Raw genomic sequence first — 72,089 nt, 5'->3', positions numbered from 1 at the left:
GACATAAATTACATAATTATGTAAATCATGTACCAGTAAGTTCTGTAATTTTGTCACAGTAAGACAAACAATGGCATTTTTGACAGAAGATGAACTGCAGTAGGAAAAAAACAGTGTTGCATGTGATAAATACATGGTGGAATGGAAAACAATGCCTTCTTGGGAGATGGGTGTTGACCTTAGAGCTCCCATTGGCCATGAAAAACTAGTTATGCATTGGGAACATTGCACCTTTGTTGTGCAAAACCTATTTGATTATATTTCTAAATAGTTAAGTAAGATTCTGTTTAGTTCCAGAAGTTCCAAGCAGAATTGCATCAGGACTTGCTATTCCTACTGTTCTGTTTCAGATGGGTGGTGAGCCAAATCAGGAAGGGAAGTGTACCACATGTACCAATGAATTGCACACTGCTCTGTTTTAAAGCCTTTCCAAATTCATATTTGGATACCTCTTACTCCCTTGTTATGCTGGAAATGTAATACTGGTACAAGGTCACTTTGCACTACAGAAATATGTTGTTTCAGGTGAGTGGGAGCAATAGATGAGCTGATAATGTTTGCATATCTTTGTGGTGATCACTGTAAAATAGTAAAGTCTAAGGCAACTGCTGAAGCTTTGTGTTCAAGGTTATCTGATGAGTAAAATCAATTTCTTATCCCATTCTGCCTTGATTGTTCTCTGGCAGATTAAGCAGAACACCTGGCTAAATTAGTTCCTCTACCTGCTTGAAACCAAAACAACCTACTTAATTTCTCATGTGTAGGGTGCTGTGGCCACTCATCTTTGTCTATGATGCCTCAGCAATAACCCACTATCTCTTACTAAAATCCTTCACAAAGTTAATATAATTCCAAACACTGAAGTAAAATTCTGATTTCACTTGCTCTGATTTTAAGCATGTGGTATCTCAGCTGAAACCAAATGAATTAATCCATGTGTATACCTGAGAAAATGAGATAGAATTTGGCTTCCTTGAAATACAAATGGTAAATCATCCATTTGCAAATTAACTTTATGGGTAATGATTTTTAAAAATCCCTTATTTAAGATGTATGCTGCATATCAAAGTAAGCAGAGAGCTTCAATATATAGATCAGTAAGAAGCAAATTAAAGGGGGAAATAAATAAAAGGGAATATTTAGAAATGTTGCCAGACCCGAGGCCCAGAATAAAGTGGCTGTCAAGTTTTATTTCAGCTTCTGCATATGTGAAACATGTATAGACAAGCTAATTGACAAGAGGTGTACAAATACTGTAATCGGTTGAGAGACAAAATGAAAACAAAAGATCTAGGCCTCAGTGATATTAATGCCTCTGCCAAGCTTGGTTTCTGAATGTAATATTTATGCATTATTCCAATGTTAGAAGCTGCATTTCCAAGGCAGTGCACAGGAGTTAGCAAATAATAAGATTTGTTCACAAGAGTCCTGAAAAAGCGTTTTGGACTATTACCTTATCAAGTGCATTTGATGATGGCTCTAAATTTACATACAGTTAGCATTGTCTTTTGAATAAATATGAGTATTTGGGCATTTTGAAACACCGGGTATGGGTTTCGATGCTCAGCAATTGGCTGTGTGAGTAAATTATCATATAAAAGGACCTTGGAGGAGTAGGGACAGAATATTTTGCTTGGGGGGTTAATATGACCGCTAAGAACTTAAATTTATTTAAAGATAATTATGAGAAATGTTGGTCAGAAGTGAAAAAGGATCTAGAAATATGGTCAAATCTGAAGCTTTCCTTGCTAGGTCGAATTGCTGTTATAAAGATGAATGTATTGCCAAGAATGTTATTTTTGTTTCAATCATTGCAAATTTTGGACAAAATGGACTGTTTCAAGAAGTGGCAGAGAGACATTTCTAGATTTGTCTGGCAGGGCAAGAAGCCCAGAATAAAATTTAAAATACTAACCGATGTAAAGGAAAGAGGTGGATTTGCCCTGCCAGACCTTAAACTTTATTATGAATCAGCAGCATTTTGCTGGCTGAAAGAATGGCTGCTTCTTGAGAACACAGACATTTTGGATTTAGAAGGCTTTAATAACGTTTTTGGGTGGCATGCATATCTGTGGTATGACAAGGTTAAAGCACATAAAGCATTTAAAAACCATATTGTCAGGAAAGCATTGTTTAATGTCTGGATAAGATATAAAGATTTACTTTAAAACAAAACCCCAAGGTGGTTATCACCGATGGAAGCGAAGGCTCAGAAAAAGCTCAATATGGAGGCCAAATGGCCGAAATATTGGGAGATTTTGGAACAAGAAGGAGATAAATTGAAATTGCAGAGTTTTTGAGAAACTAAAAGATAAAGTGTGAGACTGGCTTCATTACTATCAAATAAGGGAGGCTTACAATCTGGACAAAAAAATTGGCTTCCAGGGGGAAAAATCAAAATTGGAAACAGAACTGTTAGACACCAAAACTAAGATACTATCAAGAATGTATAACTTGCTGTTGAAATGGAATACTCAGGATGAAACGGTGAAATCTGCTATGATTAAACGGGCACAAGATGTTGGACATAACATTATGTTTGCTGACTGGGAACAGTTGTGGACCACAGGTATGAAATTTACGGCATGTAATGCCTTAAGAGAGAATATTATGAAAATGATATACAGGTGGTACATGACACCAGTCAAGCTTGCAAAAATCTACCATTTGCCCGATAATAAATGTTGGAAATGTAAAGATAATGAAGGTACATTCTTTCACCTTTGGTGGACGTGCCCAAGGATTAAGGCTTTCTGGGAGATGATATATAATGAAATGAAAAAGGTATTTAAATATACCTTCCTGAAGAAACCAGAGGCCTTTCTCCTGGGCATGGTCGGCCAATTGGTGTTAAAGAAGGATAGAACCTTCTTTATGTACGCGACAACAGCAGCAAGAATACTCATTGCAAAGTATTGGAAGACACAAGATCTACCCACCCTGGAAGAATGGCAGATGAAGGTGATAGACTATATGGAATTGGCAGAAATGACTGGCAGAATCCGAGACCAGGGAGAAGAGTCGGTGGAAGAAGATTGGAAGAAATTTAAAGATTATTTACAGAAACATTGTAAAATTAAAGAATGTTAAAATGATGTTGGAATGAAATTAAGTGGTTTTAGCAGCAATGTTAAAAAAGAGTATGTAAAAATGGATGGTTAACAGGTGAAAATGTAAAGTTATAATATATTAAGATAAAGAGTTAAGATAAAAACAAAGAGGGAAAGGATTTGCTGAAGTAACCATTTAAACTGGAATACAAAAAAGGGAGGTGTGAGGAGGTCAGGGAAATAAGTGAATGAAAGGCAAGACATTGAAAGATGGATTTACTTTTAACTGTTTTTACTTCTTTTTCTGTATTTTGTATCTTTTGTTTCGTTTTTCTATTTCTATTTTTTTTTTTACTTTTGTAATCTTTTTTGAAAATCTAATAAATATCATTTAAAAAAAAGAGAATATTTTGCTTGATTTGGTTTCAGTTGTCAGCTTTAGCATGTTTTGGCATACACCAAACTAATGTGCAAAAAGAAGTATATTGTTTTTTAAATCGAACAATTGCACATTTTTCTATATTAATTCTTTTGTGGCTCTGTTAGAATAATGCAGATCAGATACAAGAGAATTGCAACTGAGAGCCAGAGTAGTGGAATGGATGGTGGTTTTGCTGTGGGGAGATCTGGCTGTGAAGATGTTGAGTGGCTGGGGAAGAGAGTCAGTCAGATCCTTTCAGCTAAACCTTGTTTCTTTGGAGGTTCAAAATGTATATTGTCCTGAACTGGTTGGAGGAAGAGTGGGATGAAAATATAATTTCCCAGGCAGGTGCGTTTTGTGGGTTACAAGGAGGGTAAAAAAACGGAGACAAGACAGCAGTGTTGAGTTGTTGAATAGCTTCTTTAAAGAAAGACACTTGGTCTCACTCAATGCTACCCACTTTCAGAAAGGTGGTAAAGTTAGCATCATTTCAACAAGCCTTTTAGATGTTTAGAAATATCTTCTCTGTAAATTATCTTTTCTAGTAGGCCACATTTCTGTCACTTACATTGGCTTTATTAGGTATTCTTTCTTTTTAATTTGGTTTTTTTTTTTAAAGGAAGGGTGGGGCATGAACTAGTAAGAGAGATGAGCTTTTTGAGCAGCGCCATTCTGGTTATGGAATGGCCTTTCCAGAGAAGGTTGCATGATACCATCTTTTTTGGTGTTTTTTTAAGGTTTCAGGTAAAGACCCTTCTATTCACCAGAGCCCTTTAAACAATTTGTATTTCACAGTCTGAGCAACTCACTTTTACAATGTGTTTGAACAGTGTTTCAGTTTTGAATTTTTAGTTTTCCCTACTCCTTTTTAATGTTTTCTTTTAATTTTTGCTTTGTGATCTGCCTGGTGAACTCCTCTTCTGGGGCAGTTATAAAAATGTTCTTAGAAGGGAACTAAAACAGATCATGTCTAAGCTCACATTCCCTATCCAGCAGAATGAAGCCACTCCATTCTATAAGAAACGGAGTACCTTTGATGATATTCCCTTACTAGCAGCAGAATTTGGTAGTGCTAATGGACTCTTTGCTAGTACTTTATGAACTGCACATCCAAAGCGGTTTCTGATCCTAAATAAATAACAGACAGCACAAATTGTGAAGGCTCATAGCCAAAAAATATGATTTCATCAACACATTGCAGCATATTGCTTTAGAATATCCCCCAGAAAAGAAGTATATCCCAAGTTGATATGCTGTGCTGTAGCACAAAACATCTAGTTGTGTCAATCACATCTAATGGAAGGTAATAAGATGTGACCGCTCTAATGTGATGAGTTGCCGTCTTGCGCCAGGGGAACTTTAACCAAAAAAAGAAATGTGATTTCTTGGAAACAGAGCTTAAATAAAAGCATTTTCAATCAAACCTCACATTCAGGCAATGGAGCAAAACAATGATTTGGCATTTTAGCAGCAGCTGCTAAAACACCCTGCCAGAATCACAGCTGCATCCAATAAGTCCTAGCACAGATCAGATGGTGGGGCTCAAAAGATGGGGATGCTTGCGAGAAAAGAGCTTCAAAACAGAACGTTCCTACTTTCAAGTCTCTTTCACTACAATTAATCTCATATTCATTCAGTGAGACCTCTGAAAAACATAGCTTTAGCCTTCTAGTGAATGAGATCTTTCCCATTTTTAAAAGTACAAAAACCTTTTTGAAAAGAAAGCTGTTACCTACTTATCTCTCAACCTTTTGTGTGTGGCAGATCTGAATATATATGCTTTCAGTCTAGATGAAATAAAAGAAATTTGCCAATACTTGAAGGAAACGAAAATTACAAATTACAGGTTAGGATATGAAGATGCTCATGGACACATGCAAGAGTGTTCTTCCTCCCTGCCCCCCTCTCTCTCACACACACCATCAATACGTCCTCTGTCTTCTTGTGTTGCTTCTGATCTCAAAGATCTTAGAAGTTTTTAAAGTAGAATGGTGGATGTGGCAGTGTACCAGATTTTAGTGGGAGGTGGGACTCTTTCAAGGTTTGATGTAGAAATGGAAACCCTACATTCTGTGGACATTGATGAACCTAGGAAGTATATAGACAGTACTAGAAGTCATGTCCTGATGGCTTCTGTTGTTGCTATAAAGTTATTTTGCTGAGCTCTCACCCAAGCATTGTAGCTTCCTTCTTTGCCAACTTTGGAGCACTGTCTCTGGAGCACTGTCACTGTCTCTTAATGACTGTATTTACCTACATCAAACCATTTTCTCCATTTCCTCCATCATTGAGAAGCCCCCTTCATATTCAACCCAGTTGACAACTGAAACTTAAGATGGTTGATGTCAAGCATCACTGTCCACTAGAACTATATGAAGCTGAATGTTGGAAGATTCTGGACAGATTTTTAAAAAATACTTATCTATGCAGTGCATAGTTAAAGAACTCTGGGACTTGCTCACACAAGAGACAGTGATGGCCACTAACATATATGGTTTTAAAGGAGGATTAGACAATCAGACCAATTCATGAAGGACAAGGGTATCAATGGCAACTAGCCACAACGGCTATATTCCACTATCACTATAAGAGACATTGTGACTTGGAATACCATTTGCTATGAATCGCAGGTGGACAGAGTGCTGTCACATTCATGTCCAGCTTGCAGGATTTTCCCACCGGCCACTGTACACAGGATGCTCAACTAGATGGGTCATTGGCCTGATCCTGCAGGTCTCTTCTTATGTTCTGTCAGTTGATAGCCATAACCTTGGTTGTGATGAAACATGGATACATAGGAGATACTTCCCACAGTTTCTTTTCTGAGACACCAGCATCCTAGCTGTAGTGATTGTTAAATCTGTTCTATGGAACCAATTAGATGTTAACACATTTGAGATTGAAAGGATACACTGATGAGGTAGATCCCTTGACTCAGGAGGAAGGAAAAGGGGTAATAACTGGGGATCATGAAATGGGTGAAATATTCTCATGTGACAGTAAATAGATGTGGGGGGAAATTCATATACCTACATTTATCGATCTCTTTAACAATTGGTGGCAGATTTAGGAGCTAGTATCTAGTATTAGTGATTTATTATTCCTTGCAGGTCTGTCAAACCAACAGAAGCAAAGCACACTTTGACGACCTGAAAGCAAAAGTATTCAGTGCTATGAACAATAGTTGCTATGCATGGCCCTGCTATTATCCCTCCATATGCTTCATCGGGTGTATCCAGCCAGAAGGCTCAGGAAAGTGCCAAACTCTCCCATTTCAAATATCCATGCAGGAAGTTTGCCAAATTTTGTCCTCACGAGAGAAAAAAAATTGTTTGAGCTTTTGCAAGTTTTGCAAGTTTATAAAACAAGGCAAACTTGGATGATAATGTTCCCTCTTGTCTTAAACCTCTACATGGAAAGAAACAGGGTAACGTGCCTATAGCTTCTAAAGCCATATCTCTAGACCTAAATTTCAAGACCAAAAAGCGTGAGGGCTGTAATATATGTAACTGATAAAGTTGCTCAACATTGGAAGGTGAAGTCACCACTTTGACCTTGGTGCAATCAGGTTACACACACACACACACACACACACTCAGGTTGTGTGCGCGCACACACACAAAATGAGCTTTTGCTTCCTCCAGCAACTGCAATGCCTCTTTAAAGCAGACTTCAACATTATAATTAACGACCAGAAGGAAGCTGGAGAGAGCACCTCTCTCCTTCCCTTCTTTATCCAGCTTAACTTTTGATTTATTTGAAAGAGAGGAGATGTATAACAGGTTGGTTTCCCACAGTCTGGCCTAGAACCCAGAGATTAGAAGGTCGTCAAAAAGATACCAGAAAATATGTTTCAGGGTTATTCTCTATTTAAAAACTGTAGGGCATCTTTTCCTGAAAGCTTTTAAAGGCAGGTGCAGCTAGATACAAATCAACCACAAAGGGAATTTGTCATACATATTAACTTGAATGAGTGATGATTTCTTAGTACTTCTGTTGCTGTTTTTATTTCTGCTTTTATTATTTAATGCATCAGCTCAGTATGAGAAGCAGACATCCATCCTCTGGTTTAAAGCTGATAGGCAATAAATCTATTTAATGTCTTGCTGAGATGTAGGCTTCTAGCTGAGAAATTTGCCAACACAAATGATGCTCTGGATATATCCTCTGTTTACTCATACTCTGACTCACTTACAGCTGATATTTCAACAGCAGCCATCTTTCTTTATACACAACCATGTGGAAAATCAGAGATTGAAGAATAGAACACCTATTCTATAACTCTATCTATGCACTAATCAGGCCTGTTGTCTTGATGCTTTCACTTTGAGAAACTGATAATGTTGTACCACAATATTTCTTTGACATGTTGCTCTGCACACTGCCTTGTCTTGTTGTTTACCTTCTCCCTAACCAAAAGCATGTTATTGCTGTGTTGTTGAGTTTTTCAATACTATGGTCTCTTTCTCAAACTCAGACCCACCAAGTCTGCAATTTGGCAGAGTGACCCTGCAATGCACATGTGGTGCGTTTTCTTACTATGTTCTTTCTGTAAGCACCACAATGATAAGTTCTTTAGTAATTTTGTCTCCAAAGTCCTCAGCAAACAAAACCAAAAACCCAATATATGCAATAGTGCAATTTCCTCTGCATAACAGAATCACACATAAGACCTTGTATAAAGGGACCCCTGACCATTAGGTCCAGTCGTGACTGACTCTGGGGTTGCGGCGCTCATCTCGCTCTATGGGCCGAGGGAGCCGGCGTTTGTCCGCAGACAGCTTCCGGATCATGTGGCCAGCATGACTAAGCCGCTTCTGGTGAACCAGAACAGCACACGGAAACGCCATTAACCTTCCCACCAGAGCGGTTCCTATTTATCTACTTGCACTTTGATGTGCTTTCGAACCGCTAGGTTGGCAGGAGCTGGGACCGAGCAATGGGAGCTCACCCCGTCACAGGGATTCGAACCGCCGACCTTCTGATCGGCAAGTCCTAGGCTCTGTGGTTTAACCCACAGCGCCACCTGTGTCCCTAAGACCTTGTATAAAGGCCATTAAATACAACCTGGCCTACATAAGTGGTGTCTTCCAAGTTGGAAGTGCAACAAGGGTCATTAAATTTGTAACCCAAGGCTTAATCTTGTTAGTGTTGAAATCAACTAACCAATAGGGGGATAGGTGGAGATGTTGCTTAGCAACCAAATAGAGTGGAATGATATTCATTGAGCTAGCACAGGTGCCCTGGTTGGATATGTGTTATTCTGAAGAAGTTTTTTCTGTACGCTTGGTTGAATGTCTTCCCTGCTTTGTTTGAACTAAGGAAGACGAAACCTTTGTGTTTATGACTCCTCAAATTATGCAGTTTTGTTGAATAATGTCTTATCAGGACTTCTCTCTGGACTCCATCAGCATTATTTAAGTGACTTTGCTAATACTCTAGACTAAACACAGGCTACCAGCTACATGGCTTCTTAGATGCTGGCTATCATGCCTGGGCTGGCAGTAGAAGTCCATGATGGGCTGCCAGACATCCTTGATGGAAAGTGTTCATCTTGTTGTTACAACCTGTGCAGGTGTGCCCATTGCCTACTACAATGAATCACTCTTGAGCATCGTTGCCTGAGCCTGCCCCCAGCCTGGCATGTCAGCTGCCATTGGCTTTTCTGAACCATTATGCAAAATATCTGAGCAATACAAAAGACTTAATGGAACTGGGGAGGAAGGAAGGATCAGCAACTAACAGCTAGCTGTGCAGGATCCAACGGTTAAGGTAGCAGCCCTTTACTCCAAAACATCAGTATATGACAAGGTTTCTCACTTAAAATCCTATCTGATACAATTCCCTTCATTAAAAAGTTTGTTCCCTTCAGAATAAGTTTTAGAATATTCAGGGAGTGTTATTTTAAATTCATCTTGGTAAAGATAACATAGTAGGACATACTTTACAAATATAATTCACATTGTAGATAATGGAAAACAGTGATTCATTCCTCAAGTACCTAGAAATTTGTTGGCAATGGCATTTCATAAGCCCTAATGGTTACATAATTTTGAGCATCAGTCTTTAAAATAGTCATGACAGATGGTTACTGGAGATAATGTGCTTTCTTACTGGCACTTGAGACACATAATTTGGGCTTTAACTGCGACTTTCAGATAATTCTCGCATCTACTGATTTTTAGCATCTTCCCTGTCTAGCTCATGTCACCTCTTGGTTCTTTGAGATACAGAAGACATTAGAACTTAGATCTTAAGATTTCAATTTGAACAGCTGCAACTGTTGTAAACTCTGTCAGACTAAGTGGAAAATAGAAACCTACATTGTATGTAAAAACAGAAGTGTAGAAGCACAGGTGGGATGCATACTTACGCCTCTCATTTTCTGTGGCTGCCTCTCCACAGAAGCTTATATGAATCCTGCCATTCAGAGCCCATCACTTTACATTTGCCAGAGAGCGATAATCAAGATAAAACTTATAATGAATGGAATGAAACTATGAGCTGAAGGATTGTGACATTGACTCAAAAATTGTACACTGAACCTATGGTAGTTTGCATATCAACACATTCTTCCACCTGACATTTTTCAGAAGCAGATTTCACATAGCATGGAGTGGATGTGTGTGATGAGATTGGGCTTGTGCCATTGCTCCCATAGGTCAAGCCAATTAAAAGATAACCATGAGAAGCAATATTCTAAAAAATGTGGCATATGGTGCTGTGGTATGAAAACACACAAGAAAAGCTTATTGGCTGAGTGATTAGTTTGAAGTGAATATGAATGTCAAACTTGCTTCATTGTGTGTATTTGATGAAATGTCTTAATGCCTCCTAAAATTTTCTATTTATATAGAGGTTTCTATTTGGGGAAACAGTATGTTTCGTAGGGTAAGAATACTGTCCAAACATTTTGCTTGGGTGTGTGCCAATGATTTAGAAAAATAATTTTGTATCTAACCCTAATCAGGCTCCTTTCTTACCTGCTAGATTGTCATATCTGTTACCAGAATTGGAGGTAACAATTCACCTAACACACCCATGGAAAGAGAAAACAAAAGCCAAACCATCAACACATGTAATTGTGCAGCACAGGGGCTCCCACTAGGACAATGATGCTTCACCTCTGCATGCCCCCACACTGGCTCTTGGGAGGGGTTTGGGAGAACCCCATAACAACACGTAGGTGGGGGAAGAAGGGAAGTTGTTAAATTGGGCAAGCAGAGGTGATTGTGCTGGTGGAATATTTGTTTTAGTGTGATATTGACTTCCTCCCCAGGTAGAAAAACTTCAATTCCATTTCAGAAATGTGGGAAATGTAATTTCAGAATTAAAAACAAACAGACATTTATTTCCTGTGGTTATATTTATGAGGTTGGATCTTGGTATGTGTTTGTGTGCGTACCCATGTTCTAAGTTGGTCTGGGCCCCCAAGTGATTTTTGTGCCTTGCTGTAGAAAACAAGCAACAACTGCATAAACATCTGGTGGATCCAACCCAATTACACTTCCAATTGTTCATTTTGTGAGGGTACTCTAAGTGTGCAGCTGTGGCTTTATGCATCCCATGCCTGACATTATTGATATCAGGTGACTAACCTGGCTGTTTGGGTTGCCAACCAGATGGGGAAACCTACTACTTCAGCCAGGGGTCTTTTTTTGCAGTGGGGTGGGGAATAGGAAAGAGTGGAAAGTTTGACACTGTCCAAGAGATAAGCTCTTCAGCCTCCTGCTGATAGGCCAGATAGCAAGATGGGCTTTCTATTGTATGAGTAATGCACACATAAAAAAGTATGTACAATTTGTGATCCATCACACCTAATGCAGGACGCTGCCTTATACTAGGGCACATTCTCTGTCCATCTAGTTCAGTATTGCCCACTCTGACAGCCAGCAGCTCTCTAGAGTCACTGAAAAAGACAGAGATCTTCCCTGTCACCTGTTACCTGATTCTTTGAACTACAGTGGCTAATGATTGAGCCTGATATCCTCTGCATGAAAGTAGTATGTGCTGAGCTACAGTCTCTCTTTGCCATAGCTAACAACCATGTATGGTGGGGCCCACATGAGGTCTGAGAAGCTTCCAACATTTACTGCCAGCCTGATATTCCAAGAGTAGTAGAATTTTAAAGAACTGAACAGGCCATAAACATGGAAAACAATCCACTGTGCTGAGCTTGATGGGTCACAGAGTTGTGTAGGCCTAAGATGAGAATGGTTTAACAGTGGTTCTATTTAGGTACGGTTTTATTTGTGCCAATGCTTTGCCCCACGCCACATTTTCAACAAGCGGAGGCCAAATGGGGTTCACAAGGGAGAAGATACACAATGAATAATGAGCGCTAAATAGAAATGTAACTGATGCATACATATGTCTGGTTGTGTAACAGATTACCATGGCAGCCAGCTTACTCCATTACCAGACACATTAATTTGGGCTTCCTTTGTTTTTAGATTTCCAAGGTAAATAATTATGACAGAAGATTCCGGTACTCAATATATCAGGTACAACTAGTTTTCCAGTCAACTATGGCTTGTAACTTACTTTACTGACATCAAATGTACAGCTGTCTTTTCAATGTCATTTTCTTTACCTAGCCTCATAGCAATATATAAATAAAAAACTGGCTTATGGGTACAGTTTGTGTTAAAAAAATGACAGAGTTCCTGTCAAGCTCTTCATCAGCTGCTAGCTGGCATTGAAATAATCATCCTTCACTGGGCTGTCTTCCTTTATGATATCAATTAGCAAACAATCTGTTTTCCTGGCACATAGCACAATTAGGATGCAAAACAGAGGCCTGTGAAGCAAAGCAGATTTCAGGTGGAATGCCTGTTTCCCCCCAAGAAAAGAGGAAATTGATTTCACCTTGCCAAAGCTGGCATGTAAGAGAAAAACATCAAAGGGACAACACCAGGCATATTTACACCAGTGGCTCTCATTTTATGGAAGCTGACATATTTCACTTTTAAATGATTTTAAAAAGCATCTCTCTGACTCGAGCCGTCTTCTGTTTCATCATTTTCTCTGCATTATCACTTCAAAAGCCCTCCTCAAATAAGTCTCCATGCACACTAGAGGGCACAAGTGGGCTGTTTTCTATTTTCCTGGGACGATTTGCATTGTAAGAAGCTCTTCAAGGATACCTTAAGTTTACACATTTGGCAGTTAGATAGTGAAGGGAAATATGCAGGCCTTCTAGATACTTGTTTACTTGTATACATTGCCGCCTGTTTAGAATGTTTGGGGTTTATTAAATGCCCCACACTAACAGATATTGTTTGCAGTGGTTATTGTATGCCCCAAACACAATCCCTGCTTACGCGACGACTAAACAAATGGGATTTATAAAGGAGAGTTGTCAGCAATAGTATTCCCTTCCCTTCTTTCTGATAGAGCAAGGCTAGCCCAAGTCCCCTCACCCTCCCCTGCTTGGGGATGAATTAACAATCCACACAATGTCTTATGCGCAGGGCTGCAACATGATTAACGAAAAAAAAATATTAGGCGTCATATTAGAACAGACTTTCCCACTGTGTGTGAGAGGAGGGGAAATGCCATTTTAAAGATTATGCTTCTTAATCTGCAGTTGTATAAACTGCAGTTTTGTAACTGTTTATAAGCACTTGTTAAGAAAGAAGAAAGAAAGAAAGAAATATGATGCCCAAATAATTGGAGGCATGGTTTATTTGCTTTAAAGTTTTCAGATCTGTTAATTAATTAAATGTAACAGTCCTAATACCCTGAATAGCATAACAGACAGTAGCAACTGGCTCTCCCTCTTGGTAAGCAGCAGTGATGCACAATGCTGGGAGGCTAGTGAGCAAGTCAGCCTCATCCGCACTGCTCTGCCAGCCACTAAGGGTAATAGAAGTGCACTAAATGAACCAGAGTTGACTGGAACACTGCCTTTTTGTCATGCCTTTACTGCTTTCTCCTCACAACTGCACCTATGCCTAGACGAGTTGATAAAGATAAGAAGGCTCTTGATTAGAATAATGGGATGTTACCTGACAATAAGCCAATACTCTGTGGCGCTCCTCCAAAAGTACGGTCAGATACCTCTGGAACTTTGGAGCTCTACATGGTTGATAGTTGGACTCCATGATTCAGTCAGTTCTTCTGCCATGTTTCTGCAATAGTCAGAATCTCTGTCCCTCAGGTTCCCCTAGAACAGCACTTCTCAACCTGTGGGTCCCCAGATGTTGTTGGACTACAACTCCCATCATCCCTGAGCTCTGGCCTTGCTAGCTAGGGGTGATGGGAGTTGTAGTTCAACAACATCTGAGGACCCACAGGTTGAGAAAGGCTGCTCTAGAAGGAGGCAATCCAACATTAGTTGTGGGAATGATTCAGGAGGTATTGTCCATATACTTTCAACTATTTTTTGTTTGAAGATCTAGACACATTTCTCTTTATTAGGTTAGTTAATTAACTCTGCCCAATCATCACCTTAAAAGACTTCCAGTAAAACTAATTAAGAAACAAAATTAGTTAATACATGGTTATGGACTTGTCATCTTCTAGTGTTTACCAGCTAAATCTACAGAAAGGCAAATATTCGACATTGGACTCTCTCAATCATTCCATCTGCACAAACATTTCAGTTTGCTAGATGGAATGGTTTCCTCCCCTCCTCCCCCAATGCACAGTTGTGGGAGTTCTCCTGACCCTCCACCTCAATTCTGGGGGTGCACTGGGTGCACGGGGGGCAAGGAAGGAAAGTCCCATTGTGCAAGTGGAAATCCTTGCACAAGATTTCCACTGACAGGGCTCACCTGAAAGAGTTCTGGTTTGTTTAGATTTCTAATGTATCCCCACTCTTAATTTAATCTGAAATGTCAAAATGAACAGAAAATGTCAAAATTTTCATAGGATTCCGGAAACTCTTGATCTCACTGACATTGGGGCTCTATCTAATGCCAAAATTTGCATATCTTTCACAAATGCTTCCGAACACTGCCAGACACATTTCATACGGAATTGTCAATGCCCAATATTTTGCCACATACATCTCATCCAGCCTTCTCAACATTTATGACTGACCAACCATCTTGGACAAGGGATGTTAAGTAATACCTTCACTCACCCACAAGAAATATCATTGCTGCAGGGAGAGACTGTGTGGACCAAGGAGAATGAGATTTGACTCTGCCCTATCCTCATGGCTTGGGTTCCTATAAAGAGCTGCAGCCTGTAAGGTTAGGTGACTGCCTAAGGGATTCATTGGCTCAATAATCTGACTCAAAAGCTTACTAACTATTCAGTATACATATACATATCCACTTCAAAGTAAGGCCCATTAAGTTCACTGGTACTTACCCCCAGGAAAATGTGTCTAGGATTGCAGACAGGATGACCAGTTTAGCACCAGTAGCAGTAGTGCCTTGAGCAAGTTGCATTATAAAGGCTGGTTGACCTTGTGGGACTTCTAGCACAGTTAAGTGGAAAGGAGGCAATGTTGATACCAAGCCCAACAAAGTTAGGAAATTCAAAGTCATGTTTTCTACGACGACTGTAAATCAGCTCGCTTGTAAAAAGCAAAAAGGGAAAGGGAAGGCAGATGGAGGCAACAGATTATTTTCCATGGATCCTAAACTATTTTTCATTTTAAACAGCTTGTTAACCCTAGCGGTGAGCTTCCCCTCTGATAGAGAACAATAACCTCAAGTAAGTAATCGACGGCAGGAGAAAAAGACAAAGATAAATGCTGAATATAAGGTCCTTGCTGAGGAGCCAAACGTAGCCTGGGGGTGAGGGAGAGACAACTTCAAGCTCACCACAGCAGCATGTCATTGTGAGGAATGACCCTTACTGTTCTGATTAAGAGCATGGCACTCGAGTCAGTGGAAAGTTCAAATAGCTTCAGTCCCACCAAGTCCTTTAATGTGTAGAGTAGTCCTTGTATCAGAGGCTGTAATGTGTTGTCTTACTGACGCAATTATTTATTGTTCAGCACACAGTACAATGCAAATTGATACAGAAGAATGAGAACATGTTTCTGTTGTTTTAATAGCATTGCTGTGTAAACTACCTTGGGATCTCGTTGATGAAGGGTGGCTTAGAAATCGCATGAATAATTACCATGTCTAATAGCTCTATTCCTTTGTCCAACCAGCCTCCCCCAAGCTGCCGCCCTCTGGATGCTTTGGGCTACAACTCCCATAATCCCTGCAAACATAACTGAGAAGAGAGAGAAGGCCCAGCTTCCATTCATTTAACTTCTTTTTTATGTGGTATCCATTTTCCCATGGTGCCTAAGGAATGATGAAAAGGATTAGATGATGTAGATCTGTAAAAAATCAAAACCAAATATATTTGAATATATAAATCTGTTAGCTGCTGAATCTTATGTATTGTGATAGGTTGTGGGTGTTAGGATTTGTGGGTGAAAGTTACCTGCAGTTCTTAGAATTAGGTTTGATTAAGGGTGCCAAACACAGAAATTCCTGGGTTTGGTTTATGCTAATGAGTCAGCTGAGCCTGGCAGGGCTAGCTGAGAGTAAGCCATTAAGGCACAAAGACCAGTGATGGCCCATCAAGGAAACCATCAAGAGAGACTGAACACTGCCAGACAAGGAGGGGACAGCCCCTTCTCAAGTTGTGCGTTGGTGGGCAGTGACCAGTATAGGATTTCAGGGTGGATGATGCTAGCAAACAGGGGAAAATGTCAGTTTTGCAAGCGGCTTAGCAAACAGAGAATGTGATGTGGACTGGCTGGGAGAAGCTGTAAGAGAGACATAGAGGATGGCTTTTTGTTGTTCTTGGAATCCAATGCTGCACTTATAGAGGAGGCCAGCCTGCTTGGGATGTGAATGCTCTGCAACCTCTCCCTCTAGGTTCAGGTTGTACATATGTGTAAATAAATCAAATATCATAAAGACACCACTATATGAACATAGACCTTGATCAATGCCCCCAATGAGTTAAAAGGAACTTAATCTCCAGCAAATATGCAGTTGAAATCACAAGTAGTGATTTAGAATTGTCTCGGGTTTGTATAAACATGCTGGATTTTTGAAGATTCTACATGCTTAGTTAGAAGTAAGGACCATGGCATTTGATGGGGCTTAAAGGGTTTTTCAGATTGTAGCCTTATGGGGCAATGCTACACATATTACTCAAAAGTAGGGATAGGTGAATTTGTCAGTGTCTGTTTCTCTCCTTTCTCATTTTTCCAGTCTCAATTTTAGTTCTTTAAATTTCCACCTCACTTTGTGATTTATTTATTCTTTTTAAAAAAGACCTCATGAAAATTCATCAGCATTTTAGTGTGAATTTCTCCTAAAATACAGATTTTGGTATGCAGTTATTCATAATACACACATTTTGGAAAAGCAATTTCCACACACACACACACACACACACACAGTCATGGTGCTGACAGATAAGGAATGAACAGAATTAACACTTTACTGTCAAAAGCATGCTTAAGACAAGGCATATCTATTAGTCTTATGTCTCTCAGCTACTCCTGGGTGTGCACCCAATGAGGCAGTTGCAGCAACAGAGAGGCCCCGCCTCAGACCTTAGGTGATGTATCTCCAGCACTCGAGCTGCATGCAAGCCAGCACAGACTCTACCTGCAAGCTTCCACCTGTATGTAACTTTTTGCTCCTCCTACTTTGATCTTCTTCTGGTCCAGGGAGACAGTGTGGGCAGCAGAAGGAATTAGAAGCTCTTTGCATCAGCCTGACCTATCTCTTCCTCCTCCCACACCTGTCCTTTACTCTCCAATCCTGCAGCTTCTCCTGCCTCTGTGTCTCATCTCTAGGTGGTTACAGGTTCCCCCGATTCACCAATCCCTTCTTCCAAGGCAGTCTCCAACCCCTCTTCTCCCGGTGTCCACTCCTCAAAAGCCAGCCACCACTCCTCAGTGTCCAACCAGTCCCTGGCCCATATATTGCATTTTTGTATGTTATTTTCACTTAAATATGGATACAGTGGTACCTTGAGTTACAGACACGCTTCAGGTTACAGACTCCATTAACCCAGAAATAGTACCTCAGGTTAAGAACTTTGCTTCAGGATGAGAACAGAAATCGCGCGGCGGTGGAGCGGCGGCAGCAGCAGGAGACCCCATTAGCTAAAGTGGTGCTTCAGGTTAAGACTGGACCTCCAGAACGAATTAAGTTCTTAACCCGAGGTACCACTGTATATGAACACTTTCCCTAAGAAAGGCATCTTTGTACACATTATTTGGGTGAAGAACTGTATTGCAAAATTAACAACAGTTCAAATTTTGAAGGATGGTTGTGTCTCATTTCTCATATTGTTCCTGAAAGTGCAAATTAGGTAGGTTCACCTTTAAATGTGAACCAAATAAAAATTCTCTCCCATCTCAGAGGCAACTCCCAATGAATTCAATGGGGCTTTTTCCTAGGTCAGTAGGTTTGCAGCTTATGTGGCATAGATTTGAATATTAGTAATTAAATGCAACATCTTAGTTTTAGATGATCACATTTTGTATTTTCTAATGACTTATAATTGGTACTACCTGTATATTTCAGTGACACTGGGTTTTTACAGTGCGTTGTCAAAATGATGAAAATTCTTATGAGTTACAAATTTATTTCTACAGTATCTTATTTCTTTAACTAACCTTGGCAGTTGTAATTATTCTTTTCCACTTTACTTCTGGGACATGTTCTTTTTTTCCATCAGTAGACTTCCTACAGCAGCAGAACCCCTTAGCAGTGTATTCTTTTCCTTAAAAAACAAAATAAAATAACAGATAATTGCAAAATGTTTTAATAAACGGCTTCTGACTTCAGTAAGGAACATTTTCAAATTATTTCCTTTGTGACTTGAAAACAAGTGTTTATTTAGAAAGTGCCTTCAGCAAGGATTCACTGGGGGATTTATTTTATGTCACAGATTAAATTATTTCTTGTTTATTCTCCTCACTTGAAATGCATAATTAATATTTCACAGCATGCTCAGATTAGTAGTTACATTTGTTTCTTTGCTTAATTTTTAAAAGTCACTTACAGTGCTCTTACTGAGACTTAGCCTTAGTGCTCTCACAGTGCAATCTATAAATCAGGTTAAATATTTGAGTAAGTGAGCTGTAAACCTTTTTAAAAAATAAAAAACGCTTCCTTACCATGTTGTCTTCAAAGGGCACATCCAAACAGATCTAATTTTGGGCACTAGATATATTGCTTGCTTCTGATACCTAGTGTGATACCTTGGGCATAAGGGCACAGATGAGGGGGCTTGCTGTAAGCATCAATCTTATTTATTCCTCTATCTAGCAAAATGTATATACCACTTGATTGTAAATAGAACTTCTAAGCAGTTCATCCATCCCATTACTTCCTTCAAGCTCTGAGTAGGCACCTGCGCAGCTCCACTCGATTCCAATCAAAAGGAGAGATAAGGCTGTGGGAGGGGCCACAGGGGGTGGCTGTCCTGGATGCCAAACTCTTAGGGCTGCAAAAATTCACAAGAAAAAAAGTCGTAATAATAATAAAAAAATAGTGCACCCTCACACAGAAGATCTCTGAATGTTTGCATGGGCATGTTGAGGAGCAGATTTGGGCAACAGCTGGTTGCTATGGTGCCTTCTGCATGAGCTTTAGAAAATTACCTGCTCCTGAAGTGGAAGAGAGTTGGGGCAACTTACAACAGCCAGGAGCAATGCTTCAATGCCTTCTACATGCACTGCATCAGGAAGATTTTGGGCATAGCATGGCAGGAGTCTCAAACCAAGATGTGCTCTCCCAAGACCACATTCCCAGCATATTTACACTCCTATCTCAGGAATACCTATGCTAGCTTGGTCATGTCTGCAAAACAGAAGATGTTAGGATCCCCAAGTACGTGCTCTATGGGGAGCTGGCTTCTGCCACTAGGCCTATTGGAAGACCAACTCTGAGTTACAAAGATGTCTGCAAATGAGACATGAAGGCTGGTCGCAACCATCCTCCCATGGTCATCCCTGACCATAGTGTCTGGAGACAGACAGTCAGGTTGCGTATCCACAGCAGTGACCTGAGAAGGGATGACCACTGGGATGGGGCATACTGACATCAGGCGCACCCACTGGTGGGCATGCTGTCATTGTATACGTGCGCCATGGGCATGCTGATGTCAGATGCACACACCCCCATGGCATGTGTGGCCCTGGGCACCCACAGTCCCAGGGCCAAGCCAGCGGGCCTGACCAGATCCCTTCACCTGGCCTAGCTGCAACAAAACATGTCTCTCCTGTACTGATCTCTACAGCCATAGCAGGCACTGTAACATGCCAACAGTTTGACTTCACTCCAAAAGGCACACTCCTCCATTGTCTCCCAAGACAGATGGATCCCAACAAGAAACAGTACAATAATGTATGAAGCCTATGGATTTCAAATGACTAAAGCACACTTCATTATGTGTTGGTGTTTAGCACCTATATTTTAGCTGCAAGTTAATCATGTGATTTATATTTGTTTTTTCCCGGCACTGAAAGAACTTGTATCATCCAATATGGGGGCTGTACTTACATAAGGACTATACTTACATAATAAGAGAGAGAGGAACAGTTTCTCCTAAGTATTTTCCACATTCTAAATTATAATCCATGAACCTGTGTTTCACCAAAGCATGTACCCATTTGTATGAAATCTAGGCATGTTATAGCAACATATTTAGCAATAATAGTTATGAACACAGTTCCATTGAGAGACACTACGGCAGGAAAAAGGGTGGCACTGTGATCTAAACCACTGAGCCTCTTGGGCTTGCTGATCGGTAGTTTAGCAGGTTGAATCTGCAGGATGGGGTGAGTTCCTGTTGCTCTGTCACAGCTTCTGCCAACCTCGCAGTTCAAAAGCATACCAGTGCAAGTAGATAAATAGGTGGTGGGAAGGTAAATTGCATTTCTGTGCATTCTGGTTTCCATCATGGTGCCCCGTTGCACCAGTAGCGGTTTAGTCCTGCTGGCCACATGACCCGGAAAGCTGTCTGTGGACAAACGCCGGCTCCCTTGGCCTGAAAAGTGAGATGAGCGCTGCACCCCATAGTCACCTTTGACTGGACATAACCATCCAGGGGTCCTTTACCTTTACCTTTTACCTTTACTATGGCAGGAAACTGATTCAGCCTTTGTTTTATATTACTTTTAAAAACTCTATTGACTGCAAAAATAGATCTCTTGAAATTATAGCTCTGTGGGGTCAAGGTACAGACTAATGAATGTTAAAGTCAATTTTCATGTACGTATTCTGCACTTTTCATTTGAAATAAAATCTACCTATCCTACCACATGTCATATCTCAGTGTAGATGTCAAGAACAAATTCAAAAGAAACAGCTGTATTTTATTTTAGTATAAGTTACAGAAGCTCACCTGGAAGCCATCTTAGAAAAATGTTCCAACTCTAAGAGCATGCTGGCTGCTTAGAGTATGAGTAAGTGGTATACAAAGCTCAATAAATAGCCACAGGACCAAACTAGGTAAGATGTTGGAGAGGTATATCTAGAATCCCTGTCACTTTTAATTTCTTTTAAATAGCAGCCACAAGGATAGGGAAGCATGTCAAGGAAGGTCTAAAACTCTTCATCCACCTCTGTTGTCTCAATACAATTTTGATCCCCTCCTTCGCCCTTTTTAAAAGAAGTAGAGACTTGGGAGATGCCACTGTGAATGTCTGTTCTCTTGTCAAATTTGACCCGTGGCGGAGGCAACTATTCTGTTTTTGGCCACTAGGTGGAAACAAACATGAACATTGCAATATAAATCAACGTGCTTGTGAAAAGGGGGCTAATGCGGTTAATCAGAGTCCAGCACAATGCCTTGAATATATATAGCATATTTTGTTTAAAAGGTTTTCTTGTGCACGCTGGGAACTATAATGTTTAATAATTTCTTCAAGACCTTAAATCAAATTTTCATCTGGTAGTAAACCACTAGACCAAACCAAGTAATCAATACATAAAAATAAATGCCTTAGCCTTCATTTCTTTGCAACAGAATTGCTCCCTTAAGTGCACTTTATACATATACATGCACACAAAACTGGCTACTTTCTTGGCAATTTTTCATCAGCTTCAATTGACATTTCACTTTTTTTGTCTCAGGACAAATAGGTGCAAATAAAATTTTGCTTTTAGAGAGGCACTTGCATATCTAATACACATTTTTCCAAAGTGGAAATAAAACAGAAGGCTGTTCATATCTAAAGTAACAGATCAACTGAGAAATATAATCCTATTACAGCTCCTCCATTTAGACATCTGCAGGATTGTATTCAAAGTCATTAGAAAAGTAGCACATTTATACTTGCCTGGTTTCAAATCAGATCATTTGAAATGGCATAAAATTAATCAAAGACGTGTTTCCCTAAAATCCATAAAACCGATGAGTTCCCACAATATTTATCTTGGCTGCTAAGAGGATTATAAAGGTTAAAGTGAGAAAAGATAAATGCATCATTTCACAAAAGGGAAATATGTGGAACAGCTGATGAATGGCTAATTTCAGAAGGCTACCAAAGTTTTGAGAAGTGCACAAATTTATTTGTAAACCACTATCGGTTTTATTCAGCTGGACTCCAACAGGCCCAGCAATATCTTATTTGTTACTGTATTGCATTTCATGTAATTACATTAGAGAGGCATTTTAATCGTACGTTAAATCATGGTTTTGATGAAATTAATGAAATAAAAGGTAAGATTGAAATAACTTTGTGCTACATTAAAAAAAAAATCATTTTAAACACTCCAGCAGAAAGCAGATTTGGTGTACTAGTTCCAAAAATAAAAATAATATTGTGCTCTTAATTCTTCACTATTGCAGCCATCTAACTCATACATATTGAAATTAATGGACCCAAATTAGTCATATTCATCAATGTTGATATGTCTCCTCCGAGTAGGAGTGCATTGGCTGCAACTTTTATTTTCAATATAGTTATGTTTCAGATCAAGGAATTTGAAAGATATTATACTCAAGAGTTTGTGATAAGAAAAGCTGTTAATTGACTTCACCTCATGTCAACTATGACTACACCTATGTGCAGATAGGAAATTTGAAGGGTGGAAAGGGATGAACTTTTCGGGCATTACAATATGATGCTTGGACTTGGATCATCTGTAGCCTTTAGAGACCTAAACTCTGGTTCTGGACTCCTGCTCATGTGATAATTTCAAGAAGGGGTAAGAAGAGGGCCTATAAAGTTCTGATTATACCTCCTCTCAACCTGATAGTCAATTGGGGCTGGTAGGCAGTAACAACAACAACAACAACAACAACAACAACAACAACAACAACAACAATAATATCTTTATACCCCGCCCATCTGGCTGGATTTCCCCAGCCACTCTGGGCTGCTTCCAATTGAATATTAAAAACAATACAGCATCAGACATTAAAAACTTCCCTAAACAGGGCTGCCTTCAGTTGTCTTTTAAAAGTAAAATAGTGGTTTTTTGCCTTGACATCTGCTGGGAGGACATTCCACAAGGCAGGCGCCACTACCGAGAAGGCCCTCTGCCTGGTTCCCTGTAACCTCACTTCTCGCAGTGAGGGAACCGCCAGAAGGCCCTCGGTGCTGGACCTCAGTGTCCGGGCAGAATGATGGGGGTGGAGACGCTCCTTCAGATATACAGGACCGAGGCCATTTAGGGCTTTAAAGGTCAGTACCAACACTTTGAATTGTGCTCAGAAACGTACTGGGAGCCAATGAAAATCTTTTAGGACCAGTGTTATATGGTCTCGGCGGCCACTCCCAGCCACCAGTCTAGCTGCTGCATTCTGGATTAATTGCAGTTTCCGAGTCACTTTCAAAGGTAGCCCCATGTAGAGCGCATTGCAGTAGTCCAAGCGAGAGAAAACTAGAGCATGTGCCACTCTGGCAAGACAGTCTGTGGGCAGGTAGGGTCTCAGCCTGTGTACCAGATGGAGCTGGTAAACAGCTGCCCTGGACACAGAATTAACCTGCTCCTCCATGGACAGTTGTGAGCCCAAAATGGCTCCCAGGCTGTGCACCTGGTCCTTCAGGGGCACAGTTACCCCATTCAGGATCAGGGAGTCCTCCACTGATGTGTGGGAGAAGCACAGGGAGAGATGGAACACATTCAGGAGATGACTTTTGGCAACCTCACTTTGCACTGGTGATCGACTCTCTTTACCTCCCCTACAGAGCATAGGAAAACTTTTTCTTTCCTGTCTCTTAGAATATAAGAAATCTGTTGAATGCCATTGGTTGGGTTTTTGGGATGGTGGGTTGGAAAACAGCACCACAGTCTTGATGAGAAAGAAGAGCCATTTTTTTTAACAGTAGCATTGAAGCTTGTGAATTCTCCTGTTCCCAACTTCTCAAAGGAAATCTGGGTGGAAGTCCCAAACCAGGGTAGCTGAGCCTCCGCCATGTTGGTGAGCTCACAATATGCAGGCGCACCACATTGCCCTCACAACTGAGGGGGCCTGGAGCCATGTGACATCACCATGCTGTGTGTGCATGCCCTGCGGTATGACATCAGCACACCCTATGTTATGCTGACATCACTTGTTCATGGCGCTGGGCATGCTGATGTGTTGTGTGGTTGCCCTGCGACATGTGTGGTTGCTGCAGAACTTTTTTGGTGCAGCCCCTTCATTGCAAATTGGGGGTGGGGGCAGCTCAGGCCCCATAGCCCCGCATATGTCTTCATTCTCTTGTTATCCACCAGTCCTGCTTCAGCTGGAGCGGCGTGTGGTATTCTAATAGCCTGGCCTATGAATCTGGCCTAAGCAGTGGCGTAGCGTGGGTTGTCAGCACCCGGGGCAAGGCAAGTAATTTGCACCCCCTAACCCGTGGATTTGCGCCCCTAACCCGTGGATTTGTTCCCCCTAACCCTAATCCCCAGATGTTGCGCCCGGTGCGGCCGGCCCCCCCTGCACCCCCCACGCTACGCCACTGGGCCTAAGTGGTGAATTTGGCCTGCTTTGAATTTTCAAAAACAGTATAAGATTGTCGAGTAGTATCTCAACTATTCAGAGAGTAATTCCATGGGAAATTATTGTCATTCCCATTGATTCAGAAATCAGAGATCCAGTGGACTTTACTGCAGGAAAGGTAGTACCTGTGGGGACTCCCATCAGCCACACCAGTATGGTGAATAATCAGGGATTATGGGGGTTGTAACACAAGAACAACTGGAGGGCTACTGGTTCTCTGATCCTGTTCTAGGGATTGGGCAGGGATGTAAGCAAAAGAGACACTTTTGGATAAGTGTAAGTTGTGCACCAAATACAGTTAAGAGATACTTTTGCATTATTTTAAGGCCCACAAAATATGCTCATAGCCTTTTTTGTATATAAATTGAACACAAGAAAATGCTATCATTGTTTCTTATGTTTTTTAGACATGTGGTGGATTTGTATAAGGCCTAAATCATTTTGTATAATGTTTATTGGGCTAAGTCTAGAATTACTAAACATAACAATTGCCATTGGGCCCATTGGTTTAATGTCATATCCAGAACAGAAATAAACCCAGCAAATACAGCCTGTCTTCACTGCCATTGTTGTTTTCAATCTGCAAGCAACACACAGGAGATTTCATGCCCCTCCAACCAATTTGTTTTTATTTTCCTTTGTGTTGCAATGAATGAAGTGGAATAATGAAGTGACAATGTAAGTTACGTAATTTACCTAATTACTTAATTAATTACTTAAATTCTGTAGGTTTCATGATTTCACCACAGCAGGCACTGAGACCATCAATGTAGTTTTGAAAGAAGACAAAATGCAAAGGAATGGAAACAGTGTGACATGTAATAAATACAGGGTGGAACAGAAAACTATGACTTCTTACTTCCCTAGCACAGAATAACAATCAAGGGCCCCACAAGACCCACCAATTCAGCCCTACATGGATGTGTTCCTCTTACATGCCCTTCGCAGCATTGGATTCTACCAAATGAAAGTCCCTGCTATGTTGTTGGTATCATAGTCAAGTCAGCACGATCTCCTTACATGATAGACACTTAACCAAGAACTCACCTGTAGCAGAGGAAGGACTTAATGTACCAAACAGAAGAGCCAAATGATATTTCTGTGACTGCATACTTTTTCTTACAGAAGCTAAAAAAATATTTGGAGCACCAAACCTCTGAATCTACCTACCATGCAGGGTTTCTTTTTGCACGTGCATGCCTATTTAGTTTCAATCACTGGTCGCTTTAAAGTGTGCACCAGAGACATTTATCATCTCCCCCACAATGCACAGAGTTTTATCTGCATGGCTCCTATCAAAAGCAATAAGGCCCCCATCGTTTAATCCCTTACACTCCTTGGAAAAGCTTGCCTGCAATATAATTCTAGTAAAACTCAATCCATTTAGGTTGTCTAATGATGAAAAGAATGACCCACCAAGGAATTCTGCAAACATAATAATTGAAACTCTAATTTGCTTTTTTCCTTGAACTGATAAATCACTCCCTATTTATACATGCAACCAGGTTCTAGAAATTTGTCCTTTTAATGCTTCTTTCTGAATTATTTAGCATTTATCTTGCAGCACTGAAATTAACATTCAAATCCTTTATAATGGTATTAGATTGATATGGTTTCCTAGGGATGACTATTTGTTTTCAGATCCATGGGGGGAAATAACAAAGCAAATATTCTCACTCTGATTCTGATTCCCTCTGTTATGCAGATTTAAACAGAAGTCTGAAAAATTCCCAGGTCCACATATGGAAGGTGTGAAACAAAGAAAACAAATGAAAAGTGTTGTCAAGGACCTATGAGTCTACTGCATTGTATAATGGCTCAAACAATCAAGTACCCATACCTATCAAAGGACTGACAACTTGCCTATTTAGGCCAGTGTGGTGATATGGTCATATGAGAAGTCATTGCACTGTTGTAGTAGACCTGTCTCATTTCCCTTGCACAACATAGTTATTTTCTGCAAAGGATTATCTGGTGCAGAAGAGTATCTGCACCAGATGGACTGGTTAAAGACTGGTGATGACCCCATAAAAGCTATTCATCAGCCATGAAGTAAGAACGATCCACCACTTTTCCAAGGAACTAGTTCTTTCCACCTGTGTACTCCTCACAATGGTTGGGTGATTGATGAATAGTAGCTGAATGGCATCTACTGAAAAGCTAAGTGTTTACTTGAAGCTGTGTTAGTTGACCTGTGAGGGCTCATTCTAATATACATGTCAACACTCAAACCTCATGCTTTCTATACAATGCATGTGAGCATCAAACTTATACTTCCCTGGCTGCTCCATTCATGTCCTTCCGACGTTGACTGGAAAGTTCTGAAGAGTCTCTAAGGGAATTCAGCTGAAGATGCGTCAAAGTCTTCCTATGATCAGGAACCCTGTATTATCATATTTCCTAATTGCAGGGAGACTTCTGAGTACATTGAGCTGAATGTTGGATACTCAATGCTGCTCAGACTTTTCTGATTGATGCAGGACATTTAGGGGTGTAGAGGGCACTCTTGGCTCTTGCAATGACATCGGGGGCTAACCCCCGCTCCAGATTTTATGCCCAGAAGCTACAGGCATCATGTAACCATCATGAATATGTCATCCAGTAGTGAGAATGATGAAGTGAAAAGTATAGGCCACAGCTTTGGCTTTATGTGGTTGAAATAATTGCTTGTACAAAACTCAACAGACAGAGAACACTGCTTGTGCATGCATTACAGAAGACAGCAGATTTAAAACTAGTCTTGGTAACACTCACTGCTTGCTCCTTAACATGCAGATCACCCATCTGTGGTTGAACTTGAAAATGGACAGGTCAGCCTATTTGCAACCCATGCAAGCTTTGCCTGTATTCATTCATAAGTGTGTTCAGTCCTGCTTCCAGATTACTCTGAGAATTATTATTATTTTTTAAACACACACACAGATGAAAGTCCTAATCTGAGCCAGGACTCCATTGTTTTCAAGCATTAGAGTTCATGCCAACTCTGAATTAATCTATTAAGCAAAATAACAGCCTGATAGCTGGGATCCTAAGCATGAATGCAATGCAGCTGCTGTAAATTATTTTTCAACTTTGCATTGTTGAATATTTTACCCTCAGCTTTTGTTTAGAATAATAAACCCCAGGTTTTGCAGAAAAATCCCCTTTAAGCAGCTGAAGGCTTCTAAGATTATTAGAAAGCCCGGACCAAACATGACATTTACGCAGGTTTAACTAAAAGGCTTTAACTGAAAGGCACCACTGAAAGAAACAAAGAAAGAAAGAAAGAAGGAAGGAAAGATTGCTTTTAAAATTAGTCTGCTTAATCAGAAAAGCTCACTAGATTAGCTTTATTTGTAATTGCCATGAAATCCAGTGTTGTTCTGCTCACTCCACCGCATTTGAGATATTAAGCAGATTCAGAAATGTTTTGCACATCTCCTGCTACTGGCTTTGGGCTGGATCCAGTCTATGTCAAATGTGCTTAGTTCCCATTGAACTGAATGGGATTTGCCATGATTAACTCCTTGCATTGATTTCAATGGGACCTAAGTGCAGATAACTTGGTCTGGATCCAAGTCATTGTCTTTACAGAAATGAGCATGCACATCTACCAAGAAGGAACCAACAGCTGTCAGTTCACCAAGGCATCAAAGTTACTTTTATCTTGACTGGATCTAGCTGTGAAGAGAAGGGGGGAACCTATTTGTGCTACAGCTGTGCCTGCTAGCCTAGTTTCATTGTAAAATGAAAATTAATGGTTTAACAGACTTTAATTGAAAGGGCATTCCTTAGGGGGGGAATTAAAAAATGGAGACAAACAGGGCACTGTTGTTTGGAAATGAAAGGATTTTACTTAAGGAGAACTGGAATAATTATGTTTTTATTACATTTTAAAATCAGGTCAATGCAGTATTTCAACCACTAATGAATGACACTTCAATTTAAATATGGATAATAGAGGAAAGTCTGCTAAACCATAATTATGTGACTGTTTTGAATAGCAGACTAAACCTCTTTCCTTGATAACATTCCACTCCGTGCTGCTAGACCTTTCCTAGTATTTCATATGTGTAAAATGTATTTTTAATTGTGTAATTATATGCTTGCTTACTTCTGCAAAGCTATTTTAAATAGAATAATCTTAGCAGCAATGTAATAAAATAAAATCTGTCAATAAAAATAATTGGTGTGATTTTCATAGCGGGAGATTTTTATGGAGAGGAACAGGGTTGGAAAGGATTCGAAACAGAAAGCACTCCTGTCTCCAGTTTCTGAACTGATTTGGAAGTGATCTCAGAATCCAGTAAATTACAACCTCTGCATGCTCCTGCAGAGCATCTAAGGGGCTTTGGTTAAGAAAGCATCCACTGATTGTCTATTTGCACAAGGCACTGGGGCAGGGGGTCCACAGCTATTTGAAATCAAGTCAGATTTTCAAATACAAGTTTTTTAAAAATGTGAATTTTGAAACTTATTTTGTGAGATATTTTAAAATGTCCAAATCTTAAGCTGCTAGAGAAATTTGAAGGCAGTGTGGATAATGATTCCCAGCTGATTCCCATTACATTTACTGTGTGATGTAAGCATGTCTCTGCAGAGAATTCTCAAAGCCTCCATAGAGACTGTCAGAGAATGAAGACTTTGATGAATGGACCGTAGACCCACTGGGAGCCTCTTTCCATCTGTTTTCTTTTAATTATTGTTATTCCCATTTATTGTCTCTCTGTGTAGCTGAAATTGTCTGTAGGCCTTTTATCTTCCTACCCAATAGGGCCACTCCAGAATTGTCATAATTTTTCAAGAGATTCAATCACATATCAGAACTTTAGGTTTGTACATTTACAGTAGATTAAAGTGCTCTGTCCCTTTAGCTCGATGGCACTGGCAAGCCTAAGCAGAAGAGCGTGGAGAGATCTTGGGCAAATTAGTTACCTGGATATTTAATTTATGCTGGGGTGATTCTGCAGAAGGAATCCCACTGTGCCCTTGCCCTTTCTCAGTATTTGGATTTGATATACAGGGCTCATTTGGAGCATGTAGCAGAGGCATTTCGGGCTTAGGATGAATCTTTTTGCAAATGGGTGGCAACTGAACCTTCTTTACCCTGGGATAAGAAAGCTGCAGATCTCTGGCTTCATTTTATGTCACATGCCTACCTTGTATCTGAACATGAATTACAAAGCAGTTTGAAGGTCCTGATAGCCCAAATGTGGTATCTACAGAACTCCTATCTGCCACAAATTATTTGTGTACCATAGTCTACATGTCTATAAAGAAATAAACCACAAAATATATCAGTCCAAGTCCTTCTGCTTCAATCTGACTTCTGGATTGGTCTGCCTAGTATTTCATGGCTAGAAAAAAATTACACCCCCCCTCCTTTACTATTCTATTGAGTAACAAAAGCAGCTTGGTCTCTAAGTTGCACTTGACAATGGCATTGCCATTTACAGCAAATATATAACACCATGTGGCAGAGGTGACCCGGCAAATTTGTCACCGTTGAAAAATTTACAAGTTGGCTTGAAAAGTGCTCTTGATTGCTTCTGCAGTCCTGGAGAGTTTGTAAGTGGCTATTCACAATGTGTAATTGTCACATGTTGAGCCCTCTGTAGTTTTTAGCTGTGAAGAATTTCAGATTGATTTGCAGCTGACGGATGCACTCACAAACCGCTGATTGTGAGCTCCCCTTCAGCGGACAAGATAAATACTTAGAGCACCTGCATTGCTTTCATAGCATTTACCAACCCGATGGGTTGGATGCTTTGCTCTCCCGTGCTCTGAGGTAAGAATATTTATTACTCACAGGACACTTTGTCAAGGTGATGAGTCAAAGCGATGATGATTTTACTTAGCCAGAGTGGATCCAATCCCTTCCTCGGCGTACCTCTTCCTGCAAAGCCTACTTCCTCTGTTTTAGTAGATGGAGGCAAACCACATGTGTCCACTCACATAAGCTGGGCAGTTTGTGATCACAGGAAGCTGTGTTTGTGGATCGGCATTCCTGCAGAACAACAGGAGGGGCTTGCCCATGGAGCAGAGCTGCAGCAGTAGTGCAATGGCTTCCTGGAAGGGGTATCGTTTGCTGTCACATCCTGGGAAGGGAAGGGGCAAAAGGCAGTGCTGAGGTTGGACATATCAGCAGAGCCAATCCTGAACTCCTGCTGGTGCGGCCACATAGCCCCAACCTCAACCCCACCTTGCTCCTCCCAGTAAGTGGCAGTGATGAAACTGGTGGAAGGCTATTGCTGTGGCTCCATCCCATTGGTCCAAGCTGCTCCTGCACAAGAAACTAATAAAGCTTTGGGATGCAAATACATGGACACATCACAATCTAGTTTCGTGTATGCAAGAGTTTCTAAATGTACATCTGGGATTTTTGCTTTCTTTCCTAGTCAGCAGATTCCATGGGATAAGCTGCTAAGCACCTTGGGCTGTAATTGTCTCTGGCCCCAACTGCTCTATACATTTAAAGCAGTATCATATTACTCTTTAAAGCAATATCACACCACAACTCTTTAAAGTGGTATGATGATGATGATGATGATGATGATAATTTATTATTTATATGCTGTCCATCTGGCTGGGCTTCCCCAGCCACTCTGGGCAGCTTCCAGCAAAATATTAAAATACAATAATTCATCAAATATTAAAAGCTTCCCTAAACAGGGCTGCCTTCAGATGTCTTCTAAAAGTCGGATAGTTACTGCTTTAAATGTACAGTGCAGATGAGGTGTAAGTCATACAATAGACCCAGGATATATTCTCTTGGATTCAGTTAGATGCAGCACATTGTATAGTCAATAAGACTGAGCAGAACTGACCACTCAAAATTCTCCATACTATTTGGTAGTGGAGAGTGTGTGTGTTGCTGAATATATGCTGCATGGCTGTGAACTTATCCAATAGTTTTTTTTTCTACCATCATCATCATCATCATTACCTCACTCTAATGTCCTAGGTCAAGTTGTAATTTAAAATACATTAAAACAGTTTGAAACAAGTTACAATTACAAAAATAGGGCAGGCTGGCTCACTTAATGATGAATGAAAAACTGTTGGAGGGTGAAAAAAGCAACGGCCTACGAGAAAAGGACTGGAAAGGGTAATAGGGGACAACCTCATTGCATTCTTCAACAATAATAAAATAATATTAACCAAAACTAGATGTATACTTGTGCCCAAAATTCACAAATGGTGATATTGGGGTGCGGGAATGTTTTTGCTCTGAGACATTTTGTGCTATAAAAAATATTATCCAGTGGATGTCTAAGATTCTCCAACAATGCGGAGGGATCGCTACACATACACCCCGCAAGTGTCTTTTCAGTGTTACTGTCTCAGCCCCAGTTTTAAACTCTGGAGAATTTAAAATGTATTTTGGTTGACACAGGAAGAAGGCTAATTCATGCCCATACACCTTAAGATCAGGGTAAATGGCCTATACCTCCAGGTATAGGGCGGCATATAAATTCAATAAATAACAACAACAACAACAACAACAACAACAACAACAACAACAACAATAGGTACAATTGCCAGCAAACCTTTGTATATCTAAATGCAGCTTCAGAGGTGTTTTCTCTCTTCAGGAGTTGCCACTGAGACACCTGTGGCTACAGGGGTGTACTTGAGGTCTTTCTCAAAGTGTCTCAGATCCTCATCCACTGCCCCCTTGATATTGAGATGAGGAGAGAAAGTGCATAGAACTGAAGGAGGAAATTGGAAGAGTAACACTCTTTCTCACTTCCTCATACAACTCTATGTGCTTTTCAAGGTTCAGATTCATTATTTTACCCAGATCCCTTGGAAAAGCAAAATGTGTTTGTTTATACGTTCTCTCTGTCCCTCTTTGGTGGTGGCAACGGGGAGCTGATCCAGGTGAGGGATGAAGAAAGAATTGTGTGGTGCTTTCAGCACTCACTGAAATAAAGTGGTACCTCCGGTTACGAACTCAATTCGTTCCGGAGGTCTGTTCTTAAGCCGAAACCATTCTTAACATGAGGCGTGCTTTCACTAATGGGGCCTCCCACTGCCGCTGCGCCGCTGGTGTGCAACTTCTGCTTGCATCCTGGGCAAAGTTCACAAGCAGGAGCATCTACTTCCAGGTTAGCGGAGCTCGAAGCATTCGTAAGGAGGACGGTACATAACCCGAGGTTCCACGGTATCATAATAAAGAGTTCATGGGGCTAAAAAGGTTCTCAACTCCTCTTCTACTTGACAACTTTCAGAGAACTCCCATACATGTAGATGGCATATGTAAGAAGTAGGTACTCTACAAAAACACAGGCTGAAATTTGACCAAGGACATCCTTCTATATACCATAACAGCAAAAGAGGTCAGTAAAATTGGAAGCTAAACTGGATTACTCTGATACCTACTTCATCACTGTTTCTATTATCCACATGGCAGGGAGAAAGGTCACCATAAGTGAAATGAAGTTGTGAATCCCACTGTTGTGCAGTGAAATCCAATCCTTGTCTACTCAGAAGTAAGCACAGCTGAATTCAACAAGGGCTTACTTTCAGGTAACTGGGGATAAGATTGCAGCCGTAATGCTTTATCCGCTTTAGACATTAACACTGCATTAATCAAAGACCTTTTCTTGCACCAGAGATCTGTAGCGTGTTTAGTTAATTTCAAGGCACGCAGGGGTCATTAATAACTAAGTTCCTACCATTATGATGGTTTATTATTTTTAATAGTCTCTGTAATGTGTGCTGAATGGAAAACATCTCCCCAAACACATACAGCAATTAATATGTTTTCAAAATGGTTCTTACACTGAAAAGACTTTGTGTGGTGGGTTGCTGACATGTCCTCCCGTTAGATTTTAGTCAAAACATATGTGAGTTGACACACGCAGTTGCTCACTGAAGTGTGCTTCGCAAGAAAGTGCTTGACATTTTCGGTGTGTAAGTCTATTATTTAAATGTGAATGGGACTTGTTTGCTCCTTAATTTGTCAGCATGAGGTGTGCAATTATGGCTTGGAAAACAACATTTGAGGAGTTGCAATCTTGCTCCATGTTGTTTAACCAGGATAAAAGAAATTGCTCTTTTTTCTTTCCTCGCTGTTCAGAACACTGAGTGCTACTCTTTTCATCAGGCAATATGAACCTGTTACTTCTAAAATGCCATACAATGTTGACTCTGAGATTTACTTCTGGGGCACTTGGACTGGTGGGTAGAGTCATAGAGGTAAAGTCTGCAGTGAAGTCTCTCTCCCTGCCCCCTCCTCTCACTGAAGTATTTTCTCTATCTTTGAATAACACTTATTCACGTAGCAGATAGTTCAACTGGGGAATTCACTCCCCATAGGTGGCAGTGATTATCACTGACTTGGATAGCTTTAAAAGAGGATTAGACAAGTTGTTGTTATTGTCATTACCCCATCTTTTCCCCAGAACCAAGACCCAAGGCAGCTCACAAAAATTAAAACAAATACAAATAAAACAAAAAATGAGGTTAAAAAGTAATAAAACTATCTATGGATTTAAAACAAATATATATACATGATAGATACTATCAAGAGCCCTTGAAAGAAGTCACATGCCAAAAGCTTGCCAGAATAAAACATTTTGCATATGCAGGCAGAAGAACAACAAGGAAGGAACCAGTCTAAGCCTCTTTAGGGAGGAAATTCTAAAGCAGCCACCTAGAAGGCCCTTTCCCATGTTCCCACCAAGCATGCCTGTAACGGTGGCAAGACTGAGAAAAGGGCCTCCTTCAAAGATCTCAGAGCCTGGGCAGGTTTGAGGGGAGAATATGGTCATTCAGACAGCTTGAACCTAAGCAGTATTGGACTTTGAATGGAGGATAAGGCTACCAACAACTACTGGCCATGATGACTATGTTCTACCTCCACTGTCAAATGCATTATGCCTCTGAATGCTAGTTGTTTGGAATCGCAGGAAGGCAGAATGCTGTTGTGGTCAGGTCATGCTATAGAGGCATCTGGTTGGCCTCCATTTGAACAGGATGCTGAACTCGATGCGCTATTGGCTTGATCCAGCAGGACTCTCCTTATGCTATTATGAAGGTGGTGGTGAAAGGAGAAAGCAGTGGAGTGGTCAGCAGCAGAGCGTGAAAATGGCAGTGGGGGGGAGGGGAGCAATGGTGCAAGTATGCTGAGGGAGGCAGCAGCTAGGGCAGCAGTGGAAGCCCACTCAAACCTGGCAGCACTTCTATATTGTACCCTGCTTTAATACAGGTTTATTACTTCCAACATTTGGTGGCAGGTGCATATAGGGACCTGATACAGCAAGATTTGTCACATGTGCAATATGTTTTGTTAATCTATTCATTGAAAACTTCATGTATTTCCTCATTGATTTGTGAAAAGGACTTTTGTTTCATTATCCATTCACTAACCTCACATTCATTTTTGTTGCTCACATTCATCATGTGTCACTTCTCTTTTTTTGAAAACTTTTTCTTTGTTTATTTTTGCCCTGGACCTCGCCAACAATAACAGTGGAGTTGATTTGTGTCAGTGCCTTCTGGCAGTCACCACTGTTTATTTATTTATTTATATTTTATTTTATCTGATTACTCCACTCAAGGCTGGAATTTTTCTCCTTCAAATGTCCTGGGATAATGCATCCAAGGCATTCTGTGGGGGAAAGCAGGTAATAGGAAGCACCCAACAAAACTGGCGACAAGTAAATGTGCCCCCTCCAATGGCTGATGACTGGCTACGAATGGGAAAACAAAAGGTGAACCAATTAATACTGAATTCATCCAGTGACAAATGATATTTGAACCAAATGGACTCAGTTTGAAATGTATGCACATCCCTATCCTGGAGTGGGACATTTGTCTGCTCAGCTCACTTTAACACTACTATACATCCCCATGTCAGAAAGTAGCTAAAGATGGATCATTATCACTCAGCATTATTCTCTATTTGTAGGGGCTATTGTGTATGTATGTATGTATGTATGTATGTATGTATGAGTGTGTGTGTCTATCTATCTATATCTATCATCTATCTATCTATCTATCTATCTATCTATCTATCTATCATCTATCTATCTATCAATCATCTATCTATCTATCATCTATCTATCATCTATCATCTATCTATCTATCTATCATCTATCTATAATGCATATGTCCAACATTTCTGTGCTTGCATTTCTCCATTTAACTTATCAGAGGTAATGATGTCCACTGTTCATTTCACAGATAGTCTGAGTTTTTGCTATAAACTTTGGTACATTACTAAAGTGACAAATGTTCAGTGTGGGTTCTTAAAAAAAATATTTTAGTCTGATTCATAAAGCTTAAGTATCCCTATATTTCAAACTCTCCTCTTAACTGTGTTTTATGCTTTTACATAAATTATATTTCAAATAAAAGTGAAGAATGGACATAAGTGTTATAAATGAGCAATCGGAATATGCAAATAATGTTTGGGATGGAATAACAGATTATGGAAGCACATTATATTTAACAGTCACATAATTTATAATAATGTGCAAGCTTCATGGGAAGGATAATGATTGCAGGGTTCCCCCCCCAACTCTTATATTAGTGCTCATACTGCCTTTATAGTCTAGATTTTGAAGGCAGAAAGGTAGCACCCTGATGATAAATTTATGTGCAAGTGCAGCCTCATAGATTTCAATGTGTGTTTAAGATAGTTCTTCAATAATTTCATACAAAGACAATGCATTGTTAAATGTCCGCCTCCCAATTTTTCTTAGCAATTCCCCTGCCCTCAACAATCACAAAGAAACTCAGCTGCTCTTGGCTTCATGCATGTAAATCTCCACTCACATTATTATTTATCTATACTTTATCCAGCCATGTGCATAAACTAGGGTTGCCATATGTCCGGGAATCCCAGGCCATGTCCTCTTTTGGAGGTCTTACATGCCTATCCAGGGGGAATTTTACATTTTAAAGCAGGGGTCGGCAAGGCTTAGCGGGCATGGGCCAGATCACTCCCGCCGAGATCCTCCGTGGGTGGGACCAGCGTGGCACAACGGCGGAAATCGTGTTTGCGCATGTCCACGGCGCCGGAAATTATCTAGAAGGGAATATGTCCCGTAGGCCAGAAAAAAAATCTAAAAGGATCCATGGAGGGAGTACTGTGGAATATCCTAGGTTTCAGTTCTCTCCCCCCCCAAATGGTTTTCAAAATTGAAATTACTGTGTTTATCTTTTCCTGAATGAATGCATCACATACTATGAAGAGCTCGATTCATTTTAGATTGCTGCAGATAATGCAATAATGCACAACAGGCAATAGTTTTCGGTTACCTTTACCTTTTTTCTAGTAGGAGACATTTTTATGAGAGACAGGTCATCTATTACCATTAAACTCCTCCTCATCCAGGCTGCTGACACAACAGGGACATTGTGATTTTTACATACTTCTACTTCCTCTGGACTAATGAAGAGGAATTACAAGACTGTTATATCCCTAAAGCAATTCTTCAGCAACAGAATGGCTAAAACGGGCAGCCATCTTAATGAGAAAAAATGAGAGGCCATCACCAAGGAATTCATCTCATTATCAGCCTTTACTATGGAGATAAATGAGAGATTCCAAGAGTAAGAAGATGAAGAGGAGGAAGACAAGAGTATAAGATAAGCACACAGTTCCTCCTCTTGCCCAACTCTGATTGCAATTTTGAATACAGCAAAGCCAACCCAATTGTCTTAGGGAGTCATGAACTCAGTGGCAGTGTTCAAGATTGCCATGAAATCTATATTAATCCACATTTTAACGTCTGGTTAATTTTCACTTTGTGCATTGTGTTTGAGTGGAAGAAAGAAAAGAAGTATGTGTGAATATCTGTAGACATGCTTTAACTACTTATAGCTCAATTAAGAACAGACAAATCTGTCAGTTTTGTTTTCTCAAAGTTTCTCATTTTTCTAATTTCAAATTCAGCTCTTCACATTCCCACAACAGTTCATGGTTTCTTTTAATAAAAAAAATCCCCATGAAAATTCATGAGTTAATTTTTCCTAATATACAAATTTAGTATGCACTTTTGCCATATTAATGAAAAACAAACCAAACTTTCCTGATACAATGCATTCTTGGGTAATATTTACACCAAGCTTTGCATTTTTATTCATACTTTAGTATATGCATTTTTTTAACCTATTCCTTGGCTGGAGAGATGCACTGCAAAATTCAAAGTGGTGAACATTTCAAAGGGTGGCTGTGTTTTGGTTCGTATATTGTTTCAGAAAATGCAGATTAGTTAGGTTTGCCTTGAAATGCAATTGAATGCTTCAACCATTCCTAATGTGTAACCCTTATTCTCATCTACAAACAGTATTTCCTGAAGGCAATGGCATTCAACTATGACCTGCCTAACATTTGAACCCATACCTGCCTAACTCTTGATTACTGGGAACATTCCTAACAGCCTGCTTGCTGTTATCTGCTATTTCTGGACACCTCTCTGCTGTCTGTTTGATCAGTAACCACCAGTGAAATAGCCCAGTGGGTAAATAATGCCTTCAGGGCATTTCATGTCAGTTATGCTGCTTCAATTTCTCTGCCCCACTGCTTTCCTCCCTCCCTCTACGATGCATATTGGATGTCATCACTTGTCAGAAGATGAAATGGAAATGGATCCACTGGAAATAATGACTTGCAGAATCATACCCTGTCACTACATCTTCCAGGAAAGCGCTCCCGATTTCACAACAGGTGTAAAATTAATCTGCCATCACTTTAAAGATAGTTTTCCAGTTAGATGTGCACTCGGTAGTTTTCAGCAAATTCTCTCCAACAATATATGGGAAATTTAGTCGTGGTCCTCTTACACCTGGGCATATTTTGGCTTCTGAGGTGCATATCCTACACCAAGTATTTCCTGGAGATTTATGAATTGCAACAGCAGCACTTTTAAAAATTAAAGAAAAAACATGAAGGAGGTAGCAAATGAATGAGATGCTCATTTATGCTACTGCACATTTTTCATACGCTTTGCTTTAAAAAATCGGGTAGGAGCTTATTATGCTTGAGAGGTTGCCATTTAGTCAGTTATGTCAAGTTTCCCTCCATTTGTAGCTCTTTTAAGTGCTTATCATTTATTTTATTTTGTAGTTCAACAATATGCCAAGGCTTGCATTTCCACATGCTAAATAGAGACATATACAATTTGTAGCTGTGGGAGGAAGTTGCATTTTCATACAGTAACTTTGGTATTTCACACTGTATGTAATCTTAATAAGTCAAGCACGACTGAACTATGTAGGCCCCTAACTAATCTTAAACTAACTGATGTGAATTAGCATTCTTATGATAACCCTTACAGTGGTATCTCTGGTTACGAACTTAATTCGTTCCGGAGGTCCGTTCTTAACCTGAAACCATTCTTAACCTGAGGTACCACTTTAGCTAATGGGGCCTCCCGCTGCTGCCACGCTGCTGGAGCACGATTTCTGTTCTTATCCTGAGGTAAAGTTCTTAACCTGAGGTACTACTTCCAGGTTAGTGGAGTCTGTAACCCAAGGTACCACTGTATTTTATTTTTGTAGGTATATTAGAGAAAAAAGAAATAAATCTCATCAGTTGACATTAACAATGCACATATTAACACCTATCCTTTACACATATAAATTATTGTAGCCAGTCCGTATTTCCAAATAGGTACCCATATGAGATTGTAGGAGTTATGCATTCAAATGCAGAAAGGGTAATGAGATCTTCAGATCACTGAGTAGTAGCTAGTGTATGTTTATCCTTCCAGTCTTGCAGAACATATAAGTCTCTTTGCAACCATCAGGGCTCGCTTTTGTTATTCACCTGTTAGTCACCACACCACAGGTATATTATTTTAGAGTACATGAACTTCATGGTTCCCCCAAAAAACCAACCTTATATGAACAATAATTTGGGTCCATTTTTTAGTTAGGACCTTAGCTCTGTGGTAGTTCTTCTGCCTTGAATGCAGAAAGTTGAAGGTTCAATTCCTGGTGATTTCAAGGACTGGGGAACTCTCCTGCCTGAAACCCTTGAGAAATGCTATAATTCAGTATGAACAATACTGAGCCACACCAGTCTGCCTTAGTAAAAGGAAGCACACACACACACACACACACACGTATATGAACGAGCTTACAAGCTTGAAAGCTGGAGCTGCCTGAAGTTACTCAGTCCCACCACCTGTTCTGTTTCATTCGCACATCACTAGCATAGCTTAAAAGGAAAAAAATCACACAGGAGTCCCATTGGTAAAGAAAAAAGGCTCCTTACTTACATTTCATTCATGTGCACAAGGATGACTTTGGATTCCAAACCACAAGACTGGAGCTGCCTTCATGGAATCCTCTTGCAAGAAATAGGGAGAAGACAGACAGTGAGCAGGAGAAAGGGTGGAGCTGAGGTGTTTAGGGGGAAACCGCAAATGTATTTTCCCTGATTGTCTTAGTCTCAACCCGGCCCTCTACTGATTGGAGGCATGCAAGGATGCTTATACCCAATGGAAGCTTCCTATGTTCCTTGCACAATGGTGGGCCCAATATTTATCCCACTCCCGTTAGTTGTTATTCTGCTGTCTGAGCCGGGATGGTAATATCACCTGCCAGTTGAACTGCCTGATCAGGGATTCTTGTCCCATGTTGTACCGAACTCTGATCTGTAACCAGTAAAAGTAGTTGACTGTTGATAGCACACTCCAGCCAGTTTGTGGTCCCATAATGCACCCTTGTCCAACAAAACACTACTGGTGCAATGTCTGCATCTGTTTCAGTATTTTCATTGTTGCAATATTTCAGAGTTCCTTGGTTCTGGACTATGAGGATGTTACGGAAAGCGTAAATGCAGGTATACTATCACAACTTGCAGCTAGTGATAGTAAGTATCTCCCATGAGTTAAGTAGGGATTGGAACCCAGATCTGCCTCGCTAGTCAAGGGCAGCATTCTATCCACTATACGAAAGAACTTTGCTCCATTAATCTCAAAATGTGTGTTTCCTGCAGCAGCCTTGTGACTCCTGAGGTGCTTTTGTTAGCTTCTAGAGTACTTCTCTTAAACTTTCTACATGCTGACACCTTAGCCAATCTTTCTTCTTTCCTGACAGCATTTCTTCAGCCTTATCTGCTCCTTATCCTACTGAGTTTCAGATACAATGCCTACTTTCTGTTCCAGGTATCCATTTCCCGCTTTCCCCCTCCCATCCTGTACTGTGCAGGAGCACTTATCTTGTTTTAGCAGGTTTAAAAATAATTATAAATAAAATAAAATATATCCCCCAGAGTCTAAACACTGTTTAAGTTTTTTCTTTTAAAAAACTGAGTAAAATCTAACACAGTTAAGAGTTATGGCATGTAATTGAGGATCTTATTTTGAGTGTTTACGTTTCAAGTCAAACTACAACCCATAGAATGATTCCTGCTACTCCCCAGAGGCGGAGGAGACGAGCGGTGGTGACACGTGACAGAGGCAGTAGTATGTGGAGGAAACAGGATGTCATGGGAGGTGTGCTGTCTTCTAGGTGCAAAGATTCATAGTGTGAAGGAGAAGTTGCCAAGTCTTATAAATCCCATTGACTACTACCCCTTCTTTCTGATTCATGTGGGTACAAATAATACTGCCACACATAGCTTGCAACACATAGTAAGGGACTATGAGACACTGGACAGGGAGCGGAAGGGATTTGGGGCACAGATAGCCTTTTCATCACTCCTTCCTGCTGAAGGTTGTGGTCCAAGAAGAGAGAAGAAAATACTTGAGGTAAACCATTGGCTGCACAGGTGGTGTCGTCAGGAAGGATGTGGCTTCTTGGATTACGGTTTCAGCTTCCTTGAGGTAGGACTTCTGGTGAGAGATGGGCTGCACCTCACAGCAGTTGGCAAGAATATGTTTGCCAAGAGTCTTGAGAATCTGATCAGGAGAGCTTTAAACTAGATCTTGAGGAGGAGGGAGAAAACAATACAAATGACAAAAGAGCACCTGGCACTGGGAATAATAGCTTCATTGATGCACAGGAAACTGAGGTGGTACTCCAGAAACCTGATAAAGGGTAGGAAACTTCAGGAAGGAAGCAGCTGCAGGGGAACAACTCAGTTGTTTCATTTGTCTCTACACAAATGCACAGAGTATGGGAAACAAACAAGATGGATGGCAAATACGACCTGGTAGGCATTACTGAAACCTGGTGGGATGAGACTCATGACTAGAATGTAGGAATTGAGAGGTATAACTTGTGCAAAAGAATGGACTAAACAGGAAGGGAAGAGGAGTAGCATTATATATAAAGGATCTGTGCACTTGTGAAGAAATTCAAGACCTGGAGCATGAAAAGCAGATAGAGAGTATATGGGTAAAAATTGTAGGTGGGTGTTATCAGACCAAATACTTTTTAATTTTGAACCTCAGTCTTAAAGAAACAGAACATTGGAGGGTACTGATATATATTAGTCTATGATCCACAAACCAAAGCCACAATACTAATGTGATTATTAAATAAGCAGATTTACAGAGTAATTCTATACTCCAATTCAATGTCACTACACCACCAGAATGGCCCTATATATTAGGCGTTGTCAACATGGCACCCATTAGTGCACATGTAAAGGCAATTCCTGGTGCCCACAGGGTGCCCCACTTAACTATCATCCTGCTGAAATTAGGCTTGAAACAGGAATTCTAAGCCAACAAACCAGGTTGCAATATGTGCTTGGTTGCAGTCTAATGTGGAATCCCTCTGGAAAATCCTTACTCTGCCCCATCTAACAGGTGACTAGAAAAATCCCACACTTCATATAGGGAGGACAGGTGGACACAGCAAAAACACGAAGACAAAGAACTCACAGAAGAAAGAGGTAGATAAATCCATGGACTGCCCCCCTTCCAATTGGCCATTAGGTACCTGCATGGTCCTTCCCTAACCCTCTTCCTTCAGGAGTCAGTATCCCAAGTCTTATTTGAGGAAATGGAATTGGGACAAGCACGTCTCTGCTACAGGAGCAGGAACTATATTGTCTAGGATACTGTAACAGATTAAACCAAACTTGATCTTTTCAAATAATAATATCTGCAAATGAATGGTGAATGTTTCACTAGGTTCCAGCAGAGTTTATTTTAAATGATGCCTGATGCTATTGTGAACCAATTTCTCTTTGAAATAGCAATTTTCTTTAGAAAAGAGCCTGAAGTATTTTTCCCTTCTGAAAAGAAAACTTTTGTTGAGGTAGAAATTGATAATTTTTATTCGCTTTTCTTTTTCCAAGTCTCTGAAAATTCAGTTTTGATTGAGACCCAGCATGCTTTTCATAAGTGTACAATGCTTCACTAAGGTTCCTTGGGTTCATTAATAAGCAACATAAAGGAATGAGAAATGAAACACTACTTTAAATTAGAGGACGTTACCAGCTACAGTTCCAAGCCTGTTTTAGCTCATTCCATAAAAACTTGCATTGCACTTTATCACTCAAAGGCATTTTAAATTCACTTGAAATAGTGCTGGTCCTGCAATACCTCATTGCTTGCATAATTTTCAGCTGAATGTATAGAAATGGGAGGAGTTAATGCCCCTTCAAAAACAGCCCTATGTGGCAACGTATGATCAGAGCTGTTTCGCCAAAGGTTAGAGAAGCATCAGGGCATGTTTTGTGACCTTGCTAGAGAGAGAGAGTTCTATGTGTCTTTTTATCCTTTTTAGCTACAGTATTAACTCTTCTGGGGTAACTTGGACTGGGTAACTGGCTCCATGGGCAGTTGCCCCCAAACTGTTTAGACTGTTTAGACTGCATTGCAGTCATAACTAGAAAAGAAACTTGGAGGATGTTGTTTTTAATCAGCAGGCATTTTATTTTAGAAAACTTTTAATAATTATACTTTATTTAAATATGTGGGGGAATGCATGTTTCCCAATGTTGTGCATGAACAGACAGTTGATTTAGGTAAAAAAAATCATAGATATGCCAATATTCTCTAGTTCCTATTTAAACTGAGGGCTCATCCAAATTTCCACTCCCCCTGGGAAAACCTTCTGTGTACTGCTGAATTGTGAATTGGGTTTTCTCTGGGCTGATGTTTGCTCTGATTAAGTGGTAGACAGCAGGTGTTCTGGGGAAAAGTGGTGGGACAAAGGCAAAACCACTCAGATTCATGCCTAGAAAATAATGGGACAAGTGGAAAATCATTTAAACCCAGGATTTCTGGGCATAGCAACAAGCGGAAGTGTGGACAAGCCCATAGTTTATCAAGGTTTAGTAACCCCTAAATGTTCCAAATTAATGCTAATGTTTCAGTGTGTACTAAACATGTTTCTTAGGTAGAAATCCCATTCCCAGAAGATACCTATGAATAAGTCTGAATGAACTCAATGGGCATTATTTTTGAGGAAATACAGTGGTGCCTCGCAAGACGAAATTAATTCGTTCCGCGAGTCTTTTCATCTTGCGATGTTTTTCATCTTGCGAAGCACGGTCCGTCGCAACTGCACCTCTTCAAGCGGCTTTAAGAAAAAAGGGAACAAACTCACAAGACGTTTTCGTCTTGCGAAGCAAGCCCATAGGGAAAATCGTCTTGCGAAGCAACGCAAAAAATGAAAAACCATTTCGTCTTGCGCGTTTTTTGTCTTGCGAGGCATTCGTCTTGCGAGGTACCACCGTATGTATAGGATTGCAGTACTGATATGGAAAGTTTTAACAAGTATATCTGAATTCTATAGCTCTTATTGAGGAGGCTAACATGCTGAGTATACTGAAGGAAGATTAGCAGTAAAGTAGCACTGGGAACCACAAAGCAGTTAAAATAAGCTTATGGGCTAATAAGCAAGGCAAATACAAAAGTAACAGATAGAAATCTGCTGATCTGCAAGCTCCCCCTGCCCCTGAATATAGTGGGACACTGAATGTGTGGTATTAATTTGAAAGGCTATTGAGCTGCGGTCACACAAAACGAACAACAAATGTATGTAATATTTGAGCTTTCAAAGTGCCAAGCACTGTGCACCTACTTCTACCTTAAGCTAGATTTGAGAGCACACACACACACATCTTAAAGATACAGCATGTTTGTAGATTTGGTTTCAGAAGGAAGCAGAGTGCACATTTTTTCTAAGTTTGCACATTTTCTAACTCTCAGGTAGAATTTACTTTGTAAATTCCCTCACTTACTGCCCCAAAAGAACATTAAAAGAAAACTCATTGACTGACATCCAGAACAGAGTGAGGCCCATTTGATCAGCCACTGACACGCTAAAGGGAGGGGGCATTGATTGTGTGTTATGGATTCCGGCCATATGAGGTGATCAGGTGACTAAGATCATACTATATGGAAAATCTAAGCATGGAACTATGTATTATAAGGAAAGCATGGGTTTCCCCACCCCATGCTTTTATCATAACACAAATACAAGTCATGGAGACACTTGTAGAGAAGAATTTACAGGTTGGCCTGAGCTGTTTAACTCTTCTTCGTCCACTGATTCACTTCAACAAATGCATGACGGTATAGCCAATTATTTTCTTCTAAGGCCTTCAACATCTTGGATTATTTTTTATAAAAAAAATGTAATCAAACATGAGTTTGGAAACACATGTGGGACAAGATAACATGTATTTTTGCCCACAGTTTTCATTTTGAATGCTGATAGGACAATTAATGGTCAAAATGCTTCTGAAAGGTCATAGTTCATAGTCAATGTGCTTTTATGTGTGCTTTGACATTAGGGGGAAATTATATGTGGTAGGAGTTGGACGTATTATAGTCCTTTTAAAAACATAAAAACAAAATTGGTATTAAATAAACTATAATGTATTCCATTAAGTATAATTCAGTAATCATGCAAACACTGGGGAGATGACTTAGCTTTGCCTTCAGTGTTCTTGTTGCTATGGTTATAGCTTTAACTACCACTCTAAATTACTGCTGTGCCACTTAAAATGTTCACTTTTCATTTGGTTTTATTAAAATATCAGCAGCAGTATCTGACTTTTTAATTGGTATTTAGAGGCAAGGTGAAATTTGTTTGCATTTTAAACATTCAATCCACTTAATATGAAATCTATATTTAAATGTGCTGTCAATATAGGAAAGACTCATAACCTGCATTTTTTAAATATAATTTTGTATGGAGAAATGCCTATATTCTAAGACACAATTCCTATGTACAGAGGGTAAAATCCCATTTTAACAAAGAAGATTTATCTAAGTATATCTTAGGGCAACAGTCAGTGCAACTGAAGGAGGGGGGACTTTGAGGAGAGTCTTCAAATTTCAGCTTTCCACATGAAAAAGTAGATAGTGAACTTTATTTTTTAAGATTGTAGATTGGCTTAACAAAATGTTTGATTCACTTAACAATCATGTTTGATTCACTTAAATTGACAAGTGGGATAAAGGATACTCTGGTTCACCTGAAATACTCCTGTTGTACATAGTCATAGTTTGCTTACAGGAATGTACATACAACGCTCAGAAAATGGTTTCCATTTTTTAGAGAAATACACAGTTACTCACAATGTTTGTCTTAACTTTAGCCACTGTGCATGTATGCACATGCTCAGTGTCTGGGACTGCAGTCTGAGAAACCAACACAGAGATCTATAAAATCACTTTCCAATTTGATGATGTAGCCTTTGCTCCTGTCAGCGGTCTTTTCTCCTGCAACTCTAGGAATGGCCCTGCCATTAGGCAGAAGGAGACAATTGCATTAGATGGCAGATGCTGGCAGGCTGCTGTGGCAGCCTCTGAACTATTGTTCTTTAACACCTTCCCCCATCACTAGAAGCAAATCCCACAAAACAAAGTACCATTAATCAACAGCCAGGGTAAAGAGGTGCATTTTCAGCCAAAGTTATACAGCAAAGTTGCTAGGGGGGAAAGTTCCACAGTTTAGGGGTTTGCCACAGAGAAAGCCTTCTCCTGGACCACCCTACCCTGTGCTCCTCATGGTGGTGGAGCTACCAAGAGAGACCCTCTGCCAATCTCCCCTGCCCCAGACAAATATATGCATTAAGTATTTTATGCAGTTATCCACATGGAATCAAACCAAACTTATCTATGTCCAGTGCTATTATTCTGGAAAAAGAGGTGCCAGAATTCGCTGTAAATGCCTCCCTCTTTCTCTTAGAATGGCAATGGCACCCACCTGAGAGGTGCCAGAACTCCCCTGAGAGGTTCTGGAACCCACCAGAACTGAGTCTGAACAAGCCCCCCCCCAAGCCCTGTCTTTGTCAATATCAACATCTGAGAGGGTCTGAGAGGGTGTTTCAGATATTTGGTACCTAAGCCGTTTGGCCTTCTGCACATGGAAATGGGAAGTGCTCTTTTATTCATAATCCCAGGCAGCATAATTTATTGGGTTAGCCCCACCAGACTCTCACGCTGCCTGCCTGCAATCCATTATTGTAGTTCTTCATGCTCATTTTCTTTGTATCACACCCAATAGGTCTACTACATCTAACAGCTGCCTTAGTCCTATGGGTAGCATATATCCTGCTGCCAGCAATCACCCTTTATACCTTGAAGCATATGGAAAAGTGCCATATGCAGTCTTTGAGCATGCTCTATGATGAAAGGAATTAAAAGGGTCAAGAGGAAAAGTGCAATGGCTAATTTTTAAAAAGAGTCCTTTATATAGTTATATGTCTTTCATTTTTCATCAAACAAGTTAAAGTCACTGAGAGTTAGCTGGCTTATAGTGCATAGGAAAAAAGCTCAAGTACAATATGTGTGGTATATTTGAAAATTAAAGAATGCAGAAACATGATAAAACACTATAAAAAACTTTCCTTCAAGTTGTAGTATATAGATTTTTTAAAAAATCGTTTAAACTAGAGTAGGTCATTAACAGGTGACTATCCCACCCCCATCCCCAGACAACTTTCTTCCCTATTGCAAAGTGGCAGGTCTTTTATGGAAATTATGATCCTAATTAGGATGCATTCCATGCAAGTCATGTCCTTTACCACGTAAGAGGGGGGTGATTTTGCTATGGATTGCAGCTCAAATTGTTCTCCTACTGACGAAATAATGACCCATTTCCAACATCCATTGTGCTGAGCAAGTAGTTAATGTGATTCTAGTGCGTGCTTCATCATAGTCACAAGAGGACAAGTTGTCCTTTTGCACCATTGAAACCCAGCTACGGCAAAGAAGAAACTAACATCAATACTCGGCATGGTCCATCTGTACCAGTGGGTGGAACCATTTTCAATCTTAACATCTACATTCCTTTTTGGAGAACCTCCTGGAGGCTGCATGCCAGAGTGTGTGGGGCCAAAGGCAAAAGTGGGTGAAACAATACACACAACTCTTTCAGTAGGCCACATTCCAGTCACATAAGAGTCAGAGCTCTTACTACATACACAACTCTCTACCCTCCATCCAAACAAGCAGCTATCAGCATTCAAACACACTTTCCAACCAAGTAAAAGTCATTGAGCAGGGAACAGAGCAGGTTCATTGGGGTGCAGTCTGGGAAGAAGGGGTGCAGCTTGTGGAAGGAGGAAAGTCTTCAGGGTCTGAGGAGGAGAGAAGGCCTTCAGGACCACATTCAGCCCATGGATTGAGGTTCCCTATCCCTGATCTATAGCATACAAGTGTCTTGTTCAAATTGGATATAATGAATGCATCAAGGAAGTGAAAGGGGGATGATGGAGGAAGTCCAAACCCTGACTTCTCCATGCTGAGAAGTTCTTTTGCATAGAGGCCATAACACATGTAAATAAGTAGGTTCTGTGATGAAGAACTGTGAAGATGGGAGTTGGAGGTGGTGCCTGATATGGCTATTCTACCACCTCACCTTCCAGTAGGCACACTTGGTCATGTGGAGAGAGCTATGGTGGAGAATATAGCTCCACCATATTCTGTGAGCTCTCATGGGCCTTGGAAACAGGAAGGGTCATGCCACACAACCCTTTATTCTCCTCCAGTAATGAGAAAATATCTGAGTGCCACCAAGCATATGCATATATATTCTAAAAATCCTCAAGTTATTATTTTTTTAATGGAATGCCTTCTCATTTGAACTATTAGTTTCCCTTCCAGCCTTTCTTCTTTCCCTTAGGAAAAACAACAACAACCCTCCAATCCAGCTGAAAGAGCTGAGGTTAGATTATTTTTCCCCCTCCTGTTAGATGCAAAGCCAGCAGAACACACTCCTGCAGAGGGCTGATAAGTGCTTTTAAATTTTTTGTCTATGGTAGGACTCATGGCCTTTCCCCTTCAGACTTGATAAGGGTTGGGATTTTACAAATGCTGTATCCGTATTTTGTGTGATTAGATTGTCCTTGGGCAAGCACATCTAATAATTTCCTAGGCAGGTCAATGATCAGTATTACATAGTGGCGGTGGGGGGGGGGATGAAGAAGAACAAAACTAGTAAACATTCATAATTCATAGTGACGAGGCATTTTAAAGTGCTTTTGAGAGATCTGAGAGTACGACAGGGTTATTCAGTGGCATTTGTACTGAAGTTGGCTTTTTATGCGCAATGCATTATCATACACTTAAAAGGAAAATATTAATTCCCTCCCAATTTTCGTGCACACTCTGAAGTTAACATCTTAGGCAATTGCTTAAGAAAGAAAAGATTTTATTCTGATAGGGAAACAGTCTAGAAGGTAAGGCAACACTCAGAGAGATAAGCCGAACTGGCCACAGATGTATTTGAGTTTAACATTAAAATGTGAGATGCTTTGCTGAAAACCTCTCTGAAAACAGCATATTTTTCATTCCCTAAACAAACATTTACAGTATTCAATCATAAGACTGAAATAATAATAATGATGATAATGATGATAATAATAATAATAATAATAATAATAATAATAATAATAATAATATATTATTTGTACCCCGCCCATCTGGCTGCGTTTCCCCAGCCACTCTGGGCGGCTTCCATAGAAACCAAAAATACACTAAAATATCACACATTAAAAACTTCCCTGAACAGGACTGCCTTAAGATGTCTTCTGAATGTCAGGTAGTTGTTTATCGCTTTGACATCTGATGGGAGGGCGTTCCACAGGGCGGGCGCCACTACCGAGAAGGCCCTCTGCCTGGTTCCCTGTAGCTTTGCTTCTCGCAATGAGGGAACTGCCAGAAGGCCCTCGGCGCTGGACCTCAGCATCTGGGCAGAACGATGGGGGTGGAGACGCTCCTTCAGAAAAGACTGGTCCCCGCCCTAGCAATATTTATATTGTTTCAAAATTAACTTAATGTGCTTAAGGCTGCAGCTTTAGGAACTACCTAGACCTAGTTGCGTGTCGAGGTCCCCAAGACACCCCTACCCCAATAACACACACATCACACAGAATTTTTGTTTAAGGTTTTTGGCATAGTTTTGGCCACAATTTTATTAACATACATGGATGTGAGTGGTTGCTTAGGCCAGTGTTTTTCAACATTTTTTGGGCAAAGGCACACTTGTTTCATGAAAAAAATCACGAGGCACACCACCATTAGAAAATGTTAAAAAATTTAACTCTGTGCCTATATTGACTATATATAAAGTAATTCTCTGGAATAGGAATCAAATAAACACAAAGAAAGTATTTTATAATTACTTTATTATGAAATAGTAAGTAAACAGAAATATGAAAAATTATAAAATACTTTATTCAGTGCGCAACCTGGGCCTGTTTGGCTGAACACAAAGCTGATATTCTGGCTGGAATCGAAGAAAGACACACACATAGCTCTTCGTCAACAGCTCTCAGTCTCTCTCTGTATTTAGTTTTTATAGCAATCATGCTTGAAAAGCTCATCTCACATAGATATGCAGTGGAAAATGGGAGCAATGTCAAAATAGCTTTGTTTGCCAGAAGGGGGAACTCCTTGGCAGTATCCAACCAAAAACTGTCCAAAGGTAGATCAGCAAATCTTAGCTTGAAACCACGATTTTGTCTCAGTTCAGTTAGTTCCTCCTGCTCCTGTAAAGTCATGTCCTTTCCACCAACTGATGCTGAGCTATAAGGGTCCCTAACCCAGTCAAGGCATTCAGTGGAGACTGAAGAGAAATAAAATGACAACTTCTCCTCGAGAGTTTTAAAATGTTTAACTATTATCTCACACAGTGCAGCAGTGTGAACACCTTGCCATTGCTTGGTGAGTGTGAACATTTCAAGATTGCCACTTTCCACGTGTTGATGCCAGAGTTGCACCTTTGAACAGAATCCATTTATTTTATCTGTACTTGTAAGCAGGTTTTCATTTCGGCCTTGCATTCGTGTGTTCAGTTCATTCACATGATGAAATATATCTGCCAGGTATGCCAGCCTTGCACACCACTCATCACTTGCAAGCAGCTTTGCGTAATCTGACCTCTCATTTGTCAGAAACACTTTAAGTTTCTCCCACAGCTCATACACACGAACCAAGACCTTGCCACACGACAACCACCGGACCTCCGTATGAAACAGCAAGGTTTTATGCTTCGCTCCCATCTCCTCACACAAAGCTGCAAATATGCGACTTTTCACGGGTCGTGACTTTACAAAGTTTATCATGCGCACAACATCATCCAACACATGAACTAGGTCTGCTGGTAAAGTCTTGGCTACGAGGGCCTCACGGTGTAAAAAACAATGTGTAACAATCACATCTGGATTTCTTTCCTTCACTCTGCTTACAAAGCCTTTGGTGCGCCCGACCATGGCTGCAGCTCCATCGGTGCAGACACTTGTGCAGTTTTCCCACTTAAGTCCTCCTTGTTCAAGGTATTCTGATGTGACCCGAAAAATTTCTTCTCCTGTTGTTTTTTCTGGCAATGCCTTGCAAAAAAAGAAGTTTTCTCTAATTGCATCACCATCAACAAAACACACATTGGCCAAGAGTTGAGCATGTCCACTGATATCAGTAGACTCGTCAAGTTGCAATGCAAATTTCTCATTGATACGGATCTTTTCCAAAACCACACTTTCGATGTCTGCAAACATGTCTTTAATACGTCTGGAAATTGTGTTGTCTGAGAGAGGGACTTTGGCTATTTCCTTAGCTGCTTCAGGTCCGCGCATCTCCTCTACAATAGCTTTGCAGGCGGGAAGCATTAATGTCTCTGCCACAGTGTGTGACTTTTTTGACTTGGCTATAAGTTCAGCAACTTGATAGCTAGCTTTAAGAGCTCTTTCATTTACCTTTGTGGTTTTTCTCATGAAAGTTGCCTGTTTCTCCGTGTTTTCATGCAGGCGAACAAAATAGTCCGCATTCTTGTTTTGAAGCGAATGGTGTTTCGTTTGGAGATGGCGTTTAAGTTTGCTTGGGACCATAGCACTGTTAGCTAGCTTTTCACCACACACCACGCACAGTGGAGTTGGTTTGTTTGCATCTCTGGTGAAAGTAAATCCAAATGAAATATAGCTTTCGCTATATTGCCTTGTGCCAGAGAATTTGCTTGAGCTAACCATCTTTGCTTTATTTTGATCCCCACTCATACTTGGGCTCTCATCTGGCTCCAAATTTTGTTCAGAGTCCAGTTCTTTCCTTTTCAAAAACTTGTCCATCGCTGCAGTATCTCACTGTCACTCAGTACTTACTGCACTTGTCTCCTCCAGATAGCCGCTGTCCGTCACACTCAGCACTCTTCTGCGCATGTCTCCATCCAGATCCATCAGTCAGCGCTCTTCTGCTCTTCTGCTCATGTTTCCTCCAAATCCAGATCCATTGGCGCTCTTTTGCTCATCGGCGATCTACTGCGATGTCTCCTCCTGTCCTCCTCCTGTTAGTGTAACAGTGACACCGGAGCTATTTATAGTCCTTAACAGTGGTGGGATTCAAAAATTTTAGTAACCAGTTCCGACATTCAAGCATGGTTTAATATTTTTTTTCTTTAATGGCAAACAAAAACGTTGTGGACCATTCTCTGCTCAGCGGGGATCGATCCGCTGATCCCCGCTGAGCCGGCGGATGACAGCTCCGTCTCCGCACTGTGTGCGGAGAGGGAGATGTCAGAGCCCCGCTGCTCTCTATGGGGAATCAGATGAGAGTGGACCGCCTGTCCGCTCTCATCCGATCCCATCCGATCTGATCCCCACCCAGGACGGATGGAAAATAGGGTGGACACAGTCCGGTGCCCGCCTAGTGGGTGAAAATTTGACTTTTTTTAAAAAAATATCTTTCGAATTTTTCAATTTTTCCCATGGCACACCAGGCAACAGTGGTTGAAAAACACTGGCTTAGGCATTGGTTAGGACTACCTGTCCCCCCGCCTGGGGACAGAACTGACTTCCGGATTCCAGCGAAACTCAGTGAGGGGAAACAATATTGGGGATAACTGGAGCTGTGACACAGGTCCTCAGCTTCTCCCCGCATGCTCCCAGGGGCTTACGTGGCCCAAACCCGATTACAGGGGTTTGGATGAAAGGATGGCAAGCCCCTGAATTCTTTTAACATAATTTCCTTGCAGCAGCAGCATTGGAGGGGCAGGCCCAGCCAATCCTTACCCCTCCTCCAACCAATTTTAACCAATGCCTAAGCGCGACCTTACAAGTTGTGACGAATTGCTAAGTAGTAGGCAAAAACCAAATGGCACCAACCAATCAGCCAAATGGACAAAATTCCTACCAGGCCCCTGCCCCAATGGCAGATGACCCCATGACAGGCATAGCAAGGTCAACGCATAAGATTAAGGGAGGGCGGGCGGGCGATCCGGTGCGCACAGCGAAAGAGAAAGCAGATCACTGCATGCACTATTTAAAAAACCTCTGTTCCCTCCCCCAAATTGGCAACATCAAAATTACCCCAGCAACTCAGGCTACCAATGGTAGGCCAAGGCCATCCATCCCAAACTGCCTAGCAACAGAGGGGTGTCTTGTCTGGCCCCCACCACAACAAATGCTCTCTTTTAATGAGAACATGCTTTATGGGGCAGGGAAACTATTACAGAACCAATGAGCCATGTATGGGTCAACATGGTGTACATCTTGTTTAAACTGGATTGCTTCTATTTATGCATGATGGATTACTGTGACACTACTACCCCATACTCCTGCGCCATAGATCCCTGGCATGCCTATCTTGCACATGTAAAAATAACACCTGGTTGAGTTGCCAATTATGGTGATTTCTACATGACCATGTTTTCAATATGGAGTTTTATTCTGAAAAGAAGTTGAAAATTTGTTGTTGTTGTTGTTGTTTAGTCGTTTAGTCGTGTCCGACTCTTCGTGACCCCATGGACCAGAGCACGCCAGGCACCTCTGTCCTCCACTACCTCCTGCAGTTTGGTCAAATTCATGCTGGTAACCTCGAAAACACTATCCAACCATCTCATCCTCTGTCGCCCCCTTCTCCTTGTGCCCTCCATCTTTCCCAGCATCAGTGTCTTCTCCAGGGAGTCTTCTCTTCTCATGAGGTGGCCAAAGTACTGGAGCCTCAGCTTCACGATCTGTCCTTCCAGTGAGCACTCAGGGCTGATTTCATTAAGAATGGATGCATTTGATCTTCTTGCAGTCCATGGGACTCTCAAGAGTCTTCTCCAGCACCATAATTCAAAAGCATCAATTCTTCGGCGATCAGCCTTCTTTATGGTCCAGCTCTCACTTCCATACATCACTACTGGGAAAACCATGGCTTTAACTATACGGACCTTTGTTGGCAAGGTGACGTCTCTACTTCTCAAGATGCTGTCTAGGCCTGTCATTGCCTAGTTGAAAATGCAGGCAAGTAAAAGGGAAGAACATCACATAATAATACAGCAAGATCAGTAATTAAAAGAAAAGGAGAAAAAGAAACTCATTCACTACAACCCCTAATGTATCTGTGGGTAAGCTTGAAAACACAGTCTGAATTAAAACATCACAAACTATACTGGAATAGTTTAGTACTTATGTATATAACTTAGTCAGAAAATATATATGCAGTGTAACATTTCATTCGGCAGGAGATATATCCCACAGATATCAAAGGTTACAGATCCTATTTACTGTGTTTTATTAGAATTTCTAGAATACCCTTCCATCTAGAATACCCTTTGAAGCATGTGAAGAGGCTTCAGAAAGCATCTTTACAAACTGCATACACACACACACACACACACACACACAAATGAAAATCACACAAATAATTAAAACACTCAAATACACCAGTAACAAAACTGTGACCAATGTGTGGATGGACAGCTATCACATTGGCAGGAACTGCATTATGCCTTACTTTGTGTGTGCCTCCATGTGAGGCGACTTTGCCCAGTGGCTTGAGGGCTTGGGGAGGGGCAGTGAGGTGGGACATAACTTCCCTGCTGTGTTCTCTTGGATCGTTTGAGGATCATTTGCCCTAAGAGCTTCCTACCCATTTCTCCCTTGGTCACCTAGTGGGATCCTGGGTGCTTGGCTTGCACCATGCCAGGAATCAACACTGGCCTAGTCCCATGGGAGGGAGTGGTCACTTTCCAACCCAAGCAGAATGCCATTCCATCAGCAAAGGGCTGAACGGAATACAGAAGTGAACCTCACCCTAGTGCCATGCCACCCCTGCTTGCCTGATGTTTAGCCAATGAAAGTTGCCACCTGTTTTCAACCAAAACTAGTGTCCAGTAGTGCCGGTCCACCTATGAGGCAAAGTAAGGTGACAGCCTCAAGTGGCAGGATCCACATGGGCAGCAGATCCAGCCTCTAAGGAATAAATCTGCTATCTAAGGCTGGATCTGCCATCTCCTGCTTCCCAAGTCAGGTGGGAGGACACCATTTTGTGGTTCACCTCAGGTGCCAAAATGTCTTGGGTCAACCCTGGTGTCCAGTCTGATCATAACTGATCCCTTTCCATACATTCACATACTTGCTTCAATTTAGTTATTTCCACTGCACATATGAGCCACAAATACACACCTGCTTGGGCAAGTGAGGGAATTCCTTCCTCTGCCTCTGCACATACCCTAGCAAATTTCTGTGCATGCTATAGCGGAAATTAATACACAGAAACTGCTTTACATTTTCTAAACCAGTGCAGTTATTTTAGTAGGTTTTACTTTCATGTAAGGCAAGAGAAAATAATCTAATGACAACCACTGACTTCAGTGGACCCAGGATAAGTGCTGATGAAGTCAATCCTCTAAGCAACGGTTGGAGAGAATCATTTTGGTGCTGCTGCACAGATAATAGACTCTGTCTTGCAATTACCACCAGTTTCTCTATTTTCTGATTATTTGCAAAACAATAAACATTTGGGCAGAAGTTAATTGTTTGCGTTCAAACATTTGACACATTCTTCATTACTTTTAGTGCATGCAAGTCTTTCACCAAGGTACAGTTATAATTAAGACTGATGAAATCATTAGACTTGCTGTAAACATTACGTTTATCTAAATAGAGTTTGGCAATGTTTTAAAGGTCTTCTGTCAGGTTCATTCAATGTTTAATTATTTGTTGTTGATGCAGAGTTCCAGTATGATTGTTGTCATTTGTCATTACGTTCTATTGTAGGTACATCGACTAATTTTGCTTTTATGGTTGGTGGTCCCAAGAAAGCTCCATATAAATGTGTAGTGGTGATGATAATGTATCGAAAAAGTTTTAAAATTGCCTTTTGGAATGAGCCAGCTCTGCTTTTTCATGATTCTTGATGCATGGCAAAGAATAATGGAAATACTATACGAGTACTGCACATGGAAAGCCATAGAACTATCTCAGCTTTTATTTAAGTTCACATCAAGTTAAATTGGGGCAGGAGAAAGAAAGAAAGAAAGAAAGAAAGAAAGAAAGAAAGAAGAGGAGTTTGGATTTGATATCCCGCTTTATCACTACCCTAAGGAGTCTCAAAGCGGCTAACCATCTCCTTTCCCTTCCTCCCCCACAACAAACACTCTGCGAGGTGAGTGAGGCTGAGAGACTTCAGAGAAGTGTGGCTAGCCCAAGGTCACCCAGCAGCTGCATGTGGAGGAGCGGAGACGTGAACCCAGTTCACCAGATTACGAGTCTACCGCTCTTAACCACTACACTACACTACACCCACATTTTGGAGAGCTCTGGGCCAAATGCCAAGTTCAAACTGAATGACATATACCACAATGTCCTTATTTCCATTGACCTTCAACTTCACATTTTACCACACAGTCAAAGAAATTGGGATATATAATGTACGAGATTCTCAGTTTTATATAAAAATAAGTTTACAAGAATGCGATTGTATAATACTTAACAGGCATACTGGCCTTACAGAACCAACCAAAAATTTCACCAGCCTGAGCAGCCAAATGGCCTTGGGATTCCTTGAAAGCAGTTTCACCAGTGGTGGCTGGTGTCCCTTGGGGCTGGTGCAGTGGAAAGCAGGAAGCCCCAACAGCAGGGGGATCCATAGCCAATCACAGGCAGAGCCAAATAATTCTAGTTTTGTAGCCAGCCACCTCTCAGCTGAGTTCTACATGGGCAACACTGAAACCAAGAAGGAAGAAGCAGACAGACTGTGTCAGCCCTTGGACTGATTGTAAGTAACAAGGCTGGTAGCTGATGGCAAGAGGGCTGATAGGGCAGTGTCCCGGGTGCCTTAATGGACCAGCCTACACTAAGTCTCACCTCCATACTACATCAAAGTCTCACCTCCATACTACATCATACTCATTTTGGGAGAGGGGAGACTGTGGCACTGGGGAGCGGACAGGCTGGTGAGGCCCCCTAGATTTAGAGGCCTGAGTTGCCCTGCCCTCGCATGAAGTCTTGGGTTTGCAGTTTTGGAAGAGGGGAGACTGCTCGCTGGGGAGTGGGCAGGCTGGCGAGGCCCCCTAGATTTAGAGGCCCTGGGCTTCAGCCTACTTAGCCTATACATAAATCCGGTACTGGGTCAAGGTAGCGGCCACTCCTCTGCCACTGCCATAGCTGCAGCATCAATGTCCCAAACGTGTACTGTAGTATTTATTTATTTATTTAGCCCCCCCCCCCCGGCCAACCAGATTGGTCGACCCAAGAAGTGACACAGCCAGGGACTCCCTAATGGCACAGGGGCTAGCCACACACCGCATGCAGAGGGGAGAGCTTGTGACGAGCCTGCAAAAAGTAAATAGCTTTGGTGGGCAGGTGCTCGGGTGCCGCAAGAGATTGCTTTTTCAAAATTGCCCGGGGGGCTGTTTGAAACCAGCCCGGGGTTTCTGTGTGTTATGTGTGTACAACTTGCACATGCATCAACTGTGCAGCCAGAGCCTTTGAATGGGTGGAGGAAACATAAGAGTAGAACAACCTTTTTTTGAATACTTTTGATATTTATTCCAGAAAGGAGCCCTAACAATTGGGGTGGTGGAGGTGTTTCTACCTAGCTTTTAGACTTACCTCTAGATTGAAATGAAAAGATTTTGACAAAAGCCCAGGCTCCATCTGTCTGTAATGCACCAGCCAGCTAAACCGACTCAAGGGAAATACTTGCTTTAATGGATGCAGGTGAATACACTGTCTTTTTATTTTTATTTTGATAAAAAGGGAAGCTGGGAAAGAAAGAGAGAATTATCTTTTGAACCACTGACAATATTTTCTCATAACTCATCTGCATGTAATTGCTACATAATGACCCTTCAATGGCAGAATACAAGATTGCGACATAGCTGCGGTCAGCCTGGGCATGCCATTTAATCTCCCTTCTTAACACTCTTTTATATTTACCTTGGATATTAATATTTGCCTGGCATTTCTATCTTTGGGTTCAAGCCACTTTAGGAGCACTAAGGTTTGCCTTTGTCGTTGTTTTATGAACCAGGCATAGGATTAACCAATTCATATTGATGTATTCACATCAAAAGATCATTGCCTTCAGGAATTAGATAGATCTCTCAGATTATCCTCTCTTGTTCATTGCCATTGCTTACTAGGAAGACGAGAGAGAAAAGAACGTGATTGCTTGCAGGGCGGGAGAAAAGAAAACATCAAGCTGTATCTCTTTAGCACCTGCTGTTTCTCTTGGCAGTGTTTGACACTGTTGACCAAGGAATTTTCCATAATTTGATTCACTCCCTTCCACTCTGCTTTGAGTCTAATTTATCTTGATGTGCAGTAAGCTTACATTCTCAGACAGCAGACTCAGAAGCCCATCCCTTTTCAGCTCCTGCCATTAAGGCGTATATTTTCACCAACATATTCTGGCATTCACAGCCAAATGCAATTAGCACCTCCATACAATCAACAGAACACAGTTTCCCACCTAAACAATAGCCCCCATAATGTATAATTCTTAGGACGTTACAGACAGTTATGCCACGGAAATATGTCTGCTGTCTCTAGGGAGTTACACCAATTCAGCCCTTTCATGAACCCCAAAGCCTGTCAGCTATGGCTTCCTGAAATTTTTATCTCCCAATTTTCTGTTATGGTGTTATATACTTCCATCTTTTCATAGACCTCCATTGAAATCCCCTGATGACACAGAGAAGTATTAACTCATTGGAAAACCCCACACACTGCAAATTTGGACTCACATTCTGCTTTGACCTTCTGTTTCGATCTGCCTTTACGGAATTGGCTTGTTTGGTCTGTGACTGCTAACAATTTGCAATCTTTTGCACCCATCATAACCTATAGTTTCCCACCCCAAGCTTCAGATTCCCAGCATGAATCTTGCCTTCCACCTGCAGCTTAACTTCGGAAGGAATCATTTACCACCATGTCTTTTTGTGATGGTGCATTCCATTTGATTTCAGTGGAAGTTTGAAATGTCTTATGGAAAATGAAGACTGCTGGTCTACATTTTCTTTTCATTTGGCCAGGCTGCCTCAATCACTTTGTGTGGTAATGAACTTTTGCAACAGAGAGAAGATAAAAAGCTGACCTTTCAGTTTCCACAACATATGCATGGGAAGCATATCATCCAGAGGAACTACCTTGCCACCAGTCTGCTTGCAGTAACTCAGTCTCATACATTAGGGTGCGAAGGGTCCCAGTTATCAAGTGGAAATCCATTCTTTGACACAAGAGATGGAAAAACACAGGAGAAAGTCCTGTTGTTGCCCAAGACTAGTAAGATAACCAACAATTTATCCATGACATAAAGAAATCAGTCCCTCCAGTGCCATTTTTCAAAACTGTAAAATGTAATATCATACAATCTCTTGCTAACCTTACATGAATTTGTCCAATCCTCTTTTAAAGCCAAGCATACTGGTGGCCATGATATGGGTGCCACGGTATGCACCAGAAATTATTCTGTTCCAGTGGAAATTGTCAAATATAATGTGCTTGAATTTAGTAATGATAAAGACTAGAAGCATGTTATTATTGTGTTAATAATTTTGAGAGGGGAAAATAACAGTTGGAACAGTTGGGGGAACACCAACACAATTCCTCATGAGCTGAGCATCAATGGGAGATAGGTTGGTCACTGAAAAAGTGCCTACGAATGTTTTCCAAGTCTACTTCTGCTAGTCTCCATGCCCATACTACATGACCCTCCAAAGAAACAATTATTTGAATAAAATATCACTGAACCTAAAATGTAAAGAGCTCTGTGTACAGTGGTACCTCGGGTAACAGACGCTTCAGGTTACAGACTCCGCTAACCCAGAAATAGTACCTTGGGTTAAGAACTTTCCTTCAGAATGAGAACAGAAATGGGAGGCCCCATTAGCTAAAATGGTACCTCAGGTTAAGAACAGTTTCAGGTTAAGAAGGACCTCCAGAACGAATTAAGTTCTTAACCTGAGGTACCACTGTAATAGATGAAAGAAGATGATCCAATAACGAACCCTGGCTCTCTCTTAGGGCAGACTCAGGTCATCGAGCCTGAGTTTCTACAGCTGCCACCTGCTATGGACCACCATTGGGAGCACTGGCAGCAACAGTAGCAAATATATTCTATGCTAATAGTGATATTTTATTTTCTTGTTAATAGTGCTGTTTTAAATGTGCATCTTATATTTGACTTCCTTTAGTAATGTTTCCTTCTGAAATGTTAATATTTCTTTTTTTGTAAACTTTGCTGCATTAAATGTTCATCTGTAGTTGACCTCATTAGTAATGTTTCATTTTGAAATATTTATGTTAATATTTTAGTTTCTTGTTAATTATGTTGCTTTGAATGTAAATTTTATATCTGACTTTCTTCTGTAATGTTTTATTCTGGATTGTTTTATTTAATGATTTAATGTAGGTTGTAAACTGCTTTGAGATTTTCTTCTTTAAAATATAAAGCGGTATACAAATGAAATTAAACAACAACAACAAATCATCATCATCACTCAAAGTGTATAGGATGTCATACTGGTCCAAAGAGGCTGCGTTGGGGACATCACTGTGTGTCTAAAGAGTTATGCTAAGCCCCTTTTAATTGGTTAGGCTAGCCAGTGAAGTCTCATCCCTCACATCCTTTCTGGAGGGAAGCCTTCCAAGCATCCTCTGTTCATGGGGTGAGGCAAATCCATTCCCTTTCCAAGGAGTGGGGAATGAATATTCACCATTCTCAGGGGGTTTCCAAAACCGATATTCTTAAAAGGCTCAAACATTATGAGAAAGAAGGTAACAATTCCTATGGTGACTACCAATGTTGTCACTGCTTGTGATGTCAGTGATGGCATGAGTGCTTTGCAATTCTCAGTTCCTTATGGTGTATCTTGAACAGCAAACCACGCCCCCACCAAGCCACCCGGTTGGGTGCCTACCCGGGGGCGTGGCACGCCAGCCAGGTGAGTGGGGCAGGGGGCATAACGCCCCCTGCGTGGCACAGAAATCGCGTCCCGCCCACAACACCTCCCCTCCAGGAGGAGGAGAGGCCTAACCATATGTGTGGTGGGCTGGAAGAATACTCAGGTGTAGGCCCCACCTCTAAATCTAACAGATGTTCAGATGAAGCAGTGATCAGATCCAGCTAAGCTGCTCACTTTTTTCAACACTTTCTTGGGTTGCCATATGCCCTCTTTTTCCAGGACATGTCCTCTTTTTCATGTCACCATAGTGATCCATATTTAAAAGTAGAAGGTGGCACATGTGTCCTCTTTTTCGCTCTTCAAAATATGACAACCCTTTGGGGAACATATAACTTTATCCCCCAATTCTTACTGGACGCCTGCTGGAGAATCATATTATGGTGAATGGCATGAGAGGTCAAGAAGAAGGAAGAAAGTAGCATTTCCCCTTCACTTCTTCGGATATATTGGTCAGCCATCAAAGCAATTCCAACTTTTATGGGCAAATCCAAGCTGCAGACCAGTTTGAAATGGATCATTTGGGAAATGTTTTCAAGGTGATCCTGAAGACGTTCATTCTCTTATCATCCAAATGGAAGTGTGTGTAATGGTCATTTGTTTGCTTATTCATTACCTATCAACTGTCTTTTGTACAAGGCACTCAATAATGTTACCTCCTAATGGATTGTGTTAAATATTTAAAGCAAGGAGGCGCACTCTTTTCTTTTCTAATTGCATTTATTGAATTTTTAAAAGGTAAATAATGCCCTAAATTAGATTGTTTTAGCATTAATGACGATAGGTCTTGGATTTTGCCTTTACTTCTGGTACATCTATAAGTCTTAGAACCAACAATGTAGAGCGGAAGATAGGTTTTTTTTAAATTCTTCTTTTTGGAATAGATTTTGCTGGAAAGATCAATTGTTCTTCCATTTTTATATTTTTAAAAAACCTTATTTTAAATAGATTTTATACTGTATCAGATAAGTCTGGTGCTCCCTGTACTTTGAAATTTTCCTGTCTCATTTCTTTTGTCTCTTTTACCCTTTCCTTTCTTAAGTAAAATCTAGTTCCCATGGCTTTGGTCAACACTTTCTCATTTCAGTACAAAGTGCTGATTATCTTTACTATGTAATACCATTCACATTACTGATTACGTTTCTCCATTTACAATTGCTCCTTGTTCATCAGTCCTTCCTTGCTTCCTAAAAACATATTGATGATCCTGAAGTCTCAAAGTGCAGTCAAAAGTTTAAGTGGCCATGAACGATCTCCAGACTTTAAAGTTCATTACGCTCTCTACAAACAGTATCAGCACCTTTGTCTAAATGGAGGTTGGGCAAGCTTCCTAATATTCACGGTTAATAGCAGCTGGAAAAAGCAAACTCAGGTTTCTGATTGAAAGTTGCCGATATTAGTCTTTGTCCACTTGCAAGTAAACTTTCTATCTGTAATCTTACCTAATCAACATTTGTGTGGTAAAAAATGATCTGATTCGCTAAAAGAATTCTAAGTATTATAATTAATATAAGTATTTTTTTTTTACATCTTCTACACAAGTCTTTCCTACACAAGTTTAGGTTTATATGTCTTCGGAACACATTTTCTAGTAGAATATATTTTTCTAGCGAGGATTTAACTATGTACACAAGTTTTGGAAGCAGGATGTAACAGATATTAGTATCACATTGCATCCTAAGTTGTGTCTTTTATCTATTTTTGATGGTGCCAATGCCAGTCTTATTAATGTAATGTTAAAACAATTTTATAGCTATTAATGATAAATTGACACGTGCCATTAAAGTAAGAAATGCAGGATAAATGATTTTGAGGAGATATGGAGGGCATTTCTACTGTTAAAGTGTCAAGGGGTCAAACCATCACAAGAGGTGTTGGAATTTTGGGAGGTTGGATAGTTACAATGGAATGGTCTCAGTGGTGGGGTGCACATTTTTATTTTTATTTATTTATGATTATTACTGTGTCAAAATAAAATAAAATAAACAGTTTTATAGCAGCTGGTCCCTACTTATTTAGTGATTTCTCAAGGATAGAACGATGTATCTTGCTACCCTTTGGACTCATGGTTCAAAAAAGCCATGTTTATGTCCATCTCTGAAAAAGTGACCTCGAGGAGTGATGCGGACCCCTCAGACTTTGTATCTGTTTGGTGGTTACTCATGATTTATATGATCAAACAATCTCATTATTAGTACACGCCTACTAAACACGATTTTATCCTGCAAAGTTTATGAATCCCCTCTGCTAGGGTTGCCATATCTTGAAGAGCAAAAAAAGAGGACAACCTGAGCCACAGCTAGCCTAAGCTGGGCTGGCAGTGGCTGTGTATGCAGAGCAGCCCACACCCAAGCCTGAGCCATAAACAAACAAACAAACAAATCCCCCCCTTCAAAAACCTGGATGGGCATGTTGGCCCCTCAAAAGAGGGCATGTCCAGGATTTCCCAGAAAACCAAAACAAGGTCAGAGGGGGCAGAGTTAGAATGCTTGTCCCTGCTGTGCCCTTCACATGGTACCATCCTTGTTTTTGAACAGGGCTAAAGATATGCCCATTCTCCAACACTGAAATCTCAGGAGCAAAGTCCTCATTTCTATTGTCTGTTTTCAAAATGGTGCAAGAAGAATGCTTCCAAAAGTGAGAGGCAGGAAAACAATAGTAAAATGTTCATCTTCACTTTAATTCATTGTAGGTAATTTTCTCTTAGGAACAGAACAAAAGGAAATGCAGTTGGGAAATGCAGTCTGGAGGTTTTTCGAATAGCATCTAGTGATTGACTCAACTGGTGAAGACTGTGTGAAGTGGCATGTAATGAAGAAATAATAATTTCCCAACATTTTGTGTGCTGTCAAGTAATTCCTGCTTACAAACTACAATGCTCAGGCAACTGTAATTTTTAATTGAAATTGTTTATATGGCTCTTCCCTAACAGAGCATTTGAATGGTGCAATTTACATAATAATATCATAATTTGCATATTTATTAGTTTCATTTAATCTGTTGCAAAGCAACTTAATGTGGGTTGAGGGTGATCTTTAACCACATACTTTGATTGTTCTCAGTGTGAATATAATCCAAGCAGTTGCTAACGTATAGATGGCATACCACATTTACCATGAAGATATCATTTTATATGTTCAGGCATTTGTGTTCATTTTATATATCAAATAACTGTTTGCATTGGAATTATCTGTACTTTTTAAACATTTATCTGTACATTTATTTCCCCCAGTTTTTTGACCCATGAGAGGATCGTGACCTTGGCGGATTCTACCACCGCACACAAGCAAACAAATAAAATTGTCTATTTCATAATTTAAATATTTTGAGGCTAGGAGTAATCACATGGGTTCTGATTTAAAATATTCTATAATCAATGTAATGCTAGCAGTCAGATAACTACTACCAAGTTCTTCTCCATGGAAAATAATGACAATGGGACAAAGACTTTCACATTCCACCAAGTGCAAGAGAAATCTACCCCTCGGTTTTGTCCCAGGTTTTTGAAAGACATTGGTGATACAATTCTAACATGTCTTCTCAGAAGCAAGTCCCACCGCATTCATATGAATTTCAGCTGCAGTAGTGGCATCAGAAGAATCATATGGTGAGATCTAGACTTTGCCTTCCATGGGCAGAAGGGCGGCTTGCATCCACAGACAGATTTTGATCTCAGAGGATACTACAGGCGGAGCCAGTATAATGCTGCTGGTAGACCCCAACACTGCCTGCCACACTGGAGGCTCCCACAATGCTCTGGAACAATGTGAGAAGTAATACTGGGGGTTGCAAAGGGAGGGGAATTGGCAAAAGTTGCCTCCCCTCCCCTTGCCATTAGGAGCAAAGTCTGGATACAACCCACAGAATTCCGTGGACGTGTGTGTTCCATTTCCCACTACTGTATAGGGATCAGCAAATCTGTATATCGATATCTACCTAAGAAAAGATTCTCAAAACATTTGAAGACAAGAGGCGAAATAATCCATTTGGCTAGGATATGCAGATGTATTCTGAGCATCCTTGTGGATTTTTTCAAAGAAAGAAATATCTTCATATATAAATTAATCATAAGTGTTCAGAAACTAAATTAATGTCACGGCAAGGGCTTCAGATGTCAGGATTTTGCAAAGGAAATTATTTTAGCTTCAACCGAGAAATCAAAGGTTATGATGGGGGATGACACATCCTTGAAGATTAAAAGTGGATTCACATAAGAATGGTTTCTGAACCAAAGTGCAAATTTTCTAATGAAATGACAATGACGTGGGTTTTTTTTTTTGTTGGAAGGTATTCTTGACAAAGTTCTGCAGACAAGGTTAATGGCATTGGCTTACTTGTGGGAATTGCTTGATAAATGAAAAGTTTGCTCAGGAAACTGTAGCCACGGAAAGAAACACCTAGTAGGAATACCCAGAGCTGAATCCATAAGCAAACTGGCACCCCAAGAGTGAGAGGTGAGTGGGTATATTGAGGGTTTGACTGTGATGAAATGGAAAGGGGAAGGCTGTAGCCTCTGTGACAGCTGATTGTCTGTTCTCAAGACTTCAGAAGCAGCCACAGAAGATCCTCAACTGAAGATCTTAATAATAATTCTCAATGTGTGTATGGTTAGGAGGTCTCACAAAATGTAGCAGTGTATCCCCTGGTGCATATGTGTTACCTGAACTTGTGGTTGAGGGGTCTGAAAAACAAAAGCTAGCATCAAAGGCAGGCCTCTCTGCTCTAACTTGGATGCTCCTTCATGTGCAAAATTTATTTTGTTGGTTGTATTTGCTATTAAACATTTAGAAGTGAAGCCAGTCTGCATGCAAGTCAATGAAGCATGAGGCATCTGCATGCAAATGTGCTGGATTTCATCTGGGAAATGAAGGGACATATTGAGTAGATTAAAGCTTTGTTGCAACAAAAGATGTATGAGAGATTTTTGATAGGGAATCCAAACCACCCATAGCACCAACTCTGACCTGCAATTCACAGTGGACTATATTGCAGGGCTTCTTCTCAGCACACACACACATTTCTGTAAAAGAGGCGTACGAACCACACTATAGGGTTGTTGTCTCAGCCAGTGGCAGACCTACATTCTGGGGAGCCCTGAAGCTTGAAGTGCTATTTGGGCTCCTTCACCACCAGCAATGAGGTCTGAGTAAACCACTGTTATCTCCTTCAATGGGGTCATTATGTGCTACTGAGTCTCAAACTCTGGGATCGTTGAAATATATACAACAAAAAATTAATCAGTCTGAGTAGTGTGACTCAGATTGGCTCTGCTAAATGCAAAAAGTTAAGCAAGGTTGACTAAAGTCACTTCTGGGGCCCCTCTGGGATTTGGGGCCCTGGAGCTTAAGCTTCATTAGTTTCATAGTAGATCCGCCCCTGCTCTCAGCCCAATTTACAATGTGTGAATAAAAGTACTGAATAACATTGCCAAGTCGTAAGCTACTCTCTCAGCTTCAACCCAACCCTCAACCTGCATGTGGTGTGTGTGTGTGTGTGTGTAGAGCTAATACATCTGGTTAATATTATATGTTGTTGTAGATCACTCAGAGGCTGACCTGCATTATTCAGTGTGAATTATACTGCAGGGCTGCCATAAGACACTCTTTGCTAACCTGCAGTAGCTTTTTATATTGACATGCCTTTGTTGTCTTTTTGCGGTGGGTGGTTGGGGAGAGAAAAGGAGGTAAGTGGAGCAAAGGACAATGCAGGGGCACAAAGGCCACTTCCAGACTATTTTATGGGTGGAATTCAATGGCAGATTCAGATTGCTTAATTAAAGTGGTTTTTGTGCTCTTGTACAATGAACCCACGACTCACTCTCTCCCTCTCTCTGACTTTATTCAGTAAAATTAATGGAGAAAGGCATTGGAAACTGGAAAATGCTTGATGCAATGTTGTATAACCTCCCCACCATCAAATCAGAATGAATGCTCAGTGTACAGTGGATGTTGAAGAACTTCACCAGAAACTTTGCACAAACCACTCAGGACGAATGCTTAATAAATAGGTCATCTGGAAGCAACCATAGGAATAACTGCCCACCTTCTCTTTGTCTTTCCAGCTAGGCTTGCTTGGCAACTAATCAGGGGCATGCTGACATTTCCTGAGCAGCTGTCATGGCCTGACCCATCCTTCAAGCCAGCAAGCTGGCTCCATATCCCCCCTTTATAAGCTTAATAACATTTGGAATATTACTTTGCTACTACTGGCTGAGAACCAGTTTTGACTGTTCGAAGCCCAAAACCAGATTGGATGAGAGACTCATATTGTAGTGACTGAGCAGCAACTGCTCAAGTTGCAGTTTTTCAGCATATCTGTGTTCCCAGACCATATTTGCTTCCTCTTTATCCCAGCCCACCAGCTTGGCCTTTTTGCATCCTAGGATTAATATTATGTTTGGGGAAAGTTCAATTGCTATATATTTTCCATGAGGCTTGAAAGCTGCTCATTGAGAACTAGCTCTTATCACTAATGAAGCGGGGGACGCTGTAAGGGAATTTCAACTCCATTTCGAAGCACTAGAGTGCAATGGTTTATAATGTTACCTTGACAGATTCAGGGGTCTTAATGGAGAAAGAGAAGTCTTGCCAACCAATAAGGGGAAAGTGATCATGAATTGTCAGACATTAACAGCTCTAGCCACAATCCAGTTGCACCAGTAGGCTAGGATTTAGGAGGAAATATATAAGGACATTTCAAACTTAACCTTAATGTGAATTAATGACTGTATCAATAGCAATGGCCTTTTGGGTTGTGTGCACAGTATCAATTTCAAGAGGACAAGACTCCAAATTCAACAAGAACACACATTGTAATTTTGGCATTCATTGTCATTTCGCTGCACTAGCATGAAAAGAAGCATTATATTCTGGGCTTACATGATAAAACTAGTGGGTAGAGTTGGCACAGATTGGCTCCACTGCTGTTCCCACGTGGCACTGAGCTCCCCATGCCTCCCCTCTCAGTTACTGGCAGTGACATTTGGTGTTAGGAAGTCATGTGAACAATGCCACTCCACTTGTACCACCCTGCTGACCACTGCTGATTGAATGCAGAGCTCAAAATTATTTCTAAAGTGTCTTTAGACAGATAAGAAATGAACCCCAAGAAGTTTTACTTAAATAGTAATAAGTAGACTTATTGACTTAAAGGTGCTCGCTCCTCAACTGTTACATACAGTATGCCCTCACTGAGCTTCCCATAATGTCATTTACATTTGAGGAAACATATGAGCATATTTAATAAGGAGTCCTGGTGTGCCAGCCTGTCCTTATAGAATCCATATACCTTTTCACTCGAACAGACCATTGGAAAGATGTTGTCTCTCACAGGGATGTCAGTGTAGCTCTGCAACAATGGAACGTTAGGACATCTCTGACTTTTCAATGGATTGTCTTGGCTCCAGCAGGGAGAGCTCAAATGCGCTGGCACAGGTTTGCTTGACAGAGTATCACTTTATGGTGCAATGAAAGAGGCTTCTTTCTGTCAGCATAATCTGCCCACAGTTCTTCATTTCCATTACATTCTGCTACATGCTGATTGTCGCCATGGTGCTGCCTTAACCAAGGAATGAAATGTCAGGCAGCAAGGAAAAAAATATTCCTATCTGCCTGCCTGCATGCATTTGTATTGTTGTGCCGTGTGTTCTCAATCATCCAGCGTGTGATGCCACTGCTCAGGGTAACAAATACACAAAGAGCAAGTCAGAGTTCTTAGAATGTATCCTGGACTTTGCCTACTGATTCTCACCTCAACATTTCCTTTATGGCATCTTCAGCATTTCCTAGTTTGGAGACAACTCCTAAAAGCTTACCTTCTACATGCAGTATCAGGGTAGCTCCAAACCATACATTTAAAACTCAACTAACACACTTTCCCTCCTAATAATCTTGGGAACTGTCCCCTCTCCCAGGGAACAGGCAGGCTGGAGGAAGGGAGGGAGGAAGGGGGTGATGGTGAGGAGAAGGAGGAGGGAAGCCTGCTGTGTGAAGTGGCCAGCAAAGTCTCCTGGGAAGATAAACAAGCAGTGGCAGAAGAGGCCAAGGAGGGGCCAAAGGAGGTGGTAGCAGTACAGGCCTAGGAGGAAGAGGGAAGTGGGGGAACCACTACTCTGGGAAGGGGAGTTGGAGATGGTGAATACAGGGGAGCTGTTTCCAAATATCTCCCTGGAGCTTTTTGCCTCCCTGCAGGGGAGATCACCTGAGGGAACAGGGAGAAATCACATGCCTAGGGAAGAGATGGAGCCAAGGTGGTGGTGGTAGCCGCAGGCTCACCTAGGGAGGTAGCGTTGGGGAAGGATCAAGAGCAACAACAGACTGAGAAGCCAGGGGATCCAGGAATGAAAGCAGCAGCCAAAGTCAAATGCTTCAACCAACCTTGGTCAAAAGGAATGCTCCTAAGTCTAAGCGGTGGATTCTGTGCAGGAAGCAGAGAGGGAAAATAGAGGGGAGTGTGAACAGGAGGTGGGAGTGGAGGAAGGGGCTAGTAGGAGTCACCATAATAAGAGTGAGAGATATGGGGATGAGGGCAGGTTTAGGAAAGGAAGGCCCTCGTTTCAGGTGCAGACTGTTGGTACCCACAGTCATCCAGCTGAAGTTCAAGAAGCCATGGGCTGCCTCTCTCCCCCACAGGAGGGATGGGTGGTGGTCCACCAGCTGCTCAATTCTAGGCAGCTGTAGCCTTCAGAATTAAGGTCAGTGGTCCATTTCATAGACGGTCAGGAGTATGACATGAACTTTCAGAGTAAGGACATTATGAGACAGTTCTGGGAATGCTATGAAGTGATGAGGCAAGAAAACCAGGAGGACTCTGGGGATTTCAAGACTGTGCTTCTGTTTACCACTCAGATCCAGACCATCACTGTGTGGTTCAGAATGGATTTGATCCTGGCAGAGGACTTGTCTGAGTGACTGGGGCACCATACCAAGGACATACCCACAGCACCTTAGGAGGTGAAAGACTCATTTGGAGTGAGGATCGGGCAGTTATGCACACAGGTTGAGTTGGCCCGGGCAGAATGAGGTAAAGTTAAGCACTTGCTTCAGGTATTCTATTTTGGTAATGAAAGAGGCTGCATCAGGTATATGGGGCAGCCATGAATGTGTTTCCAATGTGGTCACTGGATCACATGAACATGGGCTGCAATGCTTGGTGATGTATCTGATGTGGAGGGCATGGTCATGTTGTCAACCAGACTCTGAGCAGCATCACCTGTAACCTTGAGGGGACCAAGCTCACACCTACTGTATGTGCCTCAAGTCCCTACTGGTCAATGAGCCAAGGAGCTCTGAAGGTATGCTGGTGGGCTGCAGAAGACGGGGAAGAAGAAGGTGGCAGGAGGGGCAGGGGGTGGCAGTAGTCATACCAGGGGTGGAGCAGAAATTGCACTCCTCATAGGAAGTAACAAGAAGCCACTCTTTCACCCTCCTTCCTGGAACTTTCTGGTCTCCTCTGACAACTAGGAAGAACCAGAACTCTATGATCATCCCACAGGAAAGAAACTTGAGTAAAGTGTTCCATAACTTGTAAAAGTGAGAGCACATGATGGATGCCTTTTTTTATTTATCACAAATATTATTAGAACAAAGCCTCTTTAAATCTTAGTTTAATTTGGATTCAGAAAGTATATATAATAATAATAAAAATTGGAACACTATGATATCAAATCTGGTTTCCACAATAGTTACATATCAAATCTGCTTGTTGCCAAAATAATTCCAATTGCCTTTGGAAGAACAATTTCTATTCACTACCAGTCATCTCATTCCTAGGCAGTTTGTCTCACTTGCTTCTTGAATGTTGAAAATGAACAAATGCATTTTTATCTTTTTTTGATTACCTTTGTCAATCATGTCATTTCAGGCTAAGCTGAACCTTCTATGAGTGGTAGATTAAACAGCAAGGAACAAAAGTGCCAGGTAACCAACTTTCTCATTGCCTCTTATTGCCATCCATCATAATCATTCCGAAGAAGATATTCATCCCACACAGCCACAGTTATGAAAACACAATTGTCAATCTTGTTCATGTTGCCAGTCAGAGTTGAAGGTAGAAGCCTCTGAACTAATCAAATAATTAAAACAGTTTTAAGTTTTTAATTTTAAAGACTGATTTCATTCTCTGCTGTCTTTCTTTACCGAGTGGACAGAAGAACAAAATGGCATCTTAAAGTACAGTTTAAAGGACTGTAAAAGAAATAAGATGATTCTCCTAAAAACACAGGACTTCTGATCTAGCTAAATTGAGTCATGACTAAGTCTCATTGAAAGCCATGACATTTAAGGGTACTTCCAAATGGAGGCTTAATATAGTACATGGGTTATTTAGATATCGCAAACAGGTCATTGACAATGGATTCCTTATTTTTATTTTGTAATTTATAGATTTTTCACTGAAAGGGTGAATCCAAATTAAAGCAGGGAAGGGGATAGGAGCTGGCATTTTGATACCAAAAAAATCATGTGGGCAATGTAAAAAATATGCATGCATGAGGAGTACTGATCCTGCAACCAACACCTATCTGAAAGCACCCTAAATTAGCCATAATTTGTATTGATTCCAGTTATGATTAATTACCCATTAAGGGTGACATTTATCCTTGTCCAAATGCCAGTATAAAAGGCACCATTTGCAAAAAGATTCACCCTCTCCTATTCCGCCCCTTACACACTCCCCAAATTTGCTGTGGAGCATTGAAGATCAATTGATGTTAATGATTCTTTGACAATGAGCCCCTTGAAGGTATGCGGTCAGAAATAATCAGCAAACTGGAGGTGACATCAAGATCCTTTAAGTGGTCAATCTGCAGGCAAATTCAAACCACCCAAACATCCCTTCAGAATAGATCTATTTTTATGTAGTTGCCTTACGGGCAGTGCCTTTTTCTGGGGGGACGCAGAGGGACACATACCCCTAAACATTTTGTGAATCTTTGTACTTTTGTCCATTTACTGTATTTATTTTTCCTGATTCGAACTATAAAATGGTGATTTTCTTGAGTCAAAATGAGAGAACCCCTAAACATTTTTTTAAGAAAAAAACACTGCTTATGGGTAACACAATTGTATTTGAATCTCTCAAACAAAGCCTGAGGCAAAATGTATAGTAGAAAAGCCTATATACATGAATGAGTCTGATATTTTACCTGCCAATATATTCCACAGCAGGCT

General features: G+C 40.9%; 1 protein-coding gene across 1 annotated transcript; it reads right to left on the bottom strand.

The window, feature by feature from the left end:
• Window positions 1–49,936: 49,936 nt before the first annotated feature.
• Window positions 49,937–51,817, bottom strand: LOC128411573 (zinc finger BED domain-containing protein 5-like). Its single transcript, XM_053384013.1, has 2 exons — window positions 51,124–51,817; window positions 49,937–51,039 (listed from the first exon to the last, which is right to left on the bottom strand). The coding sequence occupies exons 1-2, from the start codon at window positions 51,815–51,817 to the stop codon at window positions 49,937–49,939; spliced, it is 1,797 nt and encodes a 598-aa protein (XP_053239988.1).
• Window positions 51,818–72,089: the final 20,272 nt, after the last annotated feature.

Source organism: Podarcis raffonei, chromosome 3, assembly GCF_027172205.1.
Source record: "Podarcis raffonei isolate rPodRaf1 chromosome 3, rPodRaf1.pri, whole genome shotgun sequence".
Taxonomy (NCBI): domain Eukaryota; kingdom Metazoa; phylum Chordata; class Lepidosauria; order Squamata; family Lacertidae; genus Podarcis; species Podarcis raffonei.
This window is presented reverse-complemented; position numbering and strand designations above follow the sequence as displayed.

What these genes read in the sequence shown, in the direction of transcription:
- LOC128411573 (XM_053384013.1), bottom strand. Translation starts at nt 51,817, where the DNA reads ATGGACAAGTTTTTGAAAAGGAAAGAACTGGACTCTGAACAAAATTTG. An exon ending in CAATGTGTGTTTTGTTGATG is followed by an intron (nt 51,040 to 51,123) that starts GTGATGCAATTA and finishes GGGTCACATCAG; the next exon opens with AATACCTTGAACAAGGAGGA.